Here is a 72,089-nt window from a genome sequence, read left to right as displayed (position 1 = left end):
CATGGTATTCCCACTACTTGGTCCACACCAGACCATAGGCTTGCAGCCCTCTCAGCTCCTTCTGAGCTATCCATCTCTGTCCAGCAGTATGTTTGGAGGTTTTACCTCCTCCAACCATACCCATACAGCTGTCCCAGCTAATTAGCCTCAGTCTTCCTGTTTTGAGGCCGCCTAAAGGCCATCTTGTGTACTGCATTACCACACACTATAGAATGTCCAAAAATACCATCAAACCATGACTATGACCATTACCACTGCTTAGTGACTGAATAAGTCTACCATACTCTTACTGAATAAAAACCACTGTACGAAGACCAACATCACCAATAGTATTACTATACAAGGCCCAAATATCGCCCCACCATGACAACTGCTATTACCACTACATAGTTACTGAATGTTACTGAATAAATACACGGCATGAGGACCAATATTAAGCCCATATGGTAACGATATAGTGGTAGATACCAGCTATATACAGGGGCTCGGCACATTATATAAGTGATTATAGTGGAGTAATATCCAGTGATCACATGTGGCGTCTTCTCTTCACCGTAGATATAGGAGGAACATTTATAAGGAGAGACCATTTTCATGGCACTTGCCTATGGATCGAGGGCTCTGGGCAAGAAGTCCAGGGCCTGTGCCCCAGATATCTGCTGCAAGCGACACCCCTGCCAAAATCAGATGTGGACTGAAGCCCCTAAGTCGGTAAGAGCATTCGCAACATTTGGGTTGTCTGAGTTATTGGTGGCAGTGGGGGGCATTGGTGATAGTGGGGGAATGTAGACTACATAAAAAAATAAACCAAATACTCATCACCTGCTTCCGCAGTGCTGCACCGCCGGTGCTCACGATGCGCCCAGTTTTCTGTTTGTAGGCACTGCAGCAGTCACATGGGTCACCAATGAATGGCCCAATAGAAATTTCACTGGAGATGTCCTGTAAACCGGTCATACGACATATTTACAGGCTGTCACCAGTGATGCAGTTATATATTTATTTTATATAGTTTTGAGAGTGAAGGGACCCAAATCTATAAAAAATAGCTTGTAGAATCCCTTTAAAAGAAAATATAAGTATAAAAGTGCTCCTCAAATGCAGTTTCTTAACTCAAGTGTTACAAGGCTCCGCATGTTTGTAAGGGCCCACAACTTTTAGTGAAGGGAGCTCAGACTACTCTCAGACTACCACTGCCCCATATACATCAAACTAAGGCCGGGCTCACACGAATGGGTCAGATTCCGCATGCGAATTTGGGCAGCGGAAGACCTGCGCTCCTTTATGGAAAATAATTGTGGAAGAATGTGGTTGTGTGTGGTTTTCAGCGCGGATATACACGTATGCATAGTATACCGCCTGCGCTGAAGAAAGATCTCTCTCACCTCCAGTTGGCATTCTGGCTTTTCTATCTATTCTCCTATTTAGTTCTGAGTGTTTTCACTACTCATGTAGTTAATGTTAATCGCGTATGGGCTGCGGAACCCTCGCATCTATAGACTTCTATTGAGGCAGTCTGCGTGGAATCCGCATTAAAATAGAACATTCCGTGCGGGGGTGATTGCAGAATCCGCAATTCAAATCTGTTCGTGTGAGCCAGGCCTTATGTAGTATTTAGACTATAAGATCTCAAATGACATATAGTAGTTTGTCAACTTGCTCAGCTCTTTCTCAGAGGTGGGATCCGTTCCCATCAGATATTTATGGGAATACCTCATTAAATATTAATGCTTTGGTTATGTATGTTGAATTATTATATTTCTGTTTTTAATGATCTATATATGTAATACTATATAGTTTGGTTTGGTGTGTTTTTATCCATTTTATGTTTAAAGGACCAATTTGTTAGATGTTACATATGTGAACACTAGAGGACACTGTGTTACAGTAGCTACAGTATTGTTTAATTTTGTGCTACTCAATCAGCATTATAGCATATGTTACCCCAGTTTCAGAACCTTTCCAAAATAGATACAAAAAAGTGCTAGAATACCACTAAATCATTAAAAAACCCAATAAAGAGTCAAATACCAGTTGTCAAGTGCTTTTGGCATATACATTTAAAAAATATATTTTTACTAAAGGCTGACATCCATAAAATCTGAAGCTGTTTTCTTGGAGTGATACCCTGTATGTTCATATATGATATACATTTGTGAACCCAATTTAATTGTATCCCTTTGAAAAAGCAGTTTTGCAGTCTTAGGGTGCGGGCAGACGAGCGCATAAACGGCGCGTTTTTGACCATCTAAGGGAATGGTTTCGAATGTATTCGTTCACATGGGCGATTTTACGGCGCGTAAAAACGGCAATTCGAAAAAAAACGGAACATATGCGACCGAAATACGCGCCAACGCATATTCAATCGCCGAAAAGACCGTTTGCAAAGTAGGAACAAACGAAAATACGCTTTCTAGCTCTGGTCGTGATCGGTGAAAAACGATCGCTCGGGCGATTATACGTTGCGCTCGTGCGAACGTAAATACGCCTACGCTCGTCTGCCCGCACCCTCAATACATAAAACAGCTTTATCTAGAAACCTAATCATCTTGTTAAATACAAATACTGATGTGTAAGGCTAAAGGCTGGATTCACACGAGCGTATATCGGCTCGGTTTTCACGCCGAGCCGATATACGTTGTCCTCGTGTGCAGGGGGGGGGATGGAAGAGCCAGGAGCAGGAACTGAGCCCCCGCCCCCTCTCTGCCTCCTCTCCGACCCTCTGCACTATTTGCAATGAAAGGGGGGCGGGGCTAAGTTCCATTTAATTAACCCCGCCCCCGTTCCGCCTCTCCCTATTGCAAATAGTGCAGAGGAGCGGAGAGGAGGCAGAGAGGGGGCGGGAGCTCAGTTCCTGCTCTTGGCTCTTCCATCCTCCCCCCCCTGCACACAAGGACAATGTATATCGGCTCGGCGTGAAAACCGAGCCGATATACGTTCGTGGGAATGCAGCCTAAGGCCCATTCAGACACAATGATTATCGCTCAAAAATGGCTTTTGAGCTATAATTGCTGTGTCTAAACACGCAGCAATCGTGCACTTTTCATGCACTATTCGTTCATCTTTAACTTTTAACAAGCTAAAAGTCAGCAATGACTCTTATCAGCACTGCACACTGAGTTCCCAGCAGGATACCACTGATACTATTCTTTCAGGTGGTATCCCGCTTGGAGTTCTTAGCAATCACTCCAAGAACAAAGCAGCTGTCAGCGCTCCTGCTGTTCTCTTATCAGCTCAGTGGAATACCAGCTGATAGCTGCGAAAACAAAGCAGCTTATGCAGATGACAGCGCTCTCGCTGTCTTCTGCATACAGCGGCCGCCTTAATTTGCACGCTGATAAACTCTAATTAGCTACTTAAGAGCTTATGCAAAGTGATCGCTCAAAACGGTCACTCAAACTGCCCTTTGAGCGAATTTTGAGCGACCATCTTTCCATGTAAATGGGCCCTTATGTTTTACTACCTTGGACAGGGTGGCACAACCAAGGGAGGACTAATGATTTGGACATTAGAACAGTGTCTGAGAGCCCATTGCCATGAGTTAATTACAATACTCACAATACTCCATAACCTATTCCCAAAATCCCAAGTTGCAAGGGTCAGTATGGTAGGACATACTGGATGTTAAAAAACTGACACTTAGCTGGGCTGGCTGGCTCAGATCCTGGCCTTTTAACTCATTAGTCAATGTAGGCCACAGTATCTAAAGCTAGGCTCACATCTGAGCTGGAGGCTCTGTTTGGCATATCCAGCATAAAATCCCAGACAAAATAGCTTTTTCATCTGGGAAAATACTATGTGATATGGTTGAAGCCAGAGAGACCCCATTATAGGGAACGGGGTGCATCTGGAGGCATTCGGGTCCAAAACGTGTCAGATACAGTGCTTCTGGTTTTCCCTTTGTTCAACTCCTAGGAAAGAGCAGAATAACAAAGCCACAGCGCTAGTGTGAACCTAGCTAAAGTGATTAGACAGAGTGAGGGCGCAATACACTGCAATACAGAAATATTTTAGTGCATTGTAGAAGTGATCAAGAGTCCCCACTAGGGGCACTAAAAAAAGATTAATAAAAGTTTGTTTTCTTTTGAGTAATAAAACATCAATAAAACTATTTACATTTGGTATCACCATAATCATTCTGATCCACAGAGTAGAGTTAACATATCATTTTTACCACACAGAAAGGCTCACTTGCATATGCGCAAATGTTCCATATAGACTAGTCTTATGTAAATAGAAGCTGAAGCCATTGTTGAGGGAAGCTGCTATGTGGAAAATGCATCATTATATGCTGGCTATTCGTATGAATACAGGGACGGACCAGATAGACCAGTACTGAGGCTGCTCTTACTAAAGGCCCATTTACACATAACAAATTTGAGCACTAATCATTCAGTGTGAATGCAAAGAAAATCGCTCACTTGTCGTTTGCGGTTGTTTAAGATGACAATTCAGTTAGCTTTTAAAAAATAAAACCTCGCTGGCTTCTCCTTCCATGTAAATGCTCCCCACTCAGCACTTCCCAAAGGTGGTGAAGCGCTGAGCGGGAAGACCGCGAGCTGGCAGCAAGACTTTCTGTTTGAAGGCTCTGCACGAGCGTGGACGACCTTAGTGGTGATGTCAGCAATCATGTAGTCGTTTAACAGACTGCGGACCCAAGTAAAAGCCTTTAGTGGCATTGCACTTTGGCTCACCCCCAATCCCAGGTGAGGGACCCCCATGTGTGGCATTCCTATGCTCTCATAGGGAACATGGACAAGGGATGCGTTTATGAGACATGCACATGAAAAAGCAAGTGATAAGTGCTTCTCAAATGTTATATATAACAGAAAAGAAAGGAGACAAGCCTCAGAGCCTTCTGGACCAGGATGAAACAGTGTGGATCAGTTTTAGGGTCCTTTTACACGAAACGATTGTCAGGTGCTTATGCAATAATCGCTCAGTGAATGGAGGTGGAGCGGGCCAGAGATCACTTCCAGCCGTTGGTCTTCAATCACAGTAACCACGCAGTTGTTCATAGATGAATGATTGCATGTTTACACGGGAAGAAGGTTGTTTGAGTTTTATGCCTACATAAACCGCATAGCAAACGATAATTGAATGAGTTATCGTTCGGCGTTCAGTCGCTGGCAGCATTTATACTGAATTATCAGTCAGATTCCTGCGATTCAGTGAGTATCGGAATGCTAATCATTTTGGGTAAGAGGGTCCTTAGGCAGTGAAGGGTCTTAACCGTTTCTAATCCAATTTGTATCCTGGTTTTCCTAGGGGGCTTACTCTTTTTCTGCCGTTATACAACAGCGCTATCTGATGGCTAAAGCCAGTACTGCATGAGGTGACACGTTGGATAGGCTCCAACAGCAGAGAGGCTGGCAATATACAGTAAGAGAACCCCGACGGACGTCTTCCAACATCGGAGCTGTACAGCCTTAAATCATAATGTCTTCAGACGTCAGACAGTGGATTGGAAAGGGTTAAAGGGGTTGTCCCGCGGCAGCAAGTGGGTCTATACACTTCTGTATGGCCATAATAATGCACTTTGTAATGTACATTGTGCATTAATTATGAGCCATACAGAAGTTATCAAAAGTTTTTTACTTACCTGCTCCGTTGCTGGCGTCCTCGTCTCCATGGTGCCGACTAATTTTCGGCCTCCGATGGCCAAATTAGCCGCGCTTGCACAGTCCGGGTCCTCTGCTTTCTTCAATGGGGCTCTGTGTAGCTCCGTGTAGCTCCGCCCTGTCACGTGCCGATTCCAGCCAATCAGGAGGCTGGAATCGGCAATGGACCGCACAGAAGAGCTGCGGTCCACGGAGGAAGAGGATCCTGGCGGCCATCTTCACCGGTAAGTATAGAAGTCACCGGAGCGCGGGGATTAAGGTAAGCGCTGAGCGGGTTTTTTTTTACGTCCCTGCATCAGGGTTGTCTCGCGCCGAACGGGGGGGGGGGGGGGGGGTTTAAAAAAAAAAACCCGTTTCGGCGCGGGACAACCCCTTTAAATCACTCAAAGCCATCATTTGAGCGATAATCGTTGTGTGTAATGGCGCTGACATTGTGCAGTTTTCGTTAAGCCGTCGCTGATCTTTCAGCATGCTAAAAGATCAGTGATCAGTTATCAGGAATTCACAGCGGGATACCGCTTATACTATTGTTTCAGCTGTATCCCGCTCCCTGATGACAGGCGGGGTATAAAGAACAGAGCGGTCCAGCTGTGTTCTCCATACCCCGCTCAACGTTTGAGCGATCACCTTGCGCTGTAAAAAGAACACAACGATTATCGCTCAAAAATCGCTCAAAAGATTTTTTAACTCTGGCTATTTCCATGGTTCGCTGGGTCATTTGGTAGTGTTTATATGTAAAGATAAGTGGACGATTGTTTGCTCAGGTGGGCCTATGTATATGTGAAAAATAAACATTGGTATTGTGCAAGTATGTGGATTGGCTTCTGAAAGAATCTCTATCTAGATGGGCGGTTTTTAATTAGTGCAAAGATAAAGCCATTGTCTACTGTGGCAGTATGGGGGCTGGTTTTTGTTTCGCTGGGTGTGAATAAATTATTGCAAAGAAAAAAAACTTGTTGAACGATGGGGACGGCTCCTGCAAAAACAGCTTCAGCTATAAGCTATAGTGCATAAATAATCACTCTATTCCACAGGTTTTTGTGCGAAAAACCATAACATTCTGGAAATGCCCTTAAAAACATGAATATGACCCGGTGAATGCAGCGAGTGGCAGGGGGCAGAGACTGCGCCCTGACAAACAATCACCCCTTGTCTCGAGTTGTTTGAATGTTTTTATGCAGGTTGAAACTCAGCAACCAATGGTGGGCACGAAGTGCACGATGGCTTCGCATTTACACGTAACGATTAGCGCTCACTTTTCTTTGTTTGAATAAATTTTGAGCAACAATGGTTGCGTGGAAGGCCGCCTACACACGGGCGGATTTGCATTGTGGAATCTGCAGTCAGCATCCGTACCCTGAATCCAAGCAAATACCATTTTTTACATCCTATGGAGAATCACTGCTTCCTGCACACGAGTAGAAATCAATTGCGATTTCCGCTCGAGGAGAAAAAAATCGCAGCATGTTCCATTCTAGTGCAGATTCCGCATGGACGGCTTTCATTGAAGTCAATGTAAGCCGTCTGACCTGCGGCCCTTTTGCAATTGACATAGTGGAAAGCTTGCGGGACCCGTGTCATCGGCTAGCGACGATGTGTGAAAAATAAACATTTGAGAAAAAAATCTGTACTGCACATGTCTTGATGGCAGCTCGCCGTCCGCACCATCCGCAGTACAGATGACTACAGAAGACAGGTATATGGGGTCGCCAGCCAGAGTCAGAGGCGAATTCCACTGCGGACTCGCACTTGAGGAATCTGGCTCTTCCGTGTGCAGGCCGCCTGAATAAGCCATTAGAAAGATATTAGAAACATTTAGAAACTACACGAGGATGCATATACGATAGTTTTAAAGGGGTTCTCCCATCAGGATATCTCTGCTTCATATGCCCTTTATGTTTATATGAACTTCTTCAATTAAGCAGAGTAGAAAGTTACTACAAAGTACAAATGGGCAGCATTTAATACTACATTTATCCTGCAGCATGTGTGAATACGGAGGGTCCTAGCAGCTGCACCCTGATAATCACTATCGGGAAGTTGCCACATTGAAGGACTCACATAAGCAATGTAAAGTTCTGGCATGCCAGAAAAAAAAGATTATGAAATGCAAAAAAATCAGCTCTAAAGGTTGAAAATGTTGTTTTGTTCATAACCAGTTCCTGCCAAATCAATAGGATTGATGAAAATAGTAAAGTGCGAACTTTTATGTAATCTAGTCAACAGCTGTGTATTGCATGACCTCGAACCCAACTAGAAGCTCTGGCAGCACCCTCACTAGTATTATCTAATCGGCAGCTCCAGAAGACATGCCGCCATCCTCTTGAAGATCCGCGAAGATATGAACTACAAGACATTAGAGCTTTAAGGCACAGAACAATACAGCATACAGTATATAGTACCCTCAGTCTGCATGTGATCTAAAATGATCTAATGATGTTTGTTTCCAGTGACAAGTAGTGTGAATACAATGTATTGTCATAGGATTAGACAGCTCTGCTCTATCCTGCCCCTGCTGGGATTCTCAATAGGTTTGTTAACACTTTCCATTCCACTTGGGGTAAATTTGTGAAAACCCCTTAAGGGCTCCTTCACATGAGTGTATGCGCATTTGCTCATGCCTCAGCACAACTTTTCTGCACAGCGAACGAGGCTTTCGACGTATTTCACTGTACTCTTTCCATCCGCAGAACGTTTTCTTTATTCGCACGCAGTAAACAAGACGCATTGCTTGGAATGGCTAATTGAGTCTATTGAGTTCCAGATGAGCAAAATACAAAAATGTGAACAAACCCATTGAATTCAATAGGTTCCATTCTCTGCATATTACTAGCATAAATCTTACCAGCGCAAAAACGCCCGTGTGAAGTAGCGCTATGGCTAGATTCTCACATATCAAAAAACACTTGTAGCTGGGACTCCACCAGCCACGGTAGCCAATGCCCGCATAATTATGCTGTAAGCTCGGCAAGATTGTGCGGTTATATGGCAGTCATGGCTGGGTAGATTCTCAGTTGCAACTGGTTTTTGATACATGAGAACACAGCCTAAGGGCTGTCTCACATGCGCATATGGTCATAGCGTATTACGTGCGCGGGTTTTGTGGTCATGTTGCTATTAACACGAATTGCGAAAAATACGCGAGCAAGAAAAATCGCAGTATGTTCTATCTTGTTGTGTGTTATGCGCCCATACACTCCAGGATAGCACATGGCGATTAGCAGCACGCAGCCAATACGCAATGTCATGCTGTGAGATATGGATGTGTGATCATGGCCTAATGGCCCTTCTACACGGAACAACAGTTGGTGCAATGACTGCATGAGCGCCGACGTCACTTCTAAGGTCGTAAGCGCTTGTGCAGAGAGTTTACAAAGGCAGAGTACGCCGCTGGATCGCAGGATTCTCGCAGCCTTCTCATTCATGGAGCGGAGAGTGTTTACACGGAACAAGATGCCAACGAACCAACAAATGTTTTTATGCTGACTGAAAGTCAGCCATAACGACTTGCAAATGAATAGTGAGTGAGCAATTCTTTTGCAATTACTCTGCACGATTATCGCTCAAATGTGTTTGTTTGACAGATCCGAAGAAGCATATTCGGATATGCGCAGTACAGATTTTATTTTTTTTTAAATCTTTGTTTTTTTCCGCGCCGTTAATTACGGATGTGATGCAGGTCAGACGGCTTCCATTGACTTCAATGGAACATGCTGCAATTTGTCCTCCGCTCACAGAAATTGCAATTCAATTCAACGGATGTGTGGGAAAAAGGGCTTTTGCATTACATGTTCCGAACACTATTTGTTGCGGATCCACGGGCTTGTTGTTCTGTGTAAACTCTGCCCGCTTCACATACCGTGTTTCCCCGAAAATAAGACAGTGTCTTATATTAATTTTTGTTCAAAAAGGTTTAACTTTTTTACATGTATAGCTGCCTGGACACTATTTAAATTGACTTTTTAATTAACTGTTAGCAGGGCTTAATTTTGGAGTAGGGCTTATATTTCAAGCATCCTCAAAAAGCCTGAAAAATCATTTTGCATCCTTAAAAATTCTGGAAAATCATGCTATCTCTTATTTTCAGGGAAACAGGGTAGTAGGTGAAGCACTGAGCAAGAAGCCTGTGATCCAGTGGTGAAGTACGTCAGTCTAAATGCTCTTGCCAAGTGCTAATGACCTTAGCTTTGACGTCAGCGCTCATGCAGTCATTAGTCCTTTAGCCGATTGTCGTCCTGTGTAAAAGGGCCATATGACTACCCATGAGCACCTTATAAACTAGATATCTCACAAATAGAGATGAGCGAGTATACTCGCTAAGGCACATTAATCGAGTGAGTAGTGCCTTAGCCGAGTATCTCCCCACTCGTCTCTAAAGATTCGGGGGCCGGCAGGGGTGACAGGTGAGTTGCGGCGGGGAGCGGGGGGGAGAGAGGGAGAGAGTGATCTCCCCTCCGTTTCTCCCCTCTCTCCCCCGCTTTCCCCCGCCGCTCCCCAAATCTTTAGAGACGAGCGGGGAGATACTCAACTAAGGCACTACTTGCTCAAGTAATGTGCCTTAGCGAGTATACTCGCTCATCTCTACTCACAAACATTCGTCTCCCATCAATTTCCTAAGCTCAATATTATGGCAGTCTTGTTTAATGTAACCCAGTCTCTTCAATACCCATGGCTACCAGCAGACGGCCGGGTCGGATCCCGCTGCAAGGATTCCTGCAGCAGGATCCGACCCGTGTCCCTGCAGTGACCACCACGGCTCACCTTCTCCCAGCGTCTTCTCCACTCTGCTATGTCCCGGCTGCCGCCCAGCCGGAACATAAGCTGTGCAGAGGCGGCGCGTCAGCCATGATGTTTCTGTGCAGGGCTCTACGAGGCTCACACAGAAATAGGACATGCCATGATTTGTTTACCGCGTGAGTTTTCACACAGTCAAATAGCGTCTGTCTGCATAGGATTGCATTATCTAATGCAGTCCTATGGCAGCGGGCACGGGCGGAAATTCTGCGGGAAATCCCACCGTGGAATTTCCGCCCGTGTGCAGGAGGCTTACAGGGAATTCTCTTGCTGCTCACTTGGCTTCAAAAGTTTATTGTACTTTTTAACATGTGTAAACATATGCCAACTATACAAAAAAAATAGCTGGTCTATTCACAGAATTACTGGGCCACTTCCATTGGATATACCTGGGATAAGTAGGATTATTACTTGGCTTAGTCAAACCAGCCAGTTATTGGCCAAATGATGTTTTACAGGGCCAGCTTTGGAGAGCAACCACTTATTGACCTTTCTATGTATAAAGTGAATCTTTGGGTTGATCGACAACAATGTGTTTCAGTAGAAACCTGTTGAAATTGTGGTGGTATTCAAAGTAAAATAGGAAATGCAAATGAATCTTGTACTGGAGAGTTTTGTTATGCATAAAGCATTGTTGTTCCATTATCTCCAACAGTGTGAGATAAGCTGATCTGTTTGTGTCTTCTCTGATTGCTCACCTGCCCAGAGTCATTTATATTCGTAGACCTAGGGGCAGGTCTGGAGTACAAGAGCCCATCGCTCAGATCTTCATGGTTCATTTCCAGATCTTATTCCCAGCAAACTACATTAGGAAAACCACCATCCAAATCCTGTGCTTCACTTCACCAAGGAAAGGTAAGCAAGACCTTTATGTGACATTCCAGCTGAGAATCTTGAAGTACAAGTATATTGACCAAGTAGAACTATGAAATATTATATTTTAAACATAACATTTGAACAAATTGTAATGAGAAGTCATATTCCATAAATGTCCAGAATTGCTCAGCACAGGTGCAAACATTATCATAAAAACAGAATAAGTGTATGTATTAACTACCTAATGGAAAATTTGCCACTTTTTCTGCATGCTAGATTCAGTTCCAACCATTACATTGTTTTGGACATAAATATATATATTCATAAAGACTGTACCAAATTCGAGGACCTTCGGTTTTTCCGAGACTTCAAGATTGTTGATCACCAGTTTAGCCCAAAAATTAACTTAGTAAGTTTTATGTATGTTGTCAATCAAACTTATTTTTTTATTAACTTTTTTCACATTCCACTGTTTGAAATTATACTTAATGAGTGATACATCCAAAGCATAACATAAAAATAATTAGCAGTACCTTTACTAATCAAAAACTTGTCATTGGTGGAGGCCCATATGTTGTAACCCCTACAAGAGCTAAAAAGAAGGAACAGATCACATCAACTTCTCTCAACTTTCTAGTGGGAGGTGAAGTCTGACTATAGACTTTGGGTCTTTTTTTACACTTATTTATACTGTTTTATTCACTTGTGGTCAAAGTGAAAATATATATAAATGTAGCCTTCCTATCATGACATAGAAAAATTGACAATTTCTATGACAACAAAAATGCATGTTTTCTATACATTCTATAGATTTTTTAACATTTGAAACCTTTGTTCCCATTTGCAGATACAGCACTTCCACGGTATTCCTGCCAAGGAGTATGGGCCAGGGACAGTGCAGAAAAGCTGCAATATTCCTAGTGTTAATGTTTTGTCTGACGGAAATTCAAGGAGCCAGTGTGAAACATCTCTGCGGCGTTAACCTTGTGCAGACTCTTCTGTATGTGTGCGAAGGCAAAGGTCTCTATTACAGAAGCTATAAAGGTAAAATGAAGCATGGTGGATCTCATTCATTTAATGTATATGTACAATCTTGAAGAGTTTTTCTGCACATAACATATCAACCACATTCTTAAGGCTTTCAGGTTCAAATTTGTTGAGTATGTTTTCACAGCAGAAAATGTTGGCCTGGGGTTCCTTGAGCCAACTAGAGGAAACATTATATATATATAATATATAATATATAAATTTTGTTTTCCTATATTGTTAGAAGCCCATTAATTTTTCTCAAGGCCTATGTCCATTGGAGGGTACTCTGGCTATTCCGATCATGATAAGTTTTCTTAATCGTATTTAAGTTCTATTACAGTTTTTTTGTGTTTAAGTAGCTAACTAGATTTGAAATAAGGGATACTTTCTAGTATACATCCCATTTTTACTCCTCAGTGATTGTGCTGGATTTCTTAGGTTATGTTCAAATCAGTGTTTGGCCGTTTTAAATGTTCTGGTTAACTTTCAATCTGCACTATTATTGCTATGAAAACATTGAAAACCTCAACATAACCCACTAATAGTCAATGGTGTCAATCTGGCACCATTCAAATCCATCATATGACAGATCTAGCACAGCATTATAGTTTCCATTATAGTACAAATGTAAAATGCCTCTTTTGTCATGTTCAGACCCTTTGCTCCATACTGTAGCCTTTGGGGGTACTTTACTGATACTAATTTGAATAGGGGGACTTGGCCCAAGAACTTTGAGAACCACTGCAATGGGTGTTACTGGGCACATTAGAGGAGTTTGGCCAATGCTCTTCTGTCACAGATCACATGTGCGAAACTACTTTTCGGTTTTAGATACTCTTTACAGTGTATGCCAGTTTGATTAGTTTAGTCTAATTTGCATCATATTTGCAATCTAAAGAAATCACATCATATTATTAGTAAATATCCAGTATACCAAAAATCATTATTTCAATGGTGAGTTTTGGCAGAGACTTCTGTAGCTATAGCTCACACTTTGGTGCCTATTATCTCAGCTAGTGGATCACTTCACTTCTCATTGTTTGTAAATTGAAGTCACACAATGAATGCCTGAGTCACATTGTCAAGTATTTGTTGCTCAATTTGTTTAAACACTCAAGGAATAGAAAAGCTTTGATTTTGTTTTCCTGGGTGGGGGAGGGAGGGGTGCAGTCTTATGTAATTGCAAATAACTCACTGAAAATATAGTCTCTGTTCACATCACATGAAAGTCACCTAGAGTATAGGCTAAACCTATAATCCTATAGTACAGGATACAATGGTTTTATATAGCTGCATACATCTCCCATTGATCCCCATTGTCAAAGTAAATGTATTCTGCACCACACTTTATTTTTTGAGAATCCCATTGTAATGAAAAGTATAGTCACTTATGCTTTCCAAGGGGTTAAGAGAAGTTGGGGGCCCCCAAGATAAACTTTTGCACTCTGGCCCATGAGCCTTTAGCTACGCTAATGTTCCAATGGATAAGGTCCCTCCAATATATCCTATGAACAATTTAGGCCTATGATTTAGTAATAAAGTATAGGCCTAATATGTTTGATGTGTTGACAGCCTATTAGAGATGAGCAAGCGTACTCGGTTCGGGTGTTTTTGCACTCAAGCACCGCTTTTTCCGAGTAACTGACTACTCGGACGAAAAGATTCAAGGGGCGCCGGGGGGCGGCGTGGTGGAGTGGGGGGTAGCAGTGGGGAACACGGGGGAGCTCTCTCTCTCACCCCCCCCCCCCACTCCCCTCTGCAACCCCCCGGCGCCCCCCGAATCTTTTCGTCCGAGTAGTCAGTTACTCGGAAAAAGCGGTGCTCGAGTGCAAAAACAGCCGAACCGTGTACGCTCGCTCATCTCTACAGCCTATATATAAATATTATCTACATTAAAAACCATGTCACATTCTTTTACTTATATAGAAACAAAACACCGGCCCTTCCGTGGATTCCACAATAAAAACAGCATTTTATTTAAATTTCACGGATAAAAGCATTTTCCAAAATTGCGCTTACATGTTTCGAACAGAGTTCTTATTCATAACATCTATATGGTGAGCTGGCGTTTGGAGTTGCAGTTCCATTACTTATGTTGCACAATGCTACAGTCTGTATTAGAATCCAGAGCTGCATTCATAGTTCTGCTGAAACAGGCTAGAACTTGGTCTTGAAGTGGTATTCTCCTTGTGTTTCTCCTGCTATGGCCCCTTCACTGTTTTTCAAGTGAATGGGGCAGTAGGAATTAACCGCAGTAAATAAAAAAAAGTTATTTATTTGAACGCGTCGTTCCCAGTGAATATCTGATATCTTAGGAAAATTTGGTCGAACACCAAATGGAATCTGATCCTTCATCTGAATAGTCAAATAAACTGTGTGACCTTGGATTAGACAATTGTATCTGTAATTTTAACTCCTGGTAACAGGAGATATAATGTTACAGGTCATGTATTTAGTTGATGGGACTATAATTTATTGGTGATTCAAGATCTTGTGAAAATCTCTACTACGAAGGGTCCGTTTAGATCTGCCGATTTCTCATTCGAAGGAGCGAACAATGGAAGAGTTAGCCCATGCAGCCTGTTGATACAGGCAGATACATCATTGGCTCCTTCAAATGAGAAATCATTCAGTCGTTCACATTCACTGTATAGGGAATGAGACGATTGAGCAATCAGTATTTAAACCAAACAATTAGTGAAGGAAATGATTTTTATGCTAGCATGAAATGACCAACGAACGTGAAGTCAATGATCTATTGTTTGTTGTTCAATCGTTGGCTGCGTTTAGACCGAACAATTATGGTTTACTGTCACTCGACTTTTTCGAATGAGATCGTCCTGGGTAAAAGTGCCTTAATGACATACCAATTAGAGTTGTTAATTCCTCTGTGTTCCAATCTTATAAACTCTACAAATGTATCTCCTCAGGTTCAGCTCCTAATCCATCATATCGAAACAAGAGGAAGCTTGGAATTGTGGAAAAGTGTTGCCATCAGTCCTGCACCTTCTACGACCTCCAGACTTACTGCAAGACCTAATCATCGTAACAAGACTACCAAATAAATCATCTCTGAATGGAAATTGAACACGCCACACATATTGCTCTTGGGGATAAGGAAGCAAAGCATTACAGGAAAGACTGAACGTGAAGCTTTTATATTCCCACCTGTCTGTAGACCTTGTTAATTCACTTTATAAAATTTTAAACCTTGGAATGAGTAGGTTTCTTAAAGTCAAGTTATAATGCGGTCAGAGGCGTAACTTGAAGCTTCTGGGCCCCAATGCAAAACCTGTAACAGGGCCCCCAACTATAATGCTTTATTCATAGTACTGGGCTCCCTATATGGGGAAGAGAGGCCTTATGGGCCCCTAAGGCTCCTGGGCCCAGGTGCAACTGCAACCCCTGCATCCCCTATAGTTACGCCAGTGAATGCGGTCATAGACACTGAGATTCAATAAAGACTCTAAATATCATGGGAATGTATGTAATTATGTATATACAGATTGCATTCACCATCCCATGGAGGGCTTTCTACTAGTGTATGCCAGTAGAAAGCCTGCCTCAGGATGGTGAATGCAATCTACATGTCCAGGAAAATTATTCAGTGGAACCAGGAATAATACTACAAATAATAGTTTTAATACAAAGGCGTCAGCCATTTTGAATACACAAAATGCCCATCACAAACCACCATAGAGGTCCCATTGTTGTCTCATTCTCTTTGCCACTCCTCTTTACTATTATTGACTCGAGAATTTCATAAGACACAAGTTTGTAATTTGTTAACTCAAAATTTTGCATGAAACAGTCATCATGGAACCTCAGCAGATGGTTGATGAAAAAGTGCACATTTTACAATATAGGCTTGTATGTTTGATAGAGAGAGGTAGCTTTGCACCACTTGTGTGGATGTAGATGATGTGAGGCATGAAGATTGTTGTAGATGCTATGGTGATGATGAGTGAGTGTGAGGCACAGTGTGTAGTGGTAAATAATGCATACATATTTGACAGTTTTGAGCGTTCACTTTGCATAAGCTCTTAAGTAGCTAATTAGCTACTTAAGAGCTTATTAGTGTGTAAATGAAGGCTCTTGCTGTATACAGAACACAGCTGGAGTGCTGTCTTCTGTATACAGCTGCTGTGTTCATGGAGCGCTCAGCTTTTATACAGCTGAGAGCTCCGAGTGGGGTATGCAGAACACAGCTGGAACGCTGTCTTCTGTATACTCCTGCTGTATTCATGGAGCATTCAGGTGGTATCCCGCTGAGCACTCTGAGCAGGGTATACAGAACACAGCTGGAGCACTGTCTTCTGTATACTCCTGCTGTGTTAATGGAGCACTCAGCTGGTATACAGCTGAGCACTCCGAGTGGGGTATACAGAGGACAGCTGGACCGCTGTCTTTTGCATACCTCTGGTGAGTTCTCTGAGTGGGATACCAGCTGAAACAATAGTATCAGCGGTATCCCCCTGAGAACTTGGCACGCAGTCCTGATAAGAGTCATGGTTAACGAAAAGTGCACGATTGCCACGTGTTTAGACCCAACGATTCTCACTCAAAAGTTGGCTTTGACCGAATCTTGAGCGAGAATCGTTGGGTCTAAACGATCCTTAAGACTCCCTATGCCAACTCAGTGCTCTCAACATAGAGAAACAGTACTCCTCCAGGTGTATTTTAAAAAATAATCCATGGAATTTGTTTAATAACGAATATCTGAAATGAATTCGAGTAACGAAAAGAGGCAAACAGCCGCAGTCAAACTGTTTAGCGCCCTACAGGTTGCTGCTATGTAAAAAATGCATTGTCCCAGAGGCGTAACTTGAAGCTCCTGGGCCCCAATGCAAAACCTGTAACAGGGCCCCCAACTATAATGCTTTATTCATAGTACTGGGCTCCCTATATGGAGAAGAGAGGCCTTATGGCCCCCCTAAGGCTCCTGGGCCCGGGTGCCACCGCATCCCCTGCATCCTCTATAGTTATGCCCCTGTATTGTCCTAACTAACCTCCTAACCTGGCCAGCAGTCATGGGGCGGTCAGTGGATGACCCTGTTCCAAAACTACTGCTTGTTTACCTAACGGGTGTCCTGTTAATTAGATGGAACTTGTTTAGCCAATTTATTGTGTAAGCTGCTAGCCCTGAGCCATAAAGTCTATAGAAAGGGAAAGGAAATACATTCTCATTCCCGGACTGATGAAGTTTGGTTACTGGTCATGCTGGTACTCAAACAAGCAGGTGCCGCATATTTATCCTATCCTAGCCTTCTTCAATAGCTTCTAGTTGAGAACAACTGTATATGGAATCCAAGATCCTGGGAACTTGTGTCTAATGCACACAAGCGTATTTTTGGTTTGTGTGCTGTCAGAGTCTACAACTAGACTGAAAACACACAGACCCACAGTAATTAGTGGGCAATTCACACAAGGGTTTTTTCACAGGGACACGCCTGAATTGTATGGGAAAACAAACAAACATGGCATGCAATATTCTGATCTCATTTGCATCTATTCTAGTCAATGGAGATGTAAAAAAGGACAACACAAAGGTTTAGAGTAGTTTCTAGGAGATGCACAAAAAAATTAAATAGCGTCTCTTTCAGTTTTTTTTTTCTTGCAGACATTAAGAGTGGATTCAGATGAGCGTGGTTTTGTCCCGTGGCCATGATAATCACAGCCGCATAATGGGACAAAACGAAACCACTGATTTCACTTGAATTCAGTGGTTTTGTTTTCACTAGCTCTTTTCTCGGCCATTAATACTGTCTGAGAAAAGTTAGGACCTGCCCTATCTTTCCCGCACGTAGTGAATATATTGTGCCACTGGCGTACATATAGGAGTCGCTGAGGTTGCGATTGCAATCTGGCCCCTAAGCCCCGGGGGCCTACTTTCCACACACTGATTGACCGCAGTTACCCTCACTAAGCTCTCTGTGTGGGCCGGCAGCTTCTCCTGCATGCTGGCGCTTCCTCCCGGACCTCCGCTCAGACTCCTCTCTTATCTGGTTCCCTTGCACTGAGATCCAATCAGAGGGGAGGAGTCTGAGCGGAGATCCTTGAGCAAGCGCCAGCGTGCAGGAGAAGCTGTCAGCCCACGCAGAGACTTTAGTGAAAGTAACTGCAGTCAGTGACCGGGAACGTCCTGTGTGATGGGGGAGAACAAGGGGGATCCTGTGTGATGGGGAGTGGGGTGGGGTGGGGGGCATTCTGTGTGATGGGGAGTTGGGGAAAACAAGTGTTCTGTGTGATGGGGAGTGGGGGGAGGAACAAGGGGTGTTCTGTGTGATGAGGAGTGGGGGGGATGAGTGGTGTTCTGTGTGATGGGGAGTGGAGGTGAACAAGGGGTGTTCCGTGTGATGGGGAGTGGAGGGAGGAACGAGGGGTGTTCTGTGTGATGGGGAGTGTGGGGGGGAAACAAGGGGTGTTCTGTGTGATGGGGAGCGAAGGGGAACAAGGGGTATTCTGTATGATGGGGAGTGGGGGTGAGAACAAGGGGTGTTCTGTGTGATGGGGAGCGAAGGGGAACATGGGGTATTCTGTATGATGGGGAGTAAGGGTGAGAACAAGGGGTGTACTTTGTGATGGAGTGTGGGAGGGGAGAACAAGTAGCATCCTGTGGAGTGGGGAGAACCAGGGGTGATCAGTATGATAGGAATTTATGGGAGGAGAACAAGGGGTGTTCTGTGTGATGGTGAGTGGGGGTGAACGAAGGGTGCTCTGTGTGTGTGTGGGGGGGGGGGGGATAAAAGGTGTTCTGTGTGATAGGGAGTGGGGTGGAACAAGGGGGGTTTTGTGGAGTGGGGAGAACGAGGGGTGTTCTGTGTGATGGGAAGTGTGTGTGTGTGGGGGGGGGTTCTGTGTAGTGGGGAGGAACAAGGGGTGTTCCATGTGATGTGGAGTGGGGGGGGGGGACAAGGAGTGTTCTGTGTGATGGGGACTGTGGGGGGGGGGGAACGAGGGGTGTTCTGTATGATGGGGAGTGGGGTGGAACAAGGGGTGTTCTGTGTGATTGGGAGTGAGGGGGAACAAGGGGTATTCTGTATGATGGGGAGTGGGGGTGAGAACAAGGGTTGTTCTTTGTGATGGGGTGGGGGGGGGCAAGTGGCTTCCTGTGGAGTGTGGAGAACGAGGGGTGATCTGTATGATAGGAATTTGTGGGAGGAGAACAAGGAGTGTTCTGTGTGATGGGGAGTGGGGGGAGGGACAAGGGGTGTTCTGTTTGATGGGGGGTGGGGGGACAAAGGGTGTTCTGTGTGATGGGGAGTGGGGGGGAACGAGGGGTGTTCTGTATGATAGGGAGTGGGGGACAACAGGTGTTCTGTGTGATGGGGAGTGGGGTCGAACGAGGGGCGTTCTGTGTGATGGGGAGTGGGGGGAACGAGGGGTGTTCTGTGTGATGGGGAGTGAGGGGGAACAAGGGGTATTCTGTATGATGGGGAGTGGGGGTGAGAATAAGGGGTGTTCTTTGTGATGGTGTGTGGGAGGGAGAACAAGGAGAATTCTGTGGATTGGGGAGAATGAGGGGTGTTCTGTGTGATGGGGAGTGAGGGGGAATGAGGGGTGTTCTGTGTGATGGGAAGTGGGGGACAAGGGGTGTTCTTTGTGATGGGGTGTGGGGGAACAAGGGGCATCCTGTGGAGTGGGGAGAAAGAGGGGGTGATCTGTATGATGGGGAGTTGTGGGAGGAGAACGAGGGGTGTTCTGTGTGATGGGGAGTGGGGGCGAACGAGGGGTATTCTGTTTGATGGGGAGTAGGGGGGGGCAAAGGGTGTTCTGTGTGATGGGGAGTTGTGTGGAACAAGGGGTGTTCTGTGTGATGGTGAGTGGGGGGAACAAGGGGTGTTCTGTGTGATGGGGAGCGGGGGGACAAAGGGTGTTCTGAGTGATGGGGAGAGTGGGGGGGAAACGAGGGGTGTTCTGTGTGATGGAGAGTGGGGGGGGGGGACAAGGGGTGTTCTGTATAATGGGGAGTGGAAGAAACAAGGGGTATTCTGTATGATGAGGAGTGGGAGGGAGAACAAGGGGGGTCCTGTGGAGTGGGGAGGACGAGTGGTGATCTGTATGATGGGGAGTGGGGGGAGGACAATGAGGAGTGTTCTCTGAGATAGTATCATTGTAAAATATATAATGCCATTTATGCTGCATGATTAGTGTCGTAAAAAAACTGGCAGAATTGTTGTGTTTTCTCGCCTAGCCCTCAAAAAAAGTGAATAAAAGTTTTAAAATACATTTTATGTGCACACAAAAGATACCAATAAAAACTTCAGTTTGCCACGCAGAAAACAAGTCCTCATACCGCCATGTTGATGGAAGAATATAAAAGTTATGGCTTTTGAAAAGTGGAGATGAAAACCCCCCAAAAATCATTGCATCCTTATAGCCAAAATACGCCGTGTCCTTAATAGGTTAAAGAGCAGAAGGAGGGAATTGTTTAGCAGTGTGCGGCTGTGTTGGGAAACCATGTAGCTAAACATGTCTGTTGGGATTCTGCAGAGACAAATGGGGGCTGGAAAAAGCCCTAATGGTGGTCTGGGCCGGCTAGAGATGAAAACTAAAAGTGACCGTCACCAGCGATCACTGCAGGTAATTGCATGGTAATCACTATCAGCGAGCCGGCACCTGACTCCACTATTAGAGGTATGCTAGAACTGAGCCGCTGTATTGGTGACCAAGGGCTCTATGCCACAGCCGTAAGCGTATAACACTGTGGGAGACCACCAGCATTTTACACATTTTCCAGCCTTGCGCGCTGCCGGCAGGGACCGCATATGGCTTTGTGTGGCACTGCGCATGCACAGGGGGATTCTTTTTAAATTCCCCACTCTTTTTAGAGTGACAATGCATATTAAAGCAATATATTGCGTAGGGGCAGTGTATCATATGCAGCCAATACAAGTGTATAGGGCTCACGTTGTGTAGTACGCAGAGAAAGAGAGCATGCTGGGATTTATTTCTCTTGAATATCTATACGCAGTCTATTGACTTTCATTGATTCCATTTACTGCGTACCATGTGTGTGTGCACAAAGCACGTATGATACGTGGTGAAAACCTGGTTAAATGTTACATGTTATAAAAGTTAGCTTATGTTGTCTCTATTGTATATATTGTTATTATGCTGTCTCCAGTGTGTGTGTGTATATATGTGTATATATATAATATAATATATATATATATATATATATATATATATAATTTTTTTCTTTATTGGGGAAGCAAGGCATGCCATGAGGCTTGTGTTCTGGATGTTTTAAAACTCTGCCAAAACCCCTGATTACTAATGATCCATTGATGGGTCATTTAAAAGACAGTAATGTAGCTAAAAGTGATGTAGAAGGAGTAGCCGTGAAAAGGAGTGAGGGTTGGAGGGGTCTGGAAGGTGGCTCCAAGCTAAACTTTTGCACCCAGGCCCATGAGCTTCTAGCCCCTGTATTGTGCGGTGAATATTGGGTAGCCTCTATCTTTTTTCGAATTCCTGCGCTCTGGCACAGAGTTTGAAAAAGCCGGTGAAGGGGAAGAAATTTCCCTCGTCCAGACGCAAACTACGCTCCGTGCCGGAAAGTGTAGTTGCGCCTACACTAGTCTGAAAAGAAGGACACACGGAAATGCATACAGATGGCATATGGAACAGTACTTGGATGAAAAAACATTCTTCACATGGTTGAATGTTCCAATGTTGATCCGAAGCATTTTTCTGGAAACAACGCCTACCATCACTTCTGTGAAGTAGCGATCCTCTGGCGCGGCTTTTAGGCATGTTAGAAAATCATCAAATGTTTCCCATTGTTTTCAATGGGAAACCTCGCATCGCACTTGTGTGTACATCGCACGGCGTTCAATGTGTTTTACTGTGCCATTGAAAACAATGGACAATGTGTTCCGAGGAAGGCGAAAAGATAGGACATGCAGAGATTTTTTCCCTGCATGGTGAGGGAAAACATCACTCATGTATATGACTCCATTCAAACGGGTTTTTTGTAACATCTCGCAACGCACAAAATTCGCACAAGATTCTCGGCCGTGTGAAACCGGCCTTATTCATAGATTTTTCCCAAATGCTTTCTTCATGCAATATAGGCACATAGAGAAGCAAGAAATTGACCGTCACTGCTGACTCAAGTGGATGTATACATTAGATGTGGAGATGCCTTTGGACTAGAGATGAGCGAGGAAGAAAAGATTCAGGTACCGCTCCTCCCTGCTCACTCCCGCAACTCACCGCTCACCCGCGCTGGCAGCCGAATCTTTTCTTCCGAGCGGGCAGGTACTCGCTAAGGACAATACTCGCTCGAGTAATTGTCCTTAGCGAGTATGCTCGCTCATCTCTACTTTGGACCTCTTCATGGGTCCAAAGTGCACATTCCAAAAAACAATATTCCAACACTCAACAGATTTTCAAAAGGGTCTTTTTATTATTATCTGTAAAATCCCATGGATCACATCCAAGATCGGGACTGAGAATCAAGACATACGCACAGGAAATGGCTGTTTTGCATTACTCACATTTTCTCTTGGCCAGGATGTTGTATGAGTAGTGTCAAACAACCCTTGCTTGCGTGAGGGCTGCACTCTTCTTTTTTACAATATATTTTATCATGCGTTTTTTAAATTTCCAGAGAAGTTTATGGGAAATTACCTGAACGAAATGCCATGCCTAGAGCATGCTGTACATAGAATAGAACCCCATGCATCCAAAAAGACTGTACCAAAAGTGAAGAACGACTGCTGGGTTCGTAGTGCGTTTCATACTTGCCTACCGTCATGCAGCTAACATCTGTCAGCAGAGTTTAAAAAACATGTAGGAAAATCTCCACTCTTCAGTCAACGACTTGATTTGCGCATGTATCGGCACTTAGTACTGCACTTTTTGCACTCGCAGGGCCTGTTCCTATGCAGGCGCAAAACATCTCTGCCCTGATTAAAAAAGACCATTTATCCTAATGAGGTCTAGCTGTGTTCTCTTTTTCACAGAATGGCACAGCATATTCCACATGCATTTCCGCATCTCCCGTAGATTTCTATGGGGCCATTGGTGCACAACTATGTAGGAAAATAGGCAAGGTCGTGTGTGACTATGGGGCCAACCTACTGGTAGCCCTTCGCCTCGGCAATTTTATACACATATACCTTGCCTGGCCCATGTGATGAACTTGGTAGTGCAGCACTTCCTAAACAATTACCAAAGTTTACCTCCAGTTCTGGAAAAGGCTAGGAAACTGTGCTGACACTTTTAGCATTCACACCCAGCCGCCGCTTATCTTGCGGAGGTGCAGGGACAGTTCGGGCTACCACCCAACCCTTAACTGAGCCATAATACAGGTATGAAAGCAGCTGAACTTCTTTTTTTTTATTTGCTGTAAACATTCCTCTAAAGAGGAGTATATACACACGTTGATCAGCCATAGCGTCAAAACCATTATTACTAGCGAAGGGGTATTAATACAGGCTATGGGCATAAAGGCCATTATTACTAGCTAGGGTCATTACTGAATGGAGCAAAAAAAGGGTATTACAGGGATACCGACCACAATGGTTGCCAATGCACCTAAGATTTCACTTTTTATTTATTTGAGCTCACAAATCCAGGAAAAACCGTACAAATGAAGCTTCCAATAAAAAAAATTGATTTAGAAGTTTATTTCCACACCCCAGTAGGGCACCCCAGCAATAAGGTTTCATAAGATCCTCCTCAAGCTTTACTCACATTAGCTGATTTTCTCCAGGATGAACATGTGCCATCAATTGTGCCACTTTTGCCGCTTTATAATAATGGACCATATTTAGTGCAGACATACCTCCTCCATTACTGAATGTCATCACCTTTCTCAAATTCCTTACTCCCTTATTTTTCAAAATAAATCTAAAAATATCTTGTTCTGTTAACTTTATATCAACTTTGCGGGGACCTTATAACAACAGTCCTTGAAAACTCTGGTCAGGTCACATTACCCTTCTCTCTGGGCAAAGTCTGCTGGATTATAGTCAGAGAGAGAGACACTAATTGGCATAGACCAATTGGCTGGCCAGGCAGTAATAATAAATGAGGAACTGCCAGTCCACCCTAAAGGCCCGTTTACACACAAAGACAATCTTTCAAATGATTGAAAGTTTTAGCGATCATTTTGCATAAAGTGTTAATGGACACTAATGTCCATTAACACTTTATCATCTTCCTTTGCATGTAAGAGGGCCTGTGGAAGCTGTTTCCAGAGCCCAGCATGTGGGCTGAGCTCTGCACACAGCTGCATTGTTCTCACACAGGCTGCCAGCAGAATGTAATGTAATCTCCTGGATCCTGCTGAGAACACAGCGCGTGGTCTGTTGAAAGATACTTTATCTCCCTGTGGCTGACCATGGATTTTAAACTTGCCTTAAAATCATTGTTTGGATGAAAAGTGCACAATTTGTGCGCATCTGTGGTTGTTTGAACGAATTTTGAGCGATAATCATTGCATGTAACATAGTTTGTAAGGCCGAATGAAGACAATGTCCATCTAGCTCAGCCTGTTTATCCTCCTGTGTTGTTGATCCAGAGGAAGGCAAAAAAACCACAAGAGCAAAAACCAATTAGACCTTTCGGGGGAAATGGGCCTTAAACTACAGATAGTTACGGAAACTTACCAACAGAATTTTAAGAGTCTGCTAATTAAGTACATGGAAATAGTTTTGGAATCCCAATAGCAGCCCCATATTAAGTACATTACTGTAATCCGACCTACCAGGGTTAAAGTGAACGATGCCCAATGCACTGCAGCTTCCTTCTCAAAGCTCAACAAGGACATTAAATTATATTTATCAATATAAAATTGGACAGTTTAACTACAATCACCCCAAGAGCGTAAAGACAGTAGTTATTTACCCAATATAATAGACCCAGAAACTAGGGATCTAAGTGCTACATCAACTGTTACGAGGTGAGACGTGTCCCATTTAACCTTATTGCCAAAATCTGCTCCAAATACAGTAGATTAAATATGGAAAGGACGGTATCTAAGTACGGTAGGTTTTTAGGTCCTATAGAAAGAGGGGAGTACTACTAGCATATAGTGCTATACACTATTCATGGTTACCCATTCTAATACCAACTACAGACAGAGAAGAGTGTACTTAAATTGCCAGGGGCTTAATGGCTATACCTAACATTGTAGGGAATAGGGGCAATGTTATACTGGCTAATGGGGAACTATGTTGTATCTACTCCCATTTAAGAAAAAAACATTCTAAAACCAAATTGCCCATTACCACCCACAAGTGTCTCCACTCTACCGAGACAAAATTGTTTTTTTTCAGGTATGATTTACAAATAAGTTTCCAAACTAAGTTTATTACATACAATATTAAACCAAACCAGAACATCTCACCACTAGAGATGAGCGAACGTACTCGGTAAGGGCGATTTCGCAAACGAGCACCGTGATTTTCGAGTACTTCACTACTCGGGTGAAAAGTACTCGGGGGCGCTGTGGGTGAGCGGGGGGTTGCAGAGGGGAGTGGGGGGAGAGGGAGAGAGAGAAGGCTCCCCCCTGTTCCGCGCTGCTACCCCCCGCTCCACCACGCCACGCCGCCCCCCGAATCTTTTCACCCGAGTAGTGAAGTACTCGAAAATCGCGGTGCTCGATTGCGAAATCGGCCTTACCGAGTACGTTCGCTCATCTCTACTCACCACCCCTTTAGTGCTCTCCCCTCGTGCAACAGCTTCACCACTTTTGATAATGATATTCTATGTATTATGTGTCAACACTATAATTCTACCTAGAGGAAATAAAGGCTATTCGCTGAAATTCTGTATGATAAACATGTAAAGTTTACCACACTCCAGACTGAATATATGTGTCATTCAATCATCGCAAGAAAGGAAATCTTGTTGACAAAATAAATCGGGGATTCCATGCCCAGGGAGTGTAGCCACAAATACCATTGCTTTTCAAATTTCAGAATTGGATCGGGCGCCAGCCAATCACAGCCGACGCTCGATGAACCAAACGCAGCGATTCAGTAATGTAATTCATTGAATGGCTGTGAATAATCGAGCGCCAGCTTTGATTGGCTGGATCTTAATCCAATCACAGCGCTTACTTGCTGTAGGCGTGGGAATTCAAAGCCCTGTTTACCAGAGAGAGACGACAGAGAGGAGGATTACAGAGCAGCCTGCCACACTTCCGGGGAGACCATAGTGGCAGTTACAGACGCCAACTGCGAGGTGAGTATTGCGTGTTTTTTTCACCTAGTGTGGCTAGGGCTTAATTTCAGGGGATGGCTTATATTTCACCCCCCCCTGAAAATCAGCGTAAGTCTTAATATCAGGGTAGGTCTTATATTTGGGGAAACACAGTAGTTATGTAGTACTTAATTTTAGAATCCAATATGCCTCTCTCATGAATAGTTTGTGGTGCCAATTAACCCCTTGTAGTGGCCTGGAAGCATTCTCAATAGCAATGACATTTAAAGGGAACCTGTCAGCAGGTTCATGCCGCCTGAACCACAAGCAACATGAACTTGGGACAGATATATACTGCACCCCCACGTAAGTGTTATAAACACACTTTAAGGGCTCCTTCCCACAAGTGTAGGCGCAGATATTGCAAAAGTTGCACTATTGACACTTTTAGGTGTCTTACAGATGAGCACAAGCGTAGATACGCTCGGCATAGCATGACGTAATTGCTCTACGAAGCTTGCGCTCTCACCAGCTGTTGCGTGTGTATCTGCGCATTCTCCTCTACTTTTCTACGCTGCCGGGCTGGTTCACATCACCACAGGACACACCCATGCCATGATTGAACAGGCTGAGCAGCCTAATTAGTCCCCGGTGTTATCGAATAACACTGCAAAATCGTGCAGTTTGCGCACCCCCATAGGCTCCATTGGTGCCTTGGGTGCGCAAATGCACACAGAAATAGAGCATGCCATGTATATTTCCGCATGTGCAAAAATGCTGAATATGAAGTAACTCACTGAAATCAATGAGGTCTACTGTCTGCGGTTTGGACAAGCGATTTTGCGGGCACGAGAATGTGTGCAAAAACGCTTTTCTGCAGGAGCCCTTAATTGTATTTTCTGTGCTGTTAAGAATTATTGACATCAGCGTGGGGCACACCTGCGCCATGTTTGAACAGGCTGAGCAGCCTAACTAGTCCCCAGTGTTATCAATTTCCTACAAAATAATAGGGGGGGGGGGGGGTCAGGTGTGCATCCCCATAGACTCCCATGGTGCCTTAGGACCTGCAAAAGGATATGCACAGATAAGGTCACATGGCCCTTATGAGATATGGTCCTGTTGCTGTTGACGGACCTGTAAATATAAGATGACATAACTACATCTGTCCAGGTCCTGAAGTCAGAGGGTAGAGCACTCAAATCTCATCTATGTTACTGCGCCTGCGGTCTGCTGTGGATTTTTTTCAGGTGCAAATTCGCTGGAATTATTTCCACCCCTGTGAACTGACGGTGTGAGCAGAGGAATGACGCAACTCAAGCTTCTAAGAAAAAATGTTGCAAAATTGTTATTTCATGGGAATAAAGGCATGCACTTAGAAAAATATTTCAGGAGAATTGACAGATCCTATTTAAACCACCGAATAGCTAGTTTGAATACACTTTCTCTGCTGATAGGTGTATTTTCATGTGAGCTTTGGATAAAACATGCTTTGCTAATCATAATATTGGATGGCATCAATACATCAGGTTAAATGCATTGCAAGCCAACCAAACTCTCTTTCAGGGTTCATTTACCCATAAACCCTTCTTCCCAATTGCCTCTAATAGGACATATTGCTGTTTTGGGGGGAAAGAAAGTGCAGAATATAGACTTCAAATCAAAGTGCTAACGACCACTTGTCCCTTAGTGTGTATGTGAGTGCTTCACATGCTCTGCCCCTGTCATTGCAGGTCCTAAAGCATATATAAAATACAAAGCCTGACAGCAGCCATGTGCTCACAGGACCTGTGATGATGTCACTGTCATGTCATCACTCACATGGTCTCTGAGCTTTGCTCCTGATTACATGATAGTGATTTCATCGCAGTTCCTTCACGACACAGGCGATCCGTTTAGAGTCAGGGGTCGCTGGAGTCACGGTGGCGACCCGGCCCCTGCACTCAGGGGGCCCCAAGGCCGCCCTCCGCCATACCCATATGCACATTCAGTGCTTTAATGGCTGGCCTTTCTGTCTGCAGCAAGGCTCCAATCATGCAGCAGGCGGGACGGCCAGCCTGAGAGGAAGCCAGAAGAGCAGGGGGGAGGAGGAGGGAGGCAGTCACATGGGCTGGCAGGGCACAGTGATCATGTGCTGCCCCTGCCTCCAGCTGAACAGAAGCTGCTGCGTCTACCTGTGCTGCTACTACTACATGGAGGAGAAGAGGTCTGGACCCCGGGGTATGTGTATATATATATATATATATATATATATATATATATATATATATATATATATATATATATAATGTGTGTGTGTGTGTGTATCTATCTGTCTATCTATCTAGATATGAAATATCTCTCTCTCTCATATCTAGATAGATAGATAGATAGATAGATATGGGATATCTATCTCTCTCTCTCATATCTAGATAGATAGATATGAGATATCTATCTATCTATCTATCTATCTATCTATCTATCTATCTATCTATCTATCTATCTCTCTCTCTCTCTGTCTCTCTCATAGATAGATAGATATGATCTATCTATCTCATATCTGTTAAGGGGTTAAACCGAACAATAAGTGAACAAGTCAACGATTATTTTTATGCCTGCATAAAATGAACGTCGAACGAAAAGTGAACAATTGTAGTTCGTCATTCAGTCGTTGGTTCGTTTAGACCGAACAATTATTGTTCATTTGAATGATTTTTTTTGAGCGATATCATTCCATCTAAAAGCACCTATAGTCTTCCATTGGGAAGAAGAATTGTAAGGCTGGGTTCACACGGGGCGGATTTGCAGCGGAAATTGCGCGTGGAATTTCATCTCGGCAAATCCGCATGCGGACGCTAATCCCAGGATTAGCCAGCCATGTGGATGAGATTTCTCAGAAACCTCATCCTCACGGGACGGCAAATCTGCTGCAGCTAAGCCATCAGAAGCCGCCTCTGCGGCGCAGATTTGCCGGCCACAGCATGTTCATTTTTTTTTTTACCGCTGCGGTCGCGCTCTCCTCTATGGGAGCGCCGTCCGCAGCGGTAGAGCGAGCGGCCGGGCTGCTTCAAAACCGCTGCGGGTTTTGAAGCAGCGGTTCTCCCGGCGGAAATCTCACGGTTTTTCGCTGCGGTCAAAGCGCGAGATTTCCGTCGGGAATCCGCCTCGTGTGAACCCAGCCTCAGAGTCACTGCGGAAGGGAGGAGAAGGTCATATTTGGATTATGCAGTGAACTTTAGGTTTAGGAATACCCTCTCCGCCCTCTGTCTCTCCCAGCTGGGAGCTACTAGAGGATCCTCCTCCACCTTTCCAATCCATAGATTGCTCAGTTACCCTCTCCTTCTCATGGACTTCTGTCTCTCGCAGACAAACAGCTCTTGGACATCAGAACTGGCTGCTACATGGCCCGAGAGATCCCTCAGTGCAAAGTCCTGCCAGCAGCACTGTGAGCTGTAGGAACATTTGCATGCTTTCATACAGTCGATAATACAGGTCACTGACAGTCATGTATCTCCAAGACTGCAAAAACCAAAAAAGGCAAGAGCAGGCAAGAAAGGTAACTTCATTTTACTTCCCATTCTTCAGCCTTCCTCTTCGTTGACCTTTAGCCCTGTTTGCTTACCTTTCCACTCATTATGATTGTTGCAGAAATAAAAACTCAGGACAGTCATATATTTATATATCAAGTTAAAAATGTGTCTGGTGCTGGGACTCTGAATATGTTTAACCCATGCAAAGCCTTGCCACTCTCTGGGCACGGTTGGCATTGGGATGGGTAGCGAACATGCTTCTGTCAATACTCCATACTGCTGTCAGAGTTACCAGATTAGAAAGTTCTACATGGTGAACCAGACTAGATGAAAACCATCTGCTATATTTTTATGCAAATTTCTTAATTGTTAGGGTACTATATGGAATACTATTTTCCTTTTTTTCATACAATTTATCAATTTTGTTTACCATGTTAGGACTGATCCTGACATTCGTAAGATTGGAATTTTGTTTTACTCCAATAGAAAGTCTGAAACTACAGCTCCCAGGAAGCCGGCCTAATAGGAAATGTACTTCCATATCTTGCACTTTTTTAAGCTTTTTCATAGTATTCAGTGCTTTGATCTTTAATTGCTGTGGAATGAAAAAAAAACTGCAACACAAGCAGTGCGGTCTGACATGCTAATTTATTTTTTTTCCGTCAGCTTCAAGTTATATTTTACTATAAAGTATATATCCACTTTTTTACAGTTAATGTATAGAACTAATCAATCTGCATAAAAAGCCGAGTAAGGCCCCCACAGAGCCGAGAAAAGGAATGAGGTCATATACGTGATGGCGGCATTTCTGATCTTTGGGCGTTCCATCGGAACTCCTCGCCTATTGTTTTCAATGGGGCCAAAAAAACCCATTGCACAGCGTGCAAGGTGCATGCGAGTGCGATGCGAAGTATCCCATTGAAAACAATAGGAAATACTTGCCGATCCTCCAGCACGGCTTTCAGCCTTGTCGGAGGATCGCTTCTTCCCTGAAGTGATGTGAAGCATTTGACACAAAAACATCTCGCATCCGCGAGGACATCGCACGCTCCCGAGTAAGTTATCAGACCGAGTTTCACATCCAGATATCCTGCTCACCTGTGTGAAATTAGCCTAAGGGCTTATTCACATGAGTGTATATCGGCCACTGTTTTCACAGCCGGACAATATACGCTACCATCTGAGCTTTTCACCCGTCCTTTCCCCTCGCCGACTCTCTGCCTGTCTGCCTCTCTCCTCCACTCCGGCTGTTTGCAATGGGAGGGGGCGGGACAGGGGTGGAGCTAAGCTCCAGCCCCTTGTCCACAGCCATCAATGGGAGGGGTGCAATGCTCCGCCCCTCCCACTGCAAACAGCCGGAGGGGAGGAGAGAGGCAGAGAGTCGGTGAGGGGGAGGGAGGGGCGAGGTAGCTCAGATGGTAGCATATATTAGCTGGCCGTGAAAACGGCAGCCCATATACGCTCATGTGACTAAACCCTAACTCCGTAAATACATTATTTTAATCTGTGTTATACTGCAGAGCTGCATTTACAATTCTGAATTCTTCAGAGCTGAAAACTCCCAGGATTTGCATAATCGTAGTGTCATCTTTACACCTAGCAATGTACAGTAATTTGATGTAAAAACCTCTAAGGCCTCATGTCCACTAGCTAAATGGAATTGAGGATTCCGCAGCGGATTTTGCCCATAGGGAATCATTGGCCATCCGCGGTCCATTAAAATGATTTACGCACCCGCGGATGGCATTCTCAAAGAATTGCATTTTTCACTCGCAGGAGAAAAAACGCGGCATGCTCCATTCTGCCGCAGATTCCGCGCGAATCGGCAACATTGCTTTCACATTGATAGCAATGTGTGCAGATATCTGCATGCAAAAAAAAACCATTTAAAGCAAATCTGCGCGGAATCCGCCGCGGAAATCCGCAGCAGATTCTGCGCGGATTGTATTTTTCAAGTGGACATGAGGCCTAAGGCCTCATGTCCACGGGCAAAATAGGATTTAGAATCCGCAGCGGATCACCCGCATGCAGATCCGCATCCCATAGGGATGCATTGACCACCCGCGGGTAGATAAATACCCGCGGATGGTCAATAAAAGTGATTTTTTTAAAAATGGACCATGAAAAAATCCGGACCATGCTCCATTTTCGTGCAGGTCTCCCGCGGGGACGGCTGCTGCAGGCTTCTATTGAATCCTATGGAAGCCATCCAGATCCGCGGGAGACCAAAATCAGAATATACTCACCTGCTCCGGATCTTCACTTCTTCGCGGCTTCATCTTCTCTCTGTCGCGGCCGGATCTTTTTTCTTCGGGCCGGCGCATGCGCGTGGCACGCAACCGACGTGCCGGGCACATCCGCCGGGCCGAAGAAAGAAGATCCGGCCGCGACAGAGAGAAGATAAAGCCGCGAAGAAGAGAAGATCCGGAGTGTGCAAGAGGTAAGTTTATTCTTCTTTTCAGCCCTCATGTCCGCGGGGCAGGAGGGACCTGCTGCGGATTCTCCGTAGCGGGCCTGATTTTCCCCGTGGACATGAGGCCTAAGGGTGGTTTCAATTACCTTGTATGTGCTGCGTGCTTTCCTCAGTGAGAAACCTACAAAAAATCCGCTGCAAATCCACAGTGGCCGAATCCCCACCGACATTCTGTGGATTTGGCTGCAATTTTTGTAGTGGATCTGCTGCAGATTGTAACCCTTGTATTTCTAAGGTTGAAATCCGTAGTATAAATAGGCTTTGGATTTAAAATCTGCAGCATTTTTTTAAAACGTTGCTGATTCATTGCAAATATTTTCCTCTCTATGTGAAGGAGATTTTTACAATTTCCTCCACATAGCTAATACTGTAAATACTGCGGAATCGCTGCTGTAAAGTCCACTGCAGAAACTCTGCAGCATTTCCGGCATGTGTTAAGCCAGCCTCATTCACCTGCTGCATTATATCATCTGAGCTAAGTGGTTGGAGGGTCTGTCTTCACTAGCAGAAACGTCACTGAAGCCTCACGCAGTAGACTAGGCTGTGAGGGCCCTTATACATGGGACAACTTGTGGGGGTGGAAAAGGCTGACCTAGATGGACATTGACTTCTTTCAGCCTAACATACTATGTATGTCTCAAGGAACAAGCATCGCTCTTGAATGAAGGTGTCTCCATTCACAGTAAGCAGGCGGTCGTTCGTAAGTGAACGACTGCCTGTTTAGATGGGCCGATCATCATTCATTTTCCTGGAAGCGGAAACTGAATGTCGAACGAGAAGCGAATGAATTAATGTTCATTATTTAGTTGGTGTATGCATTTACACTGGACGATCATCGGTGTGTGTAAAAGGGCCATTACTCACGATTAGTACTAGATAAGTAATGCAGTGCATACTGCAGTGAAGATAACCCTTTAACTCCTGGGGTGTAAATTTAATGTCCTGGGAATGCTGGGTTTGTAAGGAGCAGGATCAGGGACAACTTATGTGTCAGTTATGACGGCAGCATTTAAATGCCCCGATCGGTGTTCAGGGGTCCCCGAATGCTGCACTCCCTCCACTATGAGATCTTCCTGTAGCACGTCTTGATTGTCTGTCAAAATGCGGTCTAATGTAATACCGTGGTATTACATTACACTGTTTGAGCAATCAAATTATGGCAATTTCAAGTCCCCTATGAGGACTACGAAAACAAGTTTTATTAAGTATTACAGGTAGTGTTTAAAAATAAAAAAAAACACAAAGCCTTTTCCCATATTTATAATTAAAAAAAAAAAAAATCACATTTAAAAAAAGCATATTGCCGCCTCCGTAAAAGTTCAACTAAAGTATCATCATTTATCCGGTATGCTGAACGTGATAAAAAAATGTAACAAAAAGCGATCAAAAAGTCACTTGAATTCCAAAATGGTATCAATAGAAAGTACAAGACATCCCGCAAAAACTGAGCCCTCATACAACTATATGGAGTACAGCAAAAATAAAACTATATACATTTGGTATTGTCGCATTTCTAGTGACCAAAGAGTAAAGTTGGCACATAATTTTTTTCCGCAATGTGTATGCCCTGAAAACAAGACCCAACAATGACAGAATAGCTTTCTTTCCCCATTTCACTTCACACTGGCCAGTATGATATGGGTCCATGAATCCCACCCCCATATTGAGGCGTTTTCATGTCATTGCAGAGTTTCTCCCATTGTTTTAGATGGGAGACTTTGCATAGTGTGCGATGTGACCGTCAGACCCTTTAAAAATAAACAATGGGTGCTGCGATGCGAGAGCACGCACAAGACAGAACATACTGTGCTTTGTTTCCTGCATTGCATCGCATCACAGTGCCTTGCAGGAAGACATCGCTCATGTATATGATCCCATTCAAAAGAATGGGGTTCATTTATGTGCGTCTCACATAAAAACCTTGCACAGTTTTTACATTATATGCTACGTAGTACCATTGAAAAATACAACCCATCCTGCAAAAAACAAGTCCTCAGGCAGCTACATCAATAGAAAAAGAAGTGTTTTTTTTTTCTTTTTTCATTATTTTTTTTTTTCCTCCCACTTAAAAAAAATGCATGGCGTCATTAAGGGTTAATGAAACAGCAACAAGAAACTTTGTTACTACTCTTTCTATACAAATGCACAATAAAATGTTTTTTTTTGCAACATTTGTCCTCCACTTAAAATAAACTTTAAGGGAAAAAATGGAACAAAAACAATACGAAGCTATAAAAGACAATGTTTGTGACAATATGGCGGCACATAAACCCTACAAAGTGTCAGGAAAATCGAATCAATGTGATGTTTGTGTCAAACTGGGCACAGACAATGGCAAATATGTTACATAACATAAAACCATCCATAACTTAGCAACACTGAACTTTCACAGCACTAATATTGTGATGAACGGAGCCCCTAAAGCTATAATACATAGTGTGGGATTTCATAAATGTATGCATTAACCAAATTGAACACTTTTATAGAGGTTGTATTTTGTTGGCACGAGGCAGAGTATTGCCTCATTTGCCTGCTGTTCCCATTACTGAAATAAATATTAGGGAATGCCAACATCTAACTATAACGTGAAGTTAATATTTACCAATTGTCTCGAATCAGTATGCAAACAGTGCAACGTGCAATTTTTCAAATCAGATCAGTTAAAGGCAAAGGGCTGAACATATTCACTTCACTTTATATATAAGCAAGGGCAATATGGAAGTTGTAAAAGCGGTGTCAGTAATATAGAATTATCATAGTATATTACCGATCAGTCTAAAGGCCCATTTAGACCCAACGATTCTCGCTCAAAAATCGCTCAAAGCCGTCTTTTGAGCAAGAATCGTTGGGTCTAAATGCGCGGATATCGTGCAGTTTTCGTTAATGAGTCGCTCATCGTTGTCTTTCAGCAAGCTGAAAGAGAACGATGAGCCTTATCACTGCCGCGGGCTGAGTTCTCAGCGGGATACCACTGATACTATTGTTTCAGCCGGTATCCCGCTCAGAGAGCACAGCTGGAGTATGAAGACGATATTGCTCCAGCTGTGTTCTGCATACCCCGCACGGAGTGCTCAGCTGTATATCAGTTGAGCGCTCCGAGAAGAAAACAGCTGTATGCAGAAGACAAGCAGCCCCGCTCTAGCTGTGTTCTGCATATCCCGCACAGAGCGTTCAGCTGTATACCAGATGTCTTTTGAGCGAGAATCGTTGTGTCTAAATAGGCTATTACACAGTAAAAACAATTAAAGCTCATACGCTTTCCACAATCAGCATGCCGCAACTTGCTGTGATTCGCTTATCCTAATGATAGGCGCATCACGGAAAATCACGGTGACTTTAGGGTTCTCCTGTGGTTGAAATCCCCACCGTTAAGGCGCAACGCCCGTGTACAGGCAGCCATACTCAGTGATGTGTGATCATACCGAAATAGATTTGCAGCTATGATAGCACCAGTGAGGATGCTTCTACACGGGCAGAATTAGCCTGCAGGACGCACCGCATTCTGCTGTAAATTTAACACCAAAATCCAAAGGGCTACCTGCGGATTGTGATGCAGAAATCGAAATGGCTCAAATCTGCTTGCAATTCCGCATAAAAAAATGCAGTTAGACCTGTGGATTTTGGTGTAGAATTCTGCAGCGGCAGAAAAAGCTGTGGGTTGTGGTACATTTTGCAGACTAATTCCAGTCTGTGGAAAAGCTTCCTATGGGTATGTTCACAGGGGTCAGAAATGCTGTGGATTTTGTACAGAGAACTTAGCTGTGGAAAATCTGCAGCATTCCAAGTACAAGCAATGTGGATGGGATTTTAATAGAGATGAGCGAGCATACTTGGATAAGTCAGTTACTTGAGCGAGCATCGCTCATCTCGAGTGACTGCATACTTGTCCAAGCATATGTTCGGAGGCGGCGGAGGTGAGCGTTGGCAAGCGGGTGGGAGCGGGAGGAAGAGAGAGATCTCTCACTCTGCTCCCCGCTCCCCCCCCCCCCCCCGCCGCCCCCGAGCATATGCTCGGACAAGTATGCAGTTACTCGAGACGAGTATGCTCGCTCATCTCTAGATTTTAACAAATTCCATCCACATGCTGCAGAGAAAAGTCCACAGCATAAGCTGACTTGCACTGCGGATTTGAAATCCACAACTTGTCAATTTATATTGCAGATTTTAACCACAGATTTCACTCCTTCAAATGAAGAGGTAAAATCATCGATGAATCTACAAGAAAATCCACATCATGTGGTCCAGATTTTCCACTGAGGAAAATCCACAGCAAATCCTCCATGAGTGAACATACCCTCAAGTTACATTTCCTTGCTGCAGTTACTGTATGTGGTTGAAATCCTACCCGCAGTGCCCATTGGCAGCCTTTTTTTTTCGCAGTAATACTGCCCTTTCATTGGAAAAATTGTGCGACCACTGGTCACTGTGGATGGGCAGGATTTTGATCATATGCAGCTGCTGTAGCATGGTAACCACGTTTTAGGGTGCTAATAACACTCGCACTTCACCAGTAATTACCAAGCTACACCCAGGTTTGAACCTTGAAATAACAGGAAGTACAGGTGCAGCCTGGCAATTAGGGGTAAAACACTAAAGTTAGTTAAAGGGGTTGTCTCGCGGCAGCAAGTGGGGTTCAGCACTTCTGTATGGCCATATTAATGCACTTTGTAATGTACATCGTGCATTAATTATGAGCCATACAGAAGTTATTCACTTACCTGCTCCGTTGCTAGCGTCCCCGTCGGCATGGATCCGTCTAAATTTGCTGTCTTCTGGCGTTTTTAGACGCGCTTGCGCAGTCCGGTCTTCTGCCTGGTGAATGGGGCCGCTCGTGCCGGAGAGCTGGTCCCGCGTCGTCATCGTAGCTCCGCCCCGTCACGTGTGCCGATTCCAGTCAATCAGGAGGCTGGAATCGGCAATGGACCGCACAGAGCCCACGGTGCACCATGGGAGAAGACCCGCGGTGCATCGTGGGTGAAGATCCCGGCGGCCATCTTGGAGAAGGAAGAAAGAAGTCGTCGCAGAGCGGGGATTCGGGTAAGTAATATATATATATATATATATTTTTTTTTTTTAACCCATCCCTTGGGTTTGTCTCGCGCCGAACGGGGGGCCTATTGAAAAAAAAAAAAAAACGTTTCGGCGCGAGACAACCCCTTTAATGCTCGTATACTAGCACTGTAACAGTAGTAGTAGCATTCATAATGATTTTAGTGGCCGCATTGACAAAAGTATCTGCAAATTCTACAGTAATGGTAGTATGAACCGTAGAATGGTAGAGTTGGAAGGGACCTCCATGGTCATCTGGTCAATCCCCCTGCTCAATGCAGGATCACTAAATCATCCCAGACAGATATGGATTTTAGGCCTGGTAGTAGTAAAATTTGTGGGAGCAGTGAAGGTAATTGTTAGAAGGTACTGCAGTAGCAGCAGTGCTAGTACTTGAAAAACAGATGAAACAAAGTTTAACTTGACTTTTAATGCATTATAATAGCTTTCTGTGCATCAGTTTATGTGCCTTTTAACAGCACTGCAAAGGCTTTAAGTTGCTTTTACACAGAACAATTATCATTCAATTGAACAAAAGTGAATGACAATCGCTCAGTCTAAGCAATAGCCAACGACTTGAACGTTGTTCCGTTTAAACACATCTTGATCAGTGTTTCACATAGTATAGGTTTGGGACAGCGCCTGTAGTGGAATGGGTCGGTGAGCGCGCAAGTAATTGTAAGCACATGGATATAAAGGAATCGAGGTTACCTGGTGCCCGTGGGGAAGACCCCGGTGAGGGACCCTACCCACTAGCGCCGGAATCCCCGTCCACTGTAGTACTTCCAAGTGCCTTACAACCCCCGTTGGACCTCCAGTAAATAGATTACAGCTAGAGACTTCGAGGACCCTACCCCTAGAAAGGTGTGGGTAGAAGAACAGTAGGAGTTCCACTTTCTACTGCTAGTGTTTCACATAGGGAATGTGAACCCTGAACGAGAAGTGAATGAATCTGCTTGTCTAAATGCAGCGTCTGAGGAGCGGGCCCACAGCCAAGGACATAGCAGGGTAGATTGAGGCCTTGCTATGGGGCTCTACAATCTCCTCCTTGGGGGTAGCACAGGACCCTTCCAAGTTACTGCTGGGGGATTATCACAGGATAACCTAATCCTTGGTTCACCTTTGGATCCCTTGTCACTCGTGATGCAACCGTTCCGTCCTCTGTGGTGAGTCCAGAATTGCAATAAAATAGCCCATACACAGGGATGACTTTCTGAGCAAAACCGGGAATGGTCGGTAGAGCTCGTTTACTTAAATAAATGATGAACAGTTCACAAACTTTGCATCAGTCAACAGGACGTGGTGTAAACAAATTAGTTGTGTGACAGGGAGGATTCCACAGTCCCAGTTATCTGTGGTGTTCTGCTCCCGGCACTTCTCTCTACCAGTACACACTCACGGATAGAAGGCACACTCAGTGCTGCCTGGTGGTTCCTCTCACTCTCTCTCTTAGTTCTCCATCTTAGCACTGAGGACAAGCATTGGTCCCAGGACAGGCATTAGGCCATCGCTCAGCCTCTTCCATTTTTGGGATCCTCGTAAGATGAGGGACACCTTCTACTACTGAATGGAAGTTCCTTTCACCACAAGATAGGCTCAACTACTGGCCAGACTAGCCAAACTCTTTCTTCTTCTCCCACACTTTGCAAGATAGACTCTCTCTCCACATAGCATCCTTGCAACCACATATATATAACATGATCACGTGACACACAACAAGATATATGTTTCAGACATAATGCAAACGTTAACCCATTTGGTGCTGCAGAGGTGCAATACACATCAAATGCACACACATTGAAGACGCTGACAATACAATTGCACGAGGCAAACACATTCATACTTATGGAGGGGCCCTGTTATTTCTGGGCCACTACATAAACAGACTGCATGAGCGCAGACAAGCTAGTGATGACATCACCAGCTCATTCGCTTATGTTAACAGGAATCGTGCCTTATAAAAGGAGCCTTAGTTGTGATAAGATAACAATAGCTTTCCAGTTGCTGAAGATGAGATAACTTGTCCAAGAGAGTTATCACAGGCCAGTTAAACATTGCTCCATCTGTTGTTGTACTTGTGATGGTGGAGTTCAAGCTATGGTACTATATGTAATGGATTCAGCAGTTGAAGGGAACCTGTCACATTGTATTTGCAGTCCTATCTGTGAGAAGCATATTATACAACAAGAGGAGCTGAGTAGATTTATAAAGTCTTGTAGAAATTTTTTCTTCAAATCCTTCCTCTTTCCGTACTTAGGCCTCATGTCCACGGGCAGGTTGGATTCCGCATGCGGGAGCCCGCAGTGGAATCCGACCCTGCCCGTGGCCGAGGACCCTGCATACCCATCCAGGTCTTCTTTTTTCTGTACCGCAGATGTGTGCGAAAGTGCTGGTGTAGAGTTTGTTTTTTTACACATGCGCAGTAGAGTTTGTTTTTTTTCAAACTCCTGCTTTCCTGCGGAATCCACGGCCCGTCTGCAAGGTCAATGACTTCAATAGCAGCCGTCCGTGCGGGAACCACACTGTAATGGTGCAGGATTGATCCCATTCACTTACACTTTTTACCTATTCCTCTGATTTACACTTGGCCCTGATGTCAGCACTAGGCAAATGCAGTAAATTAAACTGTATACGCCCATGGGATTTCAGCTGCTACTGCACATGTCAGACAGCAGGGGGAGTGTGAATCACACAAGAATCAGTGTGATTAACAAGCCATGACTCCATATCTTGGCCTGCTGTGCCCACTCTACTGACTCCAGGTAGCTAATTAGAATACAGAGCAACCCCTATCTAAACTTATTTTCTTTCACAAGTGTCACCCTGGCAAGTTTACCAAGAGCATAGTTGGAATAGTGTTCAAAAGTCCTATTCTACCATGCCCTTGGTTTACTACCCCATAATTGTCAGTGCCAGAATGATTTCAATGAGAGCTGCGCCTGCAATTACAAGCGTTGGCCACTACACAGAGGTCGGAGCAGTGGCTTTCGCTCTGGTCCCTGTGTATCCCGTACTGCCTGGAAAACCTCTTTAACTAGCAGTTCCCTTTAATTTTATTACACTAAATGTACCTTTACATGAAGCAACTGTCATTCACATAGTCACTCAGAAAGGTCATTGAAATATATGAACGGCATTGGTTTACTTTTACACAGACAATGATTGTTGGTTAGTTGTTTGCTGAGATATTGTTCTTAACCCTTTGCAATCCAATTTTGGATTCAGGGTTTCCTAGGGGTCTTTTTTCTTTCTGCCATTATACAATGGCGCCATCTGCTGGCTAGAGCCAGTAGTGCCATATTGGACATGCTGGAAAGGCCCCCGACAACAGAGCAGCCAGTAATATACAGTAAGAATACCCTGCCGGACGTCTTCCTACATCGGAGCCGTACAGCCTTCAATCAGAATGACGTTAGACAGTGGATTGGAAAGGGTTAAAGGGGATCTCCATGCAAACTAGTGTGCAAGTCATCCATATAGAAACAACTGACTTGGACACGAGACAGGAAGTGACAATGCAGTTTGATCAGTGTAGCAGAATCCGCACCCCTGGTGAGACATATCCAGGCGACTGGTGGTTACTTGAATTAGGTATTGGCCGCGGAGGAGGGCATAGCCAAAGGTAAGCCCTGTTCAGTGCAAGCAGAAGCAGATTTATCTTGGAGAAGTACCATTGTGCTGTTAGAGAAAGGAGGGTTGGAGAAGTTGTCTCCTGTCCCAATACTGCCACACACGCACTGCTGCCTCTTCAGAAGCTCCTCGGATAGACGATAATAATGTTTATGCCTTCTTTATGAAAGCGGGTACCAGCTTGTTGTTAGTCCCTAAATGCAGGGACCTTGAGAGACTTTCCTGCTTCTATTCTCCAGAGTACAAACAAAGAATTGTCTGTTTACTATTAGTTCACGTAACATCCATGCATCAATTACCTCCGGATACCCAGATGAAACACTACATATTTTTGCTTTCTGCTTGCAAAAGAGATGTGTGACTAGTTCATCAGCTCCCGCCACCACCCGCTGATGATTCAGAGCATCAGCCGCAGCCATTTTCTAAAATGGGGGGGGGGGTCTAGGTGTCTCTGTCCCTCTCTACAACTGTCGACACCTGATGGTTCTCCGAACTTCACTAAGAACTAGCAGCAGGGCCCCTATGCCCTGAAACCGTGGAGGGCCCTTACCCCACCCTGAAGAATCCACCCCCATATGGTCTCCTCTTCATGTGCCTATTCACAATTTTATTGCAGCGAAGCTGGATTTTATGTAAGTCAAAGCTCTCAGAAAACCCATTTAACCAATTTATGGTGGTTGTATAGTCAATCAAAATACCATTTGAGTAAGACTAGAGCTACACATTGAGTTTGGCCACTTCACATCACTCAGCCAAGAGTCGCCCCACCTGCGTCGCATGTAATGTCAGTAAATGTGGTCATGTTATGATTCAAAAGACATGTCACAACCAAAATTGCTATGTAGCTGTAGCCTTATGGTTTTTTTTGTAACATTCAGTATTACCCCAGTGCTACTGGAATGCCCAGCCTCATCTTTACAGCAAGTTACAGCCACCTTGTGGTTTTCCACAAAAGTAATAGATTCACCAATGTGTGTTGTTGGGTCTGTTTGCCAAAAGTTTTTACCCTCCCTAATTGAGGATCCGTTATCTTGTCTCCTCTAACTATGGCCAGCTGTGCACTTCTCACATAGCCAAGCACACACTTCAATATTTGTCTAGAGACGGATTGTCGATTGGCTGTGGATATCACGTGCATTGTGATCGCTGGCAACGTTGCCGTATTTTTCAGTACTTTGTTTTTAGTAAGGCATTAACCAGGTTCTAAGCAACATGTATGTCCCATAGAGAAGTGAGGGGTTTATATTCCTAGTATGATTTAGTGAATCTGTTTGAACAAAAACACATCAACCTCATATGTAACAGTATATATAAATACTATAGGTTCCTAAATATCATACAATTTAAATAATGATCCTTTTATAGAGGAAAATTAACCCATTTCTGACATCCTTCATACATGTACGGTAGAAGCTGGAGGGGCATGATGTGGTGTGTGCTTGTTTTGGTATCTAAGTGGTTAGACAGAGGGAGGGAGATCCCTCTGTCCCCCGATTGCTCCCCCCATGATGTGATATCCTGGCAGCAGTACAGCTAATTACTAGCCAAAGCAATTGATTGCAGCGGTCTCATGTCCCCGTTATTGGTGAAGTCATTGCTGCAGCAGAAAGTACAGAGTAGTGGAGTGGGCACTGTTGAAATTGATGCAGTGTAGGATTGGGTGGGATGAGCATGCCTTCTTTTATATGTTTCCACCATGCTTAGCGGCTTTCCAAACATTTTTTTTTTGTCTGGACAACCCCTTTGACTCTGTAAGAAGAGTCTTGTCCAGGTATTACACAGATGAGCCACTGATTTCAGTAAGAACGGTATAATGCTACATTCCATCAGTGGTGGCACTTGCTGCCAAGCTTTCCACTGCACATTGTAGCTTGTCAATTGCGCTTCTATCTAAAGAGATTTCCAAAACAGACAACCCTTTGAACACCTTGTAGAATCATAACTAGCATATTCACCTTACTGATCTTGCTGGCACTGCAAGTACTTTCTTGTCAGCTTTTAGAAATATCACTGGGGAGATTTGACCATAAGCCACACTCCATCGACCTAAGCCATGCCATCCTTTACCATTCAATGTCATTATTGCATCCTGTATTTCCTTATATATAAAAACTAATACACAGGAAATTTGAGGCAGTTGCCTACAGCAAGCAGATAACAGCTGTAATTTGCTACAGTTATAATGTGGTAGGATCAAAAGACGCCAAGGCAGATTCTTCAAAAATTATAGCTTCCGTAATATATATCAATATGGAATCATTTCCCAAGACTGGACTGTGGACCGAAGACAACATAATCTCTTATACAATCCACACAAAGACATTCCTTCATTATCTAAAGACAGACTGATTGGAAACATTTCACCACAGTATTACACAGCAGTAACTCTGTAACCCTAAAGTTGCAATCTCATCCTCTTCCTTACTTGCATTAACTCTTTCATATCCAAATCTCAGCTACCACATTCCCCCCTTCAATGGTCAATATACCTATAGAGTTAATTTGGTACTGGTGTTTATCTGGTGTTCACACGGAAAATCTTATGACGTCGTGGTTATGTTAGAGATACTGAGGAAAAAAATACGTTCACCATTTTGCATGGTTCTTTGCGTTACCGAGGAAACACCATGTGGAGTAACCATGCGACATTTCCTTTATATAAAATGACATCAGGAAGTGAGAGAATTAGATAACGTACGTAAAATTTCGACGCCAATTCTTTTGTGCTTAAAATTGAATAATGGAGTTGGGACCCATTAACTTTTCATATTTATGACATAATCAATGCTCGTACCAACTTTCATGTTTCTACGACATCGGAAAGTTGGAGAATTAGTGGCGAGTCAATCAGTGAGTGAGTCAGTGAGGGCTTTCGTCTTTATATATAGGTAGATTTCTTCAATAACTTTCCCTTCATTATCAATCTGGAGACAGCAGTTTGTAAGATTAAATTTACCACATACACCTGCTAACTGATAATCTAAACCCAAGCAATTCTGCTATATGTCAGAGTGTATCTGATTATTCTGTTTTGCAAATATCCTTAAAGCTTTTGTGCCTCCCAGGTCAAAACTCCAGGCTTGGGAATCTCTGTGTGTCAGGCTATCACTGCAGTTTTCAGGGTCCTTGTGTGGAGTCTGCCTCTACTGACTCTGTATTGCTAATCTCTGCAACTTTTTTTACATGGTTTTCTTCAGTCGCAACTTCTGAGGACTCTTTTACTTGCTGTCTGAACTGGGTCCTAGACCTTTCTAGTCTCTGAACCTTCCTTTCAGCAACAAGACTATTCGATACCCAGTGTTTTAGCTTCATGCTTAATTTTTTGGCAAACCTTTGAAACGCCACCTTTTTTTCTGACACCACTTTCACACAGCTCTGCCTGCACTCTGCCACCTTCATTGCTTTTTACTTCTAGGGCTTGAAGCCACTTTTCTACCGTGTTTCTATTGTATTCAGACTTGCACTTGTCTTTCAATAGGACCTTCACTTCATGGATCAGCCCAGTACACTCACTTTGCAAAGCCTGTTTGGCCTTTTCCAAGGTTTCTTTTATTTTTTCAGTTTGGTATAGTTGTTTAGTCAGCTTCCGTCCTTTACGGTCAATTTTGCATAATAAGGAGAAATTACTCCAGAGATTCCAATTATGTCGAACCATCCAAGTTTTTAAAAAATCGGTTTAAACAAAAAGGATATCCAAAGAGCCATCAGCAATAACAAAAGCTCAAAACCAGAAAAAAAATCCTCGTATCCAAGAAGACAAAAGATAGTAAAGTTAAAGCAGTCAGAAACTGGCGACAGAAATTAATTTTAAAAAATTTAAAATCTTTGAAAAAAAATAAAAGTAGTAGAGCAAAAAAACTAGAAAATTTGATATTGTAGTAATTGGACTGACCCATAGAATAAATTATCATATGTCATTTTTGTTGCAGTTCGTACGCAATAGAAACAAGACGGACGCACTCAAATATAACGGAATTTCATTTTTTTCCATTTTACTCCACGTAGAAGTTTTAAAAAGTTTTTAATTACATTATATGGTAAATTAAATAGTGCCATTGAAAAATACAACTCATCCCCCAAAAAACAAGCTCTCAGACATCTGCGTCGATGGATAAATAAAAAAGGTACAATTTTTTAAAAGTGGGGTGGAAAAAACAAAAATGGAAAAAAAAGGGTTGCATCCTTAAGTGGTTAATTACGTATAAACGGTATAGAATGATATTGGCCATGCTGGTGTAAGACCGGTTTCATATCTGCATCAGAACCACCGGCCAGAGATTCTGTCACAGATCCAGCTCAAACTACAGGAAGAATAAGCGCTGCATGCATGCAGCGCTTTTTCTTCCATCCAAAAGCCGAGCAGCTGGCCGGAAAGCAGACGGACCCCATTATAGACAATGAAGTCCGACCGACACTGTTCGATTCCATCCAGAGACGAATCCATTTGGCCGCAGAGATTCCCCTTCCCTGCTTCTTGAACAGAACTCCATGTAAGTTCCCTCGTTTGAGACGCTGACACCTCAGAGGTGTGTTACAATATATAGACATTTCGACCTTGTGGGCACCCAGAGCATGGACCTGCTGTTCTGTGCCTACATGAGAGACCCTGACAGTAAGACCACCTGCACACGGGCGGAAATCCCGCGGGATTTCCGCCGCTCAAAGCCTGCATAGGATTGCATTAACAAACGCAATCCTATGCAGACGGCCGCGGTTTGGCCGCGCGGCAAACAAACCGCGGCATGTCCTGTTTCTGTGCGGGGCTCGCGGAGCCCCGCACAGAAACGTCACTCACCCGGCCGCAGGCTCCGGTCTGCGCATGCGCCGGCTGCCCGGCAGCCGGCACCTGAAAGAGCCGGGGCCGCCGGGCGCGGGTGAGTACGCGCTCGTCCCTGCAGGCGCATGGGTCGGGTCCCGCGGCGAGAATTCTCGCCGCCGGATCCGACCCGCTCGTCTGCAGGAGGCCTAAGAGGTCCCATAACTTTCCTGGTACCTGCGCAAACATTTTTTACAAATAGGATAAAGAATTGTCATTACAATCTGCAACTATAAGAACTGCATACATTTATTTAGAGCCCAGTACCATTTGGGGTATATTCAATTACTGCAAGCATGTCTACCCCTAATATGTTGACTGTGCAGGTCTCTGCCATCAAAAAAAGTGACACTTTAAGTAAACCCTTATCACTAATTTAATTCTGTTTATAATGTATCTATCAGGCTTGTCAAGTACATAATTATCTTATTTTAGCATCATAGTTCAATAGTATTCAAAGAAGTAGAACCCAATATTTTGAATACAGCATATTCTTGTTTTGTATGCATCACGAACTTATACACACATTTTTCTCTTTGCTAGACTGGTCTGTATTGAGGAGAGGCAAAACCATTACATGCTATTCTTCTCTCCCTTCCCTTACTTCTAGCTCCACCCATTGGAGTCTGGGTCCCTGTTTAATCAAATCCTTCACACTACACGGATTCCGCAAATCAGATTCGCTCATAGACATTGGGCCTTAACAGTGATAGGGGGGTCTAGAGAGAATACATATGCAACAACCACACACATTATAAGGTCAGAAGAGAAGAGTGCCTTTGTTAATAACCACAAAACAACAATGTTTCTCATTGCAATGAGAACACACCTGACAAAAGAATTGTCACAATTCATAAAAATCCATCTTGACCTCTGGAGATTTGGTGATCCCGGACACCTTGTGAGAGGTTGTCAAGCCCATAATGCATCACGGAAGACTAGTCATCAATAAACTTGAGGTACCTGTGGCTAAACACCAAGTAGTGTGGCCAGGATTTTGAAACAGACATAGGGAGAGCTATTATGATACTGATTGGTTGGGTAGTAGCCATCTGAGAGGCCTTCCGTTGAGGATAGTAAATATACTTAAAGTGCCCGATTGTTCAAGCAACTCCTTATGGCCAATGGATAGCCTGTGTGATTGACTCTGGGTTGGAGATGACCACCAAGTCCAATCAGCTTTTCAAACCCACTTCCAGTGGTAGGGTACTTTGAAGACTCTGTGATTCAGTATGATGGCAGTGAACCCTCTGGCCATTCCAGTGGAGGATATCAAGATAGACAGTGATCTTTTTGATTACTGAATGCCAGAGTTATAATTTGAAGCTGCTAGGTCCCAATGGAAAACCTGTAACAGAATCTCCAAATAAAATTCTTAATTCATGGCAGTGATCTCTTTATATGGGAAAGAGACTTTCCCAACCACATGACTGCAGCAAGAGATATTTTCCAAAGCTGAATATGATTTACCTTGACCGCTTCAGTAGGCTTTTACAATTAAGCAACACAGAGGGGCCAGCCACTGGTGGGGTGGGCATCAAGCTGTGACTTTCCAAAAGGTTGCTGGGGTAAAGAAGCTGTCATGAAAAGCGTGGAAGATGGCTATCCTGAGATTTGTGGCTGAAATGCAGAATGTTTGCCGGGCTGACCAATGGTGCTGAGAACAGCATCTGTTAAGCATGGGGTAAAAATGTAAGGCGTGCTCATGAATAAACTTCCTACATCATGGACTAGCACCCATTTAACAATAGTTCCCTTGTTTCTGTGCACTTGAGCTCTTTGATGCACAGTGAAACTAACTGGACGTTCGTGCTGTGTTTATTCATTATGCCAGTGTATTAACATACTTTTATTTGCGGGTCCTGTGCCTTTAAAAGTTGTAATGTTTACTCTATGTGCAAACTGGCATGCTGGGTCGGTGAGATCTCAGATCATGAGCATGGAGCTGCACGGGTTTTGGCATGCCTCGAGGAGTTAGTAGAGTGTGTGTACTGAGAGCACACAGAGAGCCTGTCCGGTAGATACCAGCAGTGGATGTGACAGACTTTGCACCTGAAATCTGGGGAAGGTCTATGGAAAGGAGTCGCTGAAAAGGCAGCGACCTTGTGAATCCGGCAGACTGTTTTCAGCACCAGACAATTATTATTTTGGCGTGCCAAGGAGAGTGCTCTGTGTATAACCACTTCCAGTATGTTCCTGTACTCAGGAAAGAAGAAAGACTTTAAGCAGAAATGCAGTCCTAAGCTCACGACCTGAAGGTTGTAAGTTCAATCCCCACATGGTTCAGGTTGCCGGCTAAAGATTGACTGAGACTTCCATCCTTCCGAGGTCAGTTAAATAAGTACCCAGCTTGGTGGGGGGTAAAAATAAATTTCTTGAAAGCACTGTGGAATAAATTGGCATCTGTGCTGGAATCCATGGAGAAATAATGCCTTGTTAATAGGACCTTAGTTTGATCAGAGACTGAGCAAGTGCCAAGCCCACTGCGAGCCTGCATTTATTAACACTTTCCAATCCACTGTCTGACGTCTGAAGACATTCTGATTGAAGGCTGTACAGCTCCGATGTCGGAAGACGTCCGGCAGGGCATTCTTACTGTATATTACTGGCCGCTCTGTTGTCGGGGGCCTCTCCAGCATGTCACATACCACAGTACTGGCTCTAGCCAGTAGATGGCGCCATTGTATAATGGCAGAAAGAGAGAACCCCCTAGGAAAACCCGAATCTATAAATTTGGATTGCAAAGGGTTAAGTGCTTTAAGCTGCCCTTTCAGCTTAACCCTGCATAAGGACATGGCCTATTTTGGGCTTAAGGACGCAACGATTTTTGGCAGATTTTTATCTCCATTAAAGCCATAACTTTTTTATTTTTTCGTCGACATGCCTGTATAAGAGCTTGTTGTTTTGCGTGACGAACTGTAGTTTTTAGTGGTGCCATTTTGGGGTACATAGACTATATTGTAAAACTTGCATAATTTTTTTTATGATAGCAGGGAGAGAAAACGCATCAATTCTGCCATAGATTTGTTGCTTTTTTGTCTTAGTTTGTTTTTACAGTGTTAATTATGCAGCATAAATGACACAATGCATTTTTTTCTGCGGATCAGTACGATTACAATGATACCAAAATTCTTATACTTTTTTTTTTTGGTTTTTCTACTTTTCTGCAATGTTTTGGAAATGTTGTTTTTTTTCTAAATCGCTGCATTCAAAGTCCTATAACTTTTTTATTTTTCCATGGAAAAAAGCTCTGTGAAGGCTTATTTTTTGCGAGACGAGCGGTAGTTTTTATTGGTAGCATTTTGGGGTACAAACAGCTTTTTTGATAACTTTTATTGCATTGTTTAGGGAGGTAACTTTTGATAACTTTTATTGCATTGGGAGGTAAAATGCTAAAAATTAGCATTTTGCCTCAGTTTTTTAGAGTTTGTTTTTTTTACGCCTTTGCCAGGCAGGATAAAAAGCCTGTGCGACTTCTTGTACGAATCATTATGGTCATGACAATTTAAAATATATGTGATTTTAATTTTTTTTTGCTAATATGAGAAAAAGCACAAAAAAGTGTTTTTTTTTTACATTTTTCTTTTTTGTACATTATTTTTGTTTTATACCATTTGTGCCCCTGTGGGGGACTTACATCATAACACTGATGATCTCTATGATAAGGCATTGCAGGACTTGTTACAGCAATCATAGGCGCAGTCAATACAGGACGCCGGTATCTGGCGTTTTGTTGCCATGGCAACCAGTCGGGCTCTCCGCGATTATATCGCGAGAGTCCGATGACGTCACAGAGAGAGCACGCTTTCTTTGTGAATCCTTCCAATGCAGCGATCTACATAGATTGTGGCAGGGATTGGGTTAACAGCGGGGGTCGTTGCTCCGATGCACCCCCATTGTTGCAGCGGGAGGCCGGCTATCAGTGACAGCCGGCTCCCGCTGCCGGATAGCGCGAGATCTCTTATGATCTCGCGCTATCCCCAGGACATAAGTTGCGGGAAGTACCCTGCTGCCAGGACGTAAACTTACGCCCTGGAGTGGGAAGGGATTAAAGGGGTATTCTGATCTCAGCAACTACATCTGCCAAACTGTGTAACAAATTAAGGCCTCATTCACACGAGGATGTGCATTTTCATGCTAGCCGCACGTGGCCGAAAATCGTGATAGAAAATAGCAATGTAATCTTGAAAATTAATTTGCGTTCTCTTGTTCATTCAAGTATCGCGTGAAAAAAATGTGGCAGCGCGAAATAGCTAAGATAGAGCCAGCTGTTTTCTTTTCCCGGCATCGGACGCAGGTAAACTCCCTCCCCTTCCATTTTTTTTCAGCACCCATAGGAGTCTATGGGAGTATCCAGCTTTTTTTGTCAAAAGATAAGTCATGACGTATATCTTGAAGATGCGGGAAAAATCAGCGACCAAAAAATGGTTGGAAATTCGACGATTTTACAGTGCAGTTTTTTTATGCGGCCAAAAATCGCCCATGTGAATGAATGCCGACGTTTTATCGTGGCAAAATAGCCACGTAAAAAGTCATGTGAATGAGGCCTAAGACTCCAACCACCAAGCTGTGTGCCTATTAAAGGCAGCAATCGCCAAGGTATGTGCCACTGTTTATAACCATTATGCATTGTGACCCAGCCAGAGTAAGGTTCAGTTCCATTGAACTGTGCGTGTCCGCCTGCATTACCACACCATCCGCAAATAGAGTCAGGATTTAGGCACACACACCAAAGCTGCAGGCTATTATTGTACCTTGACGCCACCAGAACTGGTGGGTGTGCACAAGGGAAAGACTGTTTGACAGCCAGGTGACACCCCGTTTGTCATTGGCTGCAGGGTGTGCTCACCGTGCTCAGACTCACAGGTCCTGGCAATGATTAATCACTCCGGCCTCAGTTTTCCCAGGTGTGCTGGTCCACTGGTGCAGGACCACAAGCAGCAGGACGCAGGAGGAATGTGAGCGGTGTCTAGAGGAGCGCCTTTCTTAACTAGGAGGCAGCAGCCCATTGGATGGAGGAGCGGTGTTCCGACTACGCATTGTGACTGCTTGCCAGGAAGCTGCATCAGTACCTATGCTAACAGTCACAGTGCTGCCAGTAGCACACAGTGGAGACTGCCGGGGACACTCACAAAGATCTGTGGGTACCGGGGACTGTGTTACAGGCTGAGGGGACGCTGATGGCAGTCAGCCGCCCTGGAGCACAGTGAGTGGGAAGAAGGAGGCAGAGGGGAAGAGTCACAGTGGGACGTGCACCTCTAGTCCTTCTGCAGCAACGCAGTTACTTGTGGACCGCGCACCGCTGTACCCCCCTGCCTCCTGTCACTCACGCAGGCTCACTTAAGTGGCTCAGTCGGCGATCCTGCGCTAACAGCCTCCTTACACCGCCACAGTGCTCCAGTCCTGCTGCAGCCCCCCCCCCCCCCATTAGCCGCTGCATCCGCTCACTGACTGCCAATACCTGTGAGGGCAGTGCGGCGTGCAGCCAATGACAAAAAGGGGGTGTCACCTGGCTCTCAAACACTCTTCCCCTTGTGCACACCCACCAATTCCAGTGGCGTCAAGGTACAATAATACCCAGAAGTACTGCAACGCATTATTGTAGTGATCAGAGCATTTATAGTCCAAGACCCTTACAGGGACATAAAAGTTGTAAAAAAACAGAAACATTTTCTGCACACGTTCCCCTGTTTGTATAAAAAAAAGACAAGAGTAAAAAAAAAACAACACATATTTGGCATCATCATATCTGTTATGACCAGTACAGTAAATTGAACACTGTTTATCCTGCATAGCAAACACTATAAAACCTCCTCTAAAAATAGAGGCAAAATGCTTATTTTTGCTAATTTTGTTCAATTTTACCCCCAAAAAACACAATAAAAGTAATTAAAAAAAACAAAATATATGTACCCCAAAATGCTACCAATAAAAACTACAGCTTTTCATGCAAAAAAGCCCTCGTAGAGCATGGAAAAATAAAAATTTATGGGACAATGCATGCCATCATGGAATAAAGAAATTCCGAAAAAAGGCTCTTTATTGAGCAAAACTGAAAAAAACGAAACAAAAAAATAATTATGGTATCATTGTAATTGTACCAGCCCGCAAAAAAGATTTATCATGTCATTTATGCTGCATGATTAACCCTTTCCAATCCACTGTCTGACGTCTCAAGACATTCTGATTGAAGGCTGTACAGCTCCGATGTCGAAAGACATCCAGAAGGGTATTTTTACTGTAGATTACTGGCCACTCTGTTGTCGGGGCCTCTCCAGCATGTCCCATACTGCAGTACTGGCTCTAGCCAGCAGATGGAGCCATTGTATAATGGCAGAAAGAGAAAGCCCCCTAGGAAACCCTGAATCCAAAATTGGATTGCAAAGGGTTAAGGCCTCATGAACAAGGTTTTACCGATTTTGTAAACTGTTTGTCTGCCAGCAGAGACCGCTTATGGCTGTGAATGTACTGCGCATGGCCACGTATCACACGCACATGCACAGTGTGATTTATTTATTTTCAAGTCTCCGCTCTGTTTCAGAGCAGGGATGCGTATGAAAACACTGCCCAATATGCAATGCATTACAGGGCTCACACTGCGTGGTACGCAGAGAAATAGAGCATGGTGCGATCTATTTCTCGTTGTGTTTTCACAGTGTCCACACGCCGGTGTGCATGGATCAGTGAAAATCCATTGACTTTCATTGACTCTGTTCACCACGTATCATGCGCTGAAAAGCTGGTTGTCAGCATGAGCAAAAAACGGCATCTTGGTAACTCTCTCTGAACTAAAAGATTCAAAAACTTTTATAGTACATGATATGTAACCAAAAATGGCACCAATAAAAACTATAGATTTCCATACAAAAAATAGGCCACATCACTAAGGGGCTAATGAATAAAATAGAAATTATACTGAATCAATTTCTTGCTATTGCGCATGAGTAAAGAAAAAAAAAAAGTTAGGTCCTGCCCAAACTTTTTTCGCACATAAGACTAACACAAGAATCCTGCTGATCATAACAAAACTATTGAAATCAATGGTTTCAATTCATCACGCTCTGTGGCTATGATTTTCACACCGTGAAACGTGACAAAAGCCCGGCCAAGTCCTCAGTTAAGCTACCTACCTCGGCCTGATATTGCGCGATTTACCTGCGGATGTCAGGCGGTTTACAGGCAAAAGGCACCTCAAATCGCATCTGTGAAATTCTGATCCACTTGTGCGAGTTTCAGGCACGATAGAGGATCAGAAGTGTATCCTATAGATTTCAATAAGAATCCATGCATCGCACAACATGCCAGGCATTAAAGGTCCCATTACAATCAATGGCCAATGCTTTCCAAGGAACACGAAAAGTTAGGATGCCACGATTTTTTCCCCGCACTGCGATGCGGGAAAACATCGCTCATGTATATGACTCCATTCAAAATAATGGGGTTCATATTCGTGCAAGATTTTCTTGGGCGTGGGAAGCCAGCCTTCGTAGAGGAAGGTAGTCCTACAGCACATTCTTACTGTCTGTAATGAACAGCCTGATTTCCCATTTGTCAGTCTTTTCGGATTCTCATATATATTTTCTTCTAGTTATTTGACTCTGCTGTTACAAATCTTGCTTGTGGATATTCTTGTATAAGGCCAGCTTCACACGGACATGGGCACAATTGCGCGCACCTCTTTGCGTATATTACTGTTTTCTGCCCACAGGGCATGTTCATTTTTGTGTAGCAAACAAACACCGATTGAAATGGCTAATCAGTTTCACATGGCTTCACACGGCCGCATTTGCGTGCGCAATACGCAGAGAATAGAACCTACCTACTAAAGTGGGTTTGTTTGTATGAGCATTTTGGCCGCGCAAAAAAAGATACACAGGAAAATGTTCTATTTGCGCACCAAACGTCCCCATATAGACGTCCATGTGTTTGGCAAAAGCATTGACTTTGTGTGTAGATGTGCAGTAAATACACAGGTTTTCTGCGTGTGTCATGTGCAATTACACAAGCCCATTGATTTCAATGGTTTCTTGCCGTGTGTAATGTGCACCGAGATAGGTCGCATAAACCTTGCGCGAATTTGAACCCCATTCTTTTGATTTCAAGTGTCAAAACTGCATTAATGCTGAAAAGTTAAGACAAAACTTTAAATAGGACAGCTAGTAGAGTATAAAGGCCCATTTACACGGAGCGATGATCGCTCAAAGATCGCTCAAATGACAGTATGAGGCTCTTTCCCACGAGCGCATATACGGCAACGGCGTTTTTCTGTTTTCACGCCTACTCCATATAAGTGCCTGAATGGGCTTTTTTCCACCATCACGGCCAGGATTTTCTCACCCATTCACACAACCGCGAGCGCCATTTTTAGCGAAAAGATATGCCGCACCCCGAAAAACCCAAGATTTTCGCGCATTAATACTACGTGCGAGAAAGATAGGGCAAAACCTGTAAAAGCTGACACACACTAGCGCAGAGTTCAAATAGTCAAAAAAAAAAAAAACAACACCGGTTCATGCACTAATATATGTATTGTAACGGTGAGCGTATTAGCGCGTGCACCAATGTGTTTTTATATACATCCTAGCTATATATACAGTATCTGAAGTTGTCTATATAGGGAAGTGCTCATGTAAAGGAGACACCTAGTCCTTTGCTATTGTAGCAGAGTGAGAGGAGAAGTCCCGGGTCACTCCTACTCCACTCCAGAGTTTACATCTGAGCCAGGAGCCCAGGTGGGGCTCAAGAACCTTTTGGATTTTTTATAAAGGAGACAGACTGCAGATAGTGGAGGTATGTAGGAGCTCACCATTTACTGTGAGGAAAGCTATGTGGAACCTGTCCTGAGGAAAGCTGGGTGAGAGCTACTATACAGCTACTGATATTGCTACTGTACTGCTAATGGTGTGAAGGATATTGCATTCTTTTGTTTGCTGGAGATTACTGATTTGTTCATTTATTTTTGTTATTGTGAATAAACTAAAAATGGCCCATTTTAGACACAATGACTATCACTCAAAAGTCGTCTTTTGAGTGATAATCGTTGTGTGTAACTGCTCTGACCATGCATTTTCATTATGCTGTCGCTCGTCGTTGTCTTTCAGCGTGCTGAAAGACAACTATAAGTCTTATCAGGGGTTCACAGTGGGATACAGCTGATACTATTGTTTCAGCTGTATCCCGCTCCCTGATGGCAGCTGTGTTCTCCATACCCTGCACAGAACGTTCGGCTGTATAACAGCCGGGTGCTTCGTGCAGGAAATCGCTGGATGCAGAAGACAAGCGGGGCTACCCCCACTTGTCTTCTGCATCCTCCACTCAGAGTGCTCGGCTGTATAACAGCTGGGTGCTTCGTACAGGAAACAGCTGGATGCAGAAGACAAACGGGGACACCCTGCTTGTCTTCTGCATCCTCCGCTAGGAGTGCTTGACTGTATGACAGCTGGGTGCTCCCAGCGGGAAACAGCTGGATGCAGAGAACAAGCGTCCCCCCACTTGTTCTGTGCATCCTCAGGAGCACAAGGTGATCACTCAATGTTTGACCGATCATCTGGTGATGTAAATGACACAACGATGATCGCTTAAAAGACCTCTTTTGAGCGATAATCGTTGTCTAAATGGGCCTTAACACGATTGGATTATAACAGTTTGTCTGGTGTTTAACCCCTGAGGAGCTACACTATACATTATAAATGTATTTGAACAAGTGTTAGGATTCCCCTGATGGGGGCTGAGGCTGCGTAACCCACACACAATGACCACATGGACAAAGAACTGATCAAATCAAAACGCCTCACCTCAATGATGGACTGACTCACACAGGCACATGTTGTGCATATTTTTCATGATTAAGGCAATGAAACATCTAGCATAGATAACCTACCAGAAGAGCTACTGCTACCAGTACCAGCGAATACCACCACAGCTCTGTGCCAGGCAGTATGGGTATCCACGCGATGGCCACAAGACTGGAAAAGACTGTCTTCATCCCTCTGCCAAAGAAAGGTAAATCCCAGGATTACTCCAACTACCGAACAACAGCCCTCATTCCGCATGCAAGCAAGATCCTTCTCAAAATTATACAGGAAAGGTTGAGATCAGTAGTTGAAGCGGCGCTCCCTGATGCGCAGGCAGGAATCCAGTAAGGACGCGGCACCGGTGAGCATATTGCAAATCTGCGACGGACCAGGGAAAAAAGCTTGAGAATACCAAAAGAAAAGCTACATGCGCTTTATTGACTACATGTAGCAAGGCTTTGACTGTGTCAACCATGACAAGCTATGGCAGGTCCTACAAAAATCATTTTATGCAAATCAAGAAGCCACTGTGCGAACACCATATGGGGGCACAGATTGGTTTAGGATCGGCAAAGGCGTCCAACAGGGCTATATCCTTTCACTTTTCTTCTTTAACCTATATGTGGAAGTGATCATGCGAAGAATTGACCTAGACAAATTGGAAACTGGGAAGACAATAGGTGGCAGAAACATCAACAATCTCTGTTACATGGATGACACAACTCTGCTTACAGAAGCAGGTCTAAAGCAGCTGAAATGTAAGATTAAATCTGTAAGTAAAGAATGGGTTTCTACCGGAATTTAAAGAACAAAGTTATGACAACTGAAAAAAAACGGCCAAATTCAAATCCTAGAATGGTAGAGTTGGAAGCAACCTCCAGGGTCATTGGGTTCAACCCTCTGCTCAGTGCAGGAGTCACTAAATCATCCCAGATGGATCTTTGTCCAGCCTTTGTTTGAACGCTTCCATTGAAGGAGAACTTGCCACCTCCCATGGTGGTAACCTGTTCCACTCATTGATCACCCTCACTGTCAAAGTTTTTTTTTTTTTTCTTCTAATATTTAATCTGTTTCTCCTCCCTTTCAGTTTCATCCCATTGATTCTAGTCTTTCCTTGTGCAAATGAGAATAGGTCTGATCCCTCTGCACTGCGACATGCCTTTAGATATTTGTAGACAGCTGTTAAGCCTCCTCTCAGCCTTCTTTTTTGCAAGCTAAACATTCCGAGATCCTTTAATTGTTCCTCATAGGACATGATTTGCATACCGCTCACCATCTTGGTAACTCTTCTCTGAACTTGCTCCAGTTTGTTGTTGGGTTTTTTTTTTTTTTTTGTTTGTTTTTAAGTGGGGTGCCCTGAACTGGACACAGTATTCCAGATGAGATCTGACTAAGGAACAGTAGAGGGAGATAATGACCTCATGTGATCTAGACTCCTATGCTTCTCTTAATACATCCCAGAATTCAGTTTGCCTTTTTGGCTGCTGCATCAGTGTTGACTCATGTTCAGTCTATGATCTATTAGTATACCCAAGTCTTTTTCACATGTGCTGCTTAGCCCAATTCCTCTCATTCTGTATGTGCTTTTTTTCATTTTTCTTCCCCAGATGTAGGACTTTGCATTTCTCCTTGTTAAATACCATTCTGTTAGTCGCCGCCCACTGTTCAAGCTTTTCTAGTTCTTTTTGAATAATCTCTCGCTCTTCCCTAGCGTTGGCTATCCCTCCTAGATTTGTGTCGTTGGCAAATTTGATCAGTTTTTCACCAATTTCCTCCTCCAGATTATTTATAAAAATGTTGAACAACACTGGGCCTAGGACAGAGCTTTGTGGTACTCCACTTCATACATTCTTCCACTTGGATGTGCAGCCATTTATGACCGCTCTTTATGATCACTTAGCCAGATGTAAATCCACCTAACGGTTGCCTTGTCAATCCCATATTTGGTCATTTTTTTCAACAAGTATGGTATGAGATACTTTGTCAAATGCTTTACTAAAGTCAAGATATACTATATCCACTGCATTTCCCTGATCAACCCAGTAGGTGATTCTGTCATAGAAAGAAGTTAAATTTGTCTGGCATGACTTGTTTGTTACAAACCCATGCTGGCTCTGGTTAATTACTTTATTTGTACCCAAGTACTTGCATACATGCTGTCTAATAATTTGTTCAAAGATCTCTACTGGTATAGAAGTCAGGCTCACAGGCCTATAGTTTCCTGGATCCACCTTCTTCCCATTTTTTTGAAGATGGGGACAACATTTGCCCCTTTTCAATCTTCTGGGACTTCTCTTGTTCTCCAAGAATTTTCTCCAAGAATTTTCATCCAAGAAGTATCCTAGGATGTAATTCATTCAGAGTTGAATTCATTTGTTAGCTAAGTGTTTCGTTAGCTGAGAGGCCCCTTTGAAATCAATAGAGACATTTTACAGAGTTTAGCATGGCACTGGAAAAAAAATTGTTCATGTGAAGAAGTCCTTTCAAAAGAATGGAGTTCATATTTGTGCTAGTCTTGTGTGTCTCACAGTGCACAAAACTCGCATGAGATTCTCGCCTGTTAAATAAGCCCTTAGTCTGGTTTCATATAGCTGTAATGCTGTTGCATTTTAACATCCATATTACAACTGCAACACCTGAATCCTTGTAGTTTTACTGAATAAACCTTAGGCCATCATAGAACCCTTTGGTGATCCAACTTGAGTTCAGCAGAACTATAACATGTTCTGGAGGGAGACATGACCGATTTACAGGTTTCCTTCTACATACTAATAGACAAATATATAGATTGTGGGGCCCAATTCAAGTGATGGCAATCTGTACACAGCTGTGGAATATGTATGTTCTATATAAAGGAGTAGACCATTTTCTCTGTATTTAGTTACTTATTTCTTAGCTTGTGATACTATAGTATATGGTCTTGTTGTATTAGTGATAGCCTATAAGCAAGTGATGGGTATCAAACAGTGAAGAATGTTGTAAGGAGGAACTAGGAAAGTTTAGTATGTAGTAGAAGGGGGGATCTGTATCTATATCGTGTTGAATGTGTAGTTCGTGCCTTTGCTTTCTGATATCAGCCACGTCAACTTGTAATATCTTTGCAACTTGTTCAGATATGATGTTTTATAGTTAAACTAGCCTACCCGTCGCGCGTTGCTGCGAAGACAGACATACATACATTCGTTTTTATATATCTAGATAACAACCAATAACAGCGCAGCTTTCATGTTAGCTCAGTGGTATAATATATAACAACCAATCACGGCGCAGCTTTCATGTTACCTCAGCAGTAAGAGAATTAACAACCAATCACAGCGCAACTTTTATTCTGCCTCAGAGATATAAAAAATAGCAACCAATCACAGCGCAGCATTCATTTTACCTCAGCGGTATAATATTTAGCAACCAATCACAGCACAGCTTTCATGTAACCTCAGTAGTATAAGAGGTAGCAACCAATCACATCACAGCTTTCATGTTGCCTCAGCAGTATAATATATAGCAATCAATCAATCGCAGCACAGCTTTCATGTTACCTCAGCAGTATAAGAAATGGCAACCAATCACAGCACAGCTTTCATTTTACCTCAACATTCTCAATATCCAGCAATTGTCTTGCGAAACGTTTGGCGGATGCATCATTTTGTAGTTGAACACTCATCCCGTTGCTCATAATGCCTTTTGCTTTTGTGCTTGAGATGGAAATCAAACGATCTTTGTCTGGGGGGCATAACTGTCGACGATGCTCGCACGCCCGCCACCTATCGTAGGATAGTTGTACTATGCCAGTAATCTTCCCAGGAGTGTACTCAACAACTTCCCAAAGTTTCATAGCAATTGGATGAATGGTGATGAAAAGACAGACAGTCATTTATATATATCAGGAAGTGAGAGAATTAGATTCCGTACGTAAAATTTGGACGCTAATTGTTTTGCGCTTAAAATTGAATCGAGTCGGGACCCATTAATTTTTCCTATTTATGACAAAATCAATGCCCGTGGCAAATTTCATGTTTCTACAATAACGGGAAGTGAGAGAATTAGTGGCAATGATGGAAATCGAACGATCTACGTGGGGGGGGGGGGCGTAACTGTCGACAACGCTCGCACGCGCGCCATTTATCATAGCATAAATGTACTATGCCTATAATCTTCCCAGGAGTGTACTCAACAACTTCCCAAAGTTTCATGGCGATCGGATGAATGATGTGGTAGCGCATAAAGGACAGACAGACATACATTCAATTTTTATATATATATATATATATATATATATATATATATATATATATATATATATATATATATATATATGACTACATTGCACAGAAAATGGCAAGCTAGAAGATGTAGCTAAGCGATATGACATATTTACAAAGCCAGACTTATGTTATAGGTGTAACAAGAAGTGTAACGTGTAGTGGGCTTACACTCTCTAAAACTTACTTCCTTTTTTGGTAATGGTCAGTTGTCTCTCTGACAAAGTATGAAATCACGCGAACAGAAAAGTCGCTTGTTTAATGTACTCTAATAGCAATGTGACTACGTGTAAGCTTAGGTAAGTGTGTATAAAGCTGTGTGAACTTTCTCATTAGGCACTCATGATCTGGAAGCGCCTACTCCGGAGTCGTGCTGGCACTATAAATCCTGCATCATTCCTAAAGAAACTGTCCCGTTGTCTTGATTATCCTACAACACTATTTTACATAGACTTTCGGACCAAGAAATGAATGGCCTTCAAAAGACAAACTTTTTCCCCAATCTAGAATTGTGGCTAGAGCAGTTGTCACTTCTTGTCCCTACTCCTCTTGGCAGAACAAATGGTTTATAGCTAAGCAGGGGGCGATAATGAAGGCACACAGTTTGTTCATGGTCAGAGTGAAATGTACACTGCGTTTTCTTCAAACATTCATTAAGGCCCATCTACATCGGATGAATGTTGGGCAAACTATGCCCAACACTCGTCCCTGTGTGTACTCTCTCTCATGCTGCTGCACAAGAGTGAATATCACTGGCACTCTGACAGAGAGGCCAACAGGGGGCCAGGACGGTTGGAGGAGATTTCAATCCTCCCTCTCCCCCGCCCCTCTTCATTCACTTAACACAGCAGACGCTCAGTACTGAACGGCTGCTGTTTACACTGAATGGTCATCGTTCAGGATTTTTTGCAGCTTAAATTCCTGAACAATGATCGTTTAGTTTAAACAGCAGCCGTTCAGTACTGAGCGTCTGCTGTGTTAAGTGAATGAAGAGGGGTGGAGGAGAGCGAGGAGTGAAATCTTTTCCAGCGGTTCTGGCCCTCCTGCTGAGTGAGCCAGCGATGCTCTCTCCTGTACAGCAGCACAGGAGCGAGTACACACAAGAACGAGTGTCAGGCATCATTGGCCCGACATTCGTCCCATGTATATTAGCCTTTACATTGTTCTTCAGGCTACCATTGATTCTAGTATCAGCTGCGCATAAAACGTCAAATGGGACTACCATGTCAGTCATGATGAAGATAATGTGACAATGTATATATTGGATAACCTGTGCTTCATTGTGTTTTTACATATAACATTTTACTTTTTCCACCTTTTCTAGAATGCAGCACCGCTCACTGTCAGTCGGGTTTTACTTTGTCTGTCTCTGGTGTTTACACTCTATGTGGGAGTTGCCAATGCTCGTTGCTCAAGACTTCGCGCTAGGGAGATGCTCTGTGGCTCCGAACTGGTGGACATGCTGCAATTCATCTGTGGTACCAGAGGCTTCCATGTCAGTATGTATTTCCTTAACATGATCTACATTGATTTCATTCTGCAACCTCCAGCTTTTCTGTGCTAGCTCGGATGACCATAAAGTATTCAGGCCTGTGGACATGTAACACTTACAATCCATATGATTTGTTTTGCTTTTTCAACCAACAGGTCTATAACTGTTATCAGTGGAATGCTTGTTGAGTAGAGACATCTCTTGACCTTCCCGTAAACATGGGAGAAACAGAGTTCCGTCACACTCTTCTGAGATAAAAGAATGGGGCATGTTGAGATCCATCATGCCAATCCTCATTTTAAGCCACACCCACCATGGTGTTAAGTTAGAAATTTGTAGTGACCTAATAGTTTTTGCAGTTTTGTATAACTGAGTTTAAGGAGGCAAAACTGCAATGGAATACAGCAATCTCTAAAAACAATGTGGTTTTCTGGTGGCATAAATGTATAAAATCACACTAAGTGCAATGGAGCATGTGGCCGCTGTGCTAAATTGTTGCAGTGACAAAACTGCAGCCAAAGTAAGACTTGTGAACAGAGCCCTAATGTAAGACATACTGGTATTTTAGTTTCCTTGCCAATTATAGGCATGCAGACAGCCCGGTTGTACCTAGAATTGTATTTCAACAATATAGAAACACTGGGCGGGCACAGCCAAAAATACTGTGGGTAGCAGGTTAACAATGGATGACACAAAGACAAGAAATAACTCAAAGGAAGTGTGTATGAAAGCACACTGTCAATATATGAAATATCAATAACTATATATTCTCACAAAGGTTATTAAAACAATTTACAGAAAACTGCATAAACTTAAAAACACTTCAAAAGGTGTCAGGAGACATCCTGTTTCCAATAGGGACCCTTAAGGCCCACAATACAGCATAAATAAGGGTGCTTTTCACACCTGTTTTGGGGGAGCAGGAAAGGGGAATCCCCATGGCTGAATGGTTCAGTCTCTGGACAGACCCGAACCGTGCAGCGGGGACCCCATTGACTATAATTGGCAGGGGCGTAACTATAAAGGATGCAGGGGATGCGGTTGCACCGGGGGCCCATAAGGCCTTTCTTCTCCATATAGGGAACCCAGTACTATGAATAAAGCATTATAGTTGGGGGCCCTGTTACAAGTTTTGCATCGGGGCCCAGGAGCTTCAAGTTACGCCTCTGATAATGGGGTTCACAATCTTTCTGCCAAGCTGGCCGGCTTTTGGATGGAATAAAAAGCTTTGCATGCAGCACTTATCTTCTGGCATTTTTAGCCACATCTGTGATGGAACCTCCGTCCAGAGGTTCTGACGCAGATGTGAAAGCGGCCTAACTATGCAAGACTCCCAAAATGTAGGACAGATTATACAAGCATAGTAATTGCAAGTGCGAAATAGCAACCATCACTTATGAGAGAGACTGGACAAAGATCATCAATCCAGTTTCCATGTTGTAGCCTCAAGGATAGTGAATTTTAAATGACTAGCTTAATTTACAAAAAAAAACAACACACCCAGCAATGTAACCTTATGGGAAAACTCTACATAGAGCACCCTAGTGAAGTCACTCTCCCATTTGTTTCTGCTAAAACCATAAATTGGCTGCCTTGGAAAAGGAAAGTGGCTCCATTATTGGCATATGACTTCTTTGGGGATTGTGTTCTTCTCTGTTTTATTTTATATCTAATATTGGGTTCTAATTTCCTTTTAGGTAAACCTGGTGCAGTCCGCAGCAGATCCCGGCCCGGGATAGTGGAGGAATGCTGCTTTTGTGGGTGTAATGTTGCTATACTGGAATCGTATTGCGCTGCTCCAACTTCTAATACTACACATAGAGAAGGTTAGTTTAAGAGTCCATAAGCCTTTATGATGAACATAGGTTCATCCTAAATAAATGTGATTTGAGGGTCAAGTGGTCCACCAGTGGCAGAGGGTCTTCCAGTGGCCCAGGCTCTGCCACAAGAACCCTCAATGATCCAGCAAACACATTCCCATTTGGAGGAGACTTGGGAGCCACTTACTCTCCACTAGGGTTTATTTCTTGTGGGCTGATTTATGAATAACCTATTAGATCCTATTGATCATATATCCTGCACATAGAATGATGAGAACAAAGTTTATGATGCAGTTAGAGGTTGATTTATATACCATGTACATCTTCAGCCCCTTTAGCTTCTGTATCACCCCCATTTTTTATAGTATGTAAGCTCGTTGGAGCAGGACCCTCACCCCCACAGCTTCCATCAATTGATTTACTAGATGTAACTGTGGTTTTGTTTCTGTTCCCCCTGTCTTGTAAGCGCTGCGGAATATGTTGGTGCTATATAAATAAAGATTATTTATATATATATATGTTCTGTATAGATGGATGATGGCTTAGAGTGGTTTTTTTTTTTTTGATCACCTAAGAAGAGAATTATAAGTAATAATATAGCGCCAACAATTCCAGTTTTACAAATCGGGAAAGTTGTATTTATTGTCATATAAGAACAGCTTGATCCTCGCTATCCTCTTCCAGGCGCTATGTCACGCGGCTCCCCTTTGGTGGACTTTGATACTCTTAGAAAGTTATAGGCATGGTGGCAATATAGGATAACAACCAGACCAATATGTGTACCCATTATTTACATGGAACACTGTTTGCTCCCTGGCACTGAAGACCATACCAGCTGTCTATTGCCAAACTAAATCAAGCCAAATATTTACATAGCATATTTGAACAAAATGTGCAAAGTGATGAATTTCACAGGATGTCCAAACGTGCAATGCCCCGTCACCTGTATGCCATGTCTCTAGTTTGGAAAATAATATTCAAAGTGAATGTTTCCTCACCAGTAAATATAAACTTGCTCATACAATTTGTATAGCAGTTGGCTAAATGCTCATTTGACAGCTATTTCGCCTCTCCTCCCCATACACATGCAGGCTTGACTGAGCACGCTAGTGTTCAGTTCTCATTGGGGAGAGGGGAATAAGCTGCTGCAGACCCCTCTGGCAGTGGATTATCTCCTGTGAGGACAAAGGATTGGGTATGTGGAAATCCTCCTCCCCTTACCCAAAACATCTGTTGTGAGGGGAGAATTGGGACACTCCCATATATTGTAGACATTAGATGGTGAACTTGTCCTGCCAAAAATTGGTCATCATTCATATAATGTGTATGGACATGTTGGGTCTCTTCAGTCAACCTGTTTATAGCTATGTGATAATATAGCCATCATTACAGCTCCCACAGGGCTTTCCACATAAATCTACTTATCCAGTGATGCAACCCTCCCTTTGCATAACTAAACTGCTTTACCAGTAAGGATATGGGAAGGATAGGGCACCAGGGTAGATGTAATTAACATATAGTAATGGTTGACCTATTTTGAAACATGGGAAAAATTCTAATAAAGTTCTAATAAAACTGCTCAGAGAAAGTATAACAAATCTACAGAAGATAATAGCTCCTATTTAGTCTCAATTAATTAATTTTTTTTTGCAGAACAAAGATCTTAGAGACCTATCAGTTTTACTTGTTTGAAGCTGATTCAAGGAAGATCGTGCAAATTTGGCATAGAGTGTTTTTTTGCTGCCATGGATAAGTGCAATAAATGGGAAGCAACTGGGAAGAAAATTTCACCCGTGTGACCTCTTGTGATGAAGATGTGTTGGCCAAGTAGAAAGCTAGCAGTGAATGTCAGTATGGACTTGTAATTTGAAGAATGTGCCCCATTTATTTGGAGAGCCCATTAGATTTCATTCCTAGTTTATGTGGCATGTCTATTAGACCTTGTTCTCCATTCCATTATGATATTGTAAGGTTCAACCCCCCCCCCCCAATTCCTTTCTTGACCTTTGCCGTTGTATCTGTTTATTCTCAAGATAGCTTTTAGCTACTCATTAAACTCAGATTTTGCATAAGTTAAATGTTTCAATTTATTCCATTCAACTTCACCAGAAATATAAATCACTACTAAGAAAACCCACTCCTGTATTTAAAGACGTTGGCTTACCACAGACATTGATGGCATTGCTGGGATATACCAACAATGTCCACAAGTTGGTGTGTGATCAATGTGTCCCCTTGCCAAGCTCTAGAAAGAATGACTATGATGGCAATCATCACCCACCTGGAAAACACCAAGAAGAGCTAACAGGAGATGGAGTGCCAGAATGTTTTCCTAACTGCTGAGCAATAGCTGCTTTGTAGTGAACAAGGAGGCAACAGTGGTAAGACCCCCATTGATCAAACACTGATGGCATAGTCTACACCATGAATGTCTGCTGCGAGCCCACCCACTGATGCAATTACTGCCACTACATCCTTCGGAATGGCCAATTCCAATTCTCTGACTGTTAAAGCTTTTATTGGTCAACATGAGTCCACCATAACTTGTAGCTCCCATTTCCTTTGTCAGAGACCATCTCATTGGCTCAGAAAGTTCAACTCTATACTAATATCATACAATTTTTTTTTTTTTTTGAGCATGGAGAGAGAAAATGTGTACATACAGGGGGAAGTAAAAAAAATTAGAAAAAAAGCAGGTCAGGCTTTAAAATTTACTTCGCACTTAAATTCCAGACTGAAATGTGGTTGTGGTGGATTTTAGTGCATGTATAGGAATTGTAAGGAATGAAATCTGCTCTGAAAGTCTGCAACATTTCCACAAGAGCTAGGGCAAATTGGAGATTAAGCAGAGTCTGCTGCTCGCCACGTCACCATGTAGGTTCCGCAACTAATATGTAGATTCTGCAATGGAAATTCCTCAACTAGTGTGAGATGTGTGAAACCAGCATAACAGACAACATCTCTGGCTGCACTGCATGGTAGGGCATTTCCACGTATACCGGATTCTCTGTGGAAATATTCTGTTGTAAACCTGCAAAAAGCCACAGGGAAAATGTAGCATTAAATTGTGTGGATTGTTTTGTGGGGTTTTCCCTGCAAAACCTGACCAGGCATCTAAATTCAAAAGAGAATTTGAACACTGTACTTCAGCAGTCACATTGGATGGCAGGCCATCACAGAGGCCAGGTGTAGAGAGACCAGCAAAGAACGAGGTATGTACCTGGGGAAGGAGAGTGTCGTTTTGGTACAAATTTGAAGTAAATTGTTTCTATTCTACATGCAGAACTCACTGCGGCTCAACAGTTTATCTGCAACAATTTGGTTTTGTGGTGGATTTTAGCTTTCCCGTTAAATGAAATGTGGAAAATCTGAAACCAATTTGCACCAGAAACTGACATGCTGCAGATTTCTGTAAGGAAAATTTCCATAGTGTGAAGAGGAGAATTGTTCAAGTCTCATCCACTTTGCTGCTGCTTTATTCCAATGCGGATCTTGTGTCCAGGAGTTCCAAACAAACTAAGTATTTCATTTGGTGGTCCACTTTACTGAATATTCTTGAGGACAACTTATTTAGAAATTACTTTTATGTGGTCCTTGTAAGTTTTTTGGAGAAGTCACAGGGGCGGAGGAAGTCCCAACGGATTGTGTACAGTGTCACGGGAGAGGACCCCTTTAAAATATAACCTTTATTAAATGCAATTTAAAAACTTTAAATGTTTTTTTAGGACCAGTAGCAAAGGACAAACAAACATATATCAAGTGAGGCTGATGCAAGAAAATTGCATCACCCATGTGCATATACACTAGTGGTAGGCTATGTACTATCTTGAGCACCTACAATAAAGGTGCTGACAATAGTCTATAGAACTCTCCCCTATGTAATAATGACTATGGTGCCAGTATGAACTTGTTTCTGGCAGCGTAAAAGAGGTGATCAATATATATGTCTCCACCTCTCTAAAAACGCAAAATCGTGAGTAACCACCCTGCCGGGTAAAAAAACGGCAATGTGAGAGGATATTGCTCAGCAGTCATATATAGAGACTGCACGACTCATCATAGGTGTGAGGTGTTGCAATGCTTAAATAGGGGCATTGGAGGTCTGGTAGATAACCCCCTTTGTTTAGGAATATTCAGGACTGGGTATACTGACAAAAAGTGTGGGGTCAGCATATAACACGACCTAAAGCGGTTTAACCCCTAGTCTGAGAAGCCAACTCCAAATGGAGATAAGGAAAAGGTTTGAGTGGCAAATCGAATTTCTGGTTCAAACTAACATGGATGATGGGTTCAGCGAGTTGGACAAGCAAGTAGGTTCACTAAGGGTTCAGATTTGGTTACAAAATTTAATTCATATTCAGATCTCGGTTCAGTTTGTGGTTCTACGCATTTTGTTGCGAGAGCGACTCATCAGGAACCCATGAAAAAATAGAACCTTTGGAAAGTTTTTTAAACTTTATATATTGATCACCTCTTTTATGCTGCCAGAAACAAGTTCACACTGGCACCGTAGTCATTATTACATAGGTGCAAGGGGAGAGTTCTGTAGGCTATTGTCAGCACCTTTATTGTAGGTGCTCAAGATAGTACATAGCCTACTGCTAGTGTATATGCACGTGGGTGATGCAATTTTCTTGCATCAGCCTCATTTGATACATGTTGGTTTGACTTGCCACTGGTCCTAAAAAAACATATTTAAAGTTTTTTTAACTGTATTTAATAAAGGTTATATTTTAAAGGGGTCCTCTCCCATGACATTGTAAGTTTTGGAGAACAAGGACTCTTTTTTTAGAAGACAGAGTTCATGCTGGGGCATCTGTGTAGTTTTGACATGGTGCTATGTTACATAAAAGCTACCTGAGTTTTGTAAAGTTCTGCAGGTCAAACCATTCCCTAATCAAATTATTGCCAAAATTGTATAATAAAAGGACCCTGCAACAAAAGGCAAAAGTTATCTCTTCTGCCCAGGAAAGAAAATAATCCATGTTCAAGCAATATTTTTTTGTTATTTTACAGTGTGCACAATACCTGATGACAATCCCAGTTTCTGCAAGTTTGTTCTGTAAAAAGGAGGTTTCTAATTAAGTTTTTGAGTGTTTTACAGGGGAAATAGTTGCAGGCCTTAAGGCCTGTGTCACACGAACGTATATGTGCACAAAAGTTTTTGTACTTATAATACACAGATAATAGAACATATTCAATTGATTTCAATGAGTTTGTTCACATGCACATATATTGCGTGCTCAATTGTGTTATGCAAAAAGAAATGCAGTATGTTCCACTTTGCACAAAGAACTCATTAACCCCTTCCCGCTGCAGGGCGTAAGTTTACGTCCTGGCAGCCTGGTACTTCCCGCAACAGGGCGTAAACTTGCGTCCTGGAGATAGCACGGGATCACATATGAACTCGTGCTATCCCGCAGTCGGAGCCGGCTGTCAGGCACAGCCGGCGTCCCGCTGCTACAGCGGGGGGGGCATCGGAGTTGCGCCCCCGCTGTTAACCCCTTCCCTGCCGCGATCTAAGTAGATCGCGGCAGGGAAAGAGTTCACAGAGGGAGCGCGGCTCCCTCTGTGTCTCCGGCCGGAACTCGCGATGTCATCGCGAGAGCCCGGCCTGTCACCATGGCAACAGGACGCCAGACACTGGCGTCCTGTATTGCCTATGCCTAGGATCGCTGTATAAGCGATAAGGCATGGGAGAGCAGTAGCTCTGCCATGCCTTATAGCAGTGATTAAAGTCCCTCAGAGGGACTCAAATAGTGTAAAAAAAAAAAAACTAAGATTAAAAAAATTTAAAAAAAACTTTATGCTTTTTCTCAGATTAGCATAAAAAAAAGGTAAAAAAAATAAATCCTACATATTTGGTATTGTCGCGTCCGTAACGACGCGTACAATAAGTTGCACATGCTTTTGACTGTGCACAGAAAAAAACGCTAAAAAAAACACTAAAAAACTGAGGCAAAATGCTAATTCTTAGCATCTTGCCTCACTTTTATTGCGTTTTTAGTGATCAAAAAAGCCATATGTACCCCAAAATGGTACCAATAAAATCTACAGCTTGTCTCGCAAAAAATAAGCCCTCATAGAGTGCCGTACATCAAAAAATAAAAAAGTTACAGGACTTTGAATGCAGCGATTTAGAAAAAAAAAGATTTCCAAGAAAAAGGGTTTTTATTGCAGAAAAGTGGAAAACCTAAAAAAAATGTAAGAATTTTGGTATCGTTGTAACCGTACGGACCCACAGAAAAAATGGAATGTCTCATTTATGCTGCATGATTAACGCTGTAAAAAAAAAAAAAAAAAAATCTATGGCAGAATTGATGCGTTTTCTCTCCCTGCTATCATTAAAAAAAAAAAAAAAGTTTTACAATATAGTCTATGTACCGAAAAGTGGCACCGATAAAAACTACAGTTCGCCACGCAAAAAAACTGGCTGTGTAAAACCTCTGCTCAATGGGACAATTGCTAGACTACCCTCAAATGCCTTGACGTTGTAACATAGTATGCGCATTTTATGCATTGGATTGATTCCATTCAAAAGCAGTTTACTCTTCCCTATCTCAACCATTTTCTTTTTTCTTCTTAGAGAAATTTATGTGGACACATCCAGGCGACCCCAGCAATAGTTTAAAAACATACTAAATCAAATTTTCCAAAAGTCAAATTCCAAAAAGTTTCTGAAATGACATGAAAAACTTAAAAAAAATACGCAAACCTTCTATAAGGGAAACACCATTTTTTTATTTACAATAATATGTGAACAAACATTGAACATTTTTTATCCCTAGGAGGATTTATTAGCAGTTGGGTATTTTTTACGGTCTCCGGCAACGATCTCTAAAACAAATTGTTTCTGAGTTTTGTGAGAATGTTGTAACCCTGAATGAGTGACAACTCTTTCTGGAACATCATGCACAACGTTTTTCAATTCTACTTATATAACCAGGATCATCCTTCCATTAAGTGCAGTGATAGAGCCCGATAACGTTCCCTATGTATAACGCAGACCAAAGCAGCGCAGCCTTATGTATAGGGAACCATGTTAACAGTAACGACTTTATTAATAACTACGTAACTTTTAACACAGGTCAAGTACTGCATTCAACATTGTGCAAATCGCATAACAAGTGTATGTTAAATCAATTGTAGCACTGGCTTTACTTGGCAATACTAATTAAATTATTGAAAGCTAGCATTAATTTCCACTACTAGCACTTTCAAAGCCTTATAAATAAAATAACTAAAAAATGTATCTGTAAAAAGAATTTCCTTGTGAAAATTTAAAAAGTTCATGGTCGATGAGTCGCCTCGCAGTGGTCAGATTTGAGCTAAAATTTTTCAGATTTTTTTTTTTTGTTAATTGGAACAAAATAGGGGGGTGGGAGCTAAACTTTTAGAAAATTTAAAAATAAGGGCTACCCTAGGTAGTACCCAGAAGTGCAAATCAGGTCCTATGAGGAACAATTAAAGGATCTGGGAATGTTGAGCTTGCACAAAAGAAGGCTGAGAGGAGACTTAATAGCTATCTACAAATATCTGAAGGGCTGTCACAGTGCAGAGGGATCAGCCCTATTCTCATTTGTACAAGGAAAGACTAGATGCAATGGGATGAAACAGATTAGATATTGGAGAACACTTTGACAGTGAGGGTGATCAATGAGTGGAACAGGATACTACAGGAGGTGGTGAGATCGCCTTCAATGGATGTCCTCAGAGGCTGGACAAATATTTGTCTGGGATGATTTAGTGAATCCTGCACTAAGCAGGGGGTTGGACCCGATGACCCTAGAGGTCCCTGCCAACTCTATTTTATGCAATAGAACTCCAAATTACATCCCCATATAGTTAAATATCTGTGCCATACATTCTGTAATGTCATAATGTGCTCAAATAGTACATCCTCCAGAGCCCAAATAACAGCACAGTAGAGATGAGCGAGCATACTCGCTAAGGACAATTGCTCACTCGAGTAATTGCCCTTAGCAAGTATACTCGCTCATCTCTAGAGCACAGGGTAGATGGTGCTCATAATCCTAAAAATAAATAAATTATAGGGACCTGAATGTCTCCCTAGTGTATAACTAGAAAATAAATGTTATAGGAGTTTTTTCTTATACAGTGCAATATAACTATATATACACATATACTCCTTGCTTACCACATATTTACAATTCCAAGGAAATCCACTATATTTTTAGCAGATTTTTGCCGATGTCACGTTTTACTGCTGTTGAAAATAGGGATATTTTAAACTTCCCCACATGAAGTTTGTAAGTCATTAGGATATTATGAACACATCAGCAAATATAATCCCAGTGAGTCATGACCGTTACAACATTCTGGAGACTGGCCAGAGTTTTTATGTTCATGGCCTTATTATGTAATGTTCGTCCTTGCTTAAGTTTTCTGAAAAGCATGATGTCAGCAAGATCATAACTTTCACCTAACAGAAAGGTAAAACTAAGCAACATATCTCTACATCACTTCAGCTGTTATAAGGTCCAAGTCCTGTATACTGGGATCTCATGATAACTACGGTACACAGAACAGACTACTTACTACTAAAGCTTTCACAACGATAGGCTGAATTTACATGGACGACTTCCTTCGACAGGTTCCATCAGATTGCAATAAGGATGGAGCTTGCATGAGAAAATAACCCTTTTTTTTTTTTTTTAAACACATGGGTGATTTTTATCGCGGATCAAGATTCTGAGATAGAAAAATCAGAGCATGCCCAGTTTTGGGGCAATATGGCCCATTATTTTTTATAGGAGCATAAAAAAAATTGTGAGTGTGATGCAATTTTTTCGCTATTGAAGTAACATACGAT

General features: G+C 43.1%; 1 protein-coding gene across 1 annotated transcript; it reads left to right on the top strand.

Moving 5' to 3' along the window:
- The first annotated feature begins 29,811 nt into the window (after positions 1–29,811).
- LOC136631406 (insulin-like growth factor III) lies at positions 29,812–65,089 on the top strand. Its single transcript, XM_066605687.1, has 4 exons — positions 29,812–29,949; positions 61,269–61,443; positions 63,134–63,262; positions 64,910–65,089. Exons 1-4 carry the CDS (start codon positions 29,899–29,901, stop codon positions 64,921–64,923), a joined length of 369 nt encoding a protein of 122 aa, XP_066461784.1. The 5' UTR covers positions 29,812–29,898; the 3' UTR covers positions 64,924–65,089.
- Positions 65,090–72,089: the final 7,000 nt, after the last annotated feature.

The sequence above is a fragment of the Eleutherodactylus coqui genome, chromosome 6 (genome assembly GCF_035609145.1).
Source record: "Eleutherodactylus coqui strain aEleCoq1 chromosome 6, aEleCoq1.hap1, whole genome shotgun sequence".
Taxonomy (NCBI): Eukaryota; Metazoa; Chordata; class Amphibia; order Anura; family Eleutherodactylidae; genus Eleutherodactylus; species Eleutherodactylus coqui.
This window is presented reverse-complemented; position numbering and strand designations above follow the sequence as displayed.

Bases quoted from the DNA above. Each gene is read 5' to 3' on its own strand.
- LOC136631406 (XM_066605687.1), top strand. From the start codon at position 29,899: ATGTATCTCCAAGACTGCAAAAACCAAAAAAGGCAAGAGCAGGCAAGA. The intron at 29,950-61,268 runs GTAACTTCATTT...CACCTTTTCTAG, and splicing joins GGCAAGAGCAGGCAAGAAAG to AATGCAGCACCGCTCACTGT. The intron at 61,444-63,133 runs GTATGTATTTCC...ATTTCCTTTTAG, and splicing joins TACCAGAGGCTTCCATGTCA to GTAAACCTGGTGCAGTCCGC.